Source organism: Molothrus aeneus, chromosome 6 (assembly GCF_037042795.1).
Source record: "Molothrus aeneus isolate 106 chromosome 6, BPBGC_Maene_1.0, whole genome shotgun sequence".
Lineage (NCBI taxonomy): Eukaryota > Metazoa > Chordata > Aves > Passeriformes > Icteridae > Molothrus > Molothrus aeneus.
The window spans coordinates 28,324,962-28,381,804 of NC_089651.1; the positions used below are offsets into that span (position 1 = coordinate 28,324,962).

General features: G+C 40.3%; 1 protein-coding gene across 1 annotated transcript; it reads left to right on the plus strand.

The window, feature by feature from the left end:
- Positions 1 to 8,172: 8,172 nt before the first annotated feature.
- Positions 8,173 to 56,573, plus strand: MAP3K9 (mitogen-activated protein kinase kinase kinase 9). Its single transcript, XM_066551549.1, has 11 exons — positions 8,173 to 8,473; positions 13,424 to 13,837; positions 35,393 to 35,573; positions 42,706 to 42,854; positions 46,248 to 46,423; positions 48,469 to 48,709; positions 49,801 to 49,923; positions 50,671 to 50,824; positions 53,447 to 53,559; positions 54,223 to 55,038; positions 55,382 to 56,573. The coding sequence occupies exons 1-11, from the start codon at positions 8,173 to 8,175 to the stop codon at positions 55,861 to 55,863; spliced, it is 3,150 nt and encodes a 1,049-aa protein (XP_066407646.1). The 3' UTR covers positions 55,864 to 56,573.
- Positions 56,574 to 56,843: the final 270 nt, after the last annotated feature.

Consider the following 56,843-nt stretch of genomic DNA (forward strand, 5'->3'; position numbering starts at 1 on the left):
AGAAGGTTAAAAGGGATAAACTGGAGAACAGAAAATAACTGAAATCAGTTCTGAGAACTGAACCCATTTCTGAGCATAAAAGGCCTTGTTTGAGGGTGAAGCTGGAGAAAAATATAATAAGAGTAGTATGAAGCATGGACCATAAAAAGGGGTCTTCCAAGGACAAAATGGGTGTTTAGGGGAGCCTGTGGACCTAAGTCTGCCAGACTACCTTGTGAACCTAGATGGGCCTGGTGGTGTTATTTGTAATAAAATGAAGGTAAGGAGAGTTGATGCTTCTGCTGAAGACAACTGTGATATGGTTTCTCATACATGCTAGGGGATTACTTGATACAGTTCTATTTTCAGTGCTGTACCTCTGGCAAGGCTTACTGGTTGTGGGATGTAAGCAGGGCCTGGCAAATTCCCTCCTGGATGGTGCTAACTTCACCAGATGAAGTGCTCATGAGCTGGATGACTCACACTACTGCATTTCTTCACTATTACACAACTTGCTTTTTTCCCACAGTTAGGTTTTCTTCCACATTTTTTTCTGCGAGTTTTTTTTTCCCTTTCAGTAAAAGCGCCTGCCTTTATCATGATTTCACCCTGAAACAGGCCAGGGAATTCAGTAATGCAGCCTGGCAGGGTGTCAAAAGTCCATTTTCTCAAGAGGAACAGGAAAAAGGTAATAATGGTTTGAGGAACTGGAAAACAAATGCGTCCTATGTAGACTACAATTGGTTCATCTAAGTGAACAAAAACAATGAGCTCCGAGCGCTGAGGAAACAGCGCAAGGCTCCCAGCAGGGCCAAAAATAGACCGGCCGAGAATCCCTCCATTTTTGAGCGCGGAGCGGCCGGAGGCGCTGCGGGGCGGCGGGCGGGACCGCGGGCTCCCGGCGCCCCCCGCAGGGCTCCGGGCGCTTCACCGCCACCGCACCCGGCAAAATTTTAGGTCCTACCGGCAGCGGAGCGAGAAGACTTATGGTCAGGCAATAGATACGTGCAAATATTCTGGCATTCATACGCTCTTACGGCTCTTTTAGCAGCATAATTAGAAGGGGAAATACCGACACCGCGAGAAAGAAGAAGGCATGTATCCTTCATAAGGTAGTCATGTTTATGTTATATTTTGGAAACTGCTCAGGTACTAATTAGACTCAATGACACTGACCAGTCTGTAGTCTGGGACTGAACTGTCTAGGCTCACTCCATGAATCACGCTTCCCTTGTCTTTCAAAAGCTTCAGCTGTACAGTGAACTGTACAGTGCCTTGATGCATGACCAAGCCCACTAATTAGGACCACCAATGTGAGAAAGACAATAATGCTAAGAGCTAACACAAATTATTTCTGGATTGTAAAGGCAGAGTTCTTGACATGGCTTCTACCCTGTAAGAGTCTCTGGCTGTCTGTGGATCTGGTGCTGCCAGTACTGAGAGATAGCATCACAATAAAAGCATGATGTGTCTCTCTGCCCACACTTAACTAAAAGATCAAAACAGACTTAGGTCTATTTTCATGTAAGTATGAGGAAATCTCCTTCTCGTTGCCTTATGAAATATAGAATGGATACAGTATCATATCTGAGCTTAGTCACCAAGCATAGAGTAGACACTGTAAGGGGAAATCAAGACAGAAAATTTTCCAGTAGTCATCCACTTTTTAAAAGAGGTTCCTCTAACTAGTTATGCTAAGGATTTTAACTGGGATTGTAAATAAAAGGAAACAGCAGGCAAAAGTCACCGGTTATCTTAAGACAATGTGTCAAAAACCAATTACAACAACAAATGAGAGAAGAGAAGGCTGGGGGTGGACCTTATTTGCAGCCTTCTAGTACATAAAGGGGGCTCCAGGAGAGCTGCAGAGGGTCAATTGGCAAGGGCAAGTAGTGATAGGACAATGGCTTTAAACTGACAAAGGGTATGTCTAGATTAGATATTAAGAAGAAATTCTTTAGTAGGAATTTCCTAGGAAGGTGAGGGTGGTAGGGCAGGTTGAATCTTAAAAGTTGCTCAGAACAGGTTGCTCAGGAAAGTTGTGGCTGCTCCATCCCTGGAAGTGTTCAGCACCAGGTTGGATGGGGCCCTGGATCATCTGGTCTAGTGAAAGATGTCCCTACCCTTGGGACAGGGGACAGGAGGGTTGGAACAAGACGGGGGGGGGGGGGTTGAAACAAGAGTATCTTTAAAGTCTCTTCCAACCCAAGCCATTATATAATTCTATGATAATTACTACTGCACTGACCTAGTTGGTCTTATTTTAGATTGAGGTTTATTATTCTGAATAGTAAGTTAACTCAGTAAATACAAATTAGGGGGAAAAAGACATCAGCCTCAATCAACAAAATGATTACGCTGCTCCAAATGAAAAGGTTATCTATTCTATGTCCATAACTTTATAATGGCATATTTAGCAGAGTGATGATTTGGGTATAAGGCTATGATTTGCATGTGAATGCTGTTATCTAATGAATGTTGTGTCTTTGTATGTTTAGAAATGAAGTTTGCATCTGTATAGTTTGAACTCAGATGCTCCATTTTTTGTGTTGTCTTTCTGAAACTATTCAAGGGTGGCTTTGGTGATCTGAAAACTGTCCCAGAGGTTTTGTTTGACAAACTTAAAACCTAAACAAAATACCTTGTTTTCCTTCATGGTTTTGTTATTTTCAAACAAAATCTCATTTGCCCTCACAAACAAAGAGACTTGGTCATGGCATGGGCAGGAGGCCTTGAATGGGAGACGAGGTGCTGGAGGCAGTACAGAGTGCTCTGAGTGAGTGCTGCACCATATGCTGGCCATGACACTGCAGAGTAGTCTGCTGCTGCTTTATTTTTCACGTGAAACATGAAAAGAAAGATCAAGGCTATCAGCACCTATAAAGATTTCAGAAACCTGAAAAGTTTTCCTGTAGCGTCTCTCCTAAGCTGTGGTGAGAGCATTTGCATTGCGCTAATCACAGTTCTGCAAATAAGTTAAATATTTTTTCCACACATTTGTGAAACTGTGGCACAATGTTGCCAGTGTGGCAGCATGGTTCTGATATTCCCTTACAGGAACAGCAACTCAGTCTATGACTAATCGAACAAGAGCTGTGTGTGTGGCTTGGTTTGAGTTAATACACAGTGTGCAAATGTTAATCATTACTAAGTCAAAGTTAACCATTATTTCTGTTAGGCATATATCTTCTAGTGCAGACAGAAATCTTACTTGAAAGTGTTCCTTTGTTATATTTTTCTTAGAGGGATGCAGACATATGAATGATTCATGTTGCATGTGAAATTATGCTGTGACCTATAATAATAGCCATTGCTCTATTTTGTTATGAAACCAGATCCAAACTAAATTTAAAATCCAAGTCTGTCTGTAAAATCTACTGCAAGCTTCCAGATTTTGGCCCAGAATTCCCACTCGCCAGTGTTTTTATCTTTTATTTTTCCAGGTAATCTGTTTTATGGAGAAAGAACACATAGCCATCTGGGAGATTAGCATATATATTTTATGAAGCAGGGTAGAGCTCTCTCTTTACTGACTCAGATGCTCAAGACCCAGATTTGCAGCCTGCCTCCTAGCTAGCACAGCACAGTTCATAAAGCTTCTGTTGCCAGTGGCTTACCCCTGTCCCCCTCATCAAGTCAAGAACAAACCTACACTAAAGTGATGTTGGAAAACCAGTACTGTTCTAAAGTGGGGGAAAAAACCCAGTCCAGCTTTACAGCCATGTAGAGAGGCAATTTTTAATGATAGAAAAATCCATTCGTCAGTAAAGCTTACATTGTTTGAGTAGAAATTATCAGCACTTAATCAAACAAATCTGGCTACTGGAGTGAGACTCATCTCCAGAGTAGTATATATGGGGATATAGTCATGGGACAGATCTGTGGTATATCCTCTGAAATGTATAAAAGCCAAATGAGAGTGCTGTGTTAATTTAATATGCAATATAAATTACCACAGGATGTAAAAGGAGTGAGCTGCAATAAGATGTGCCAAGGGGCATCTCCTTAATCTTTTATACTTTCTAACTGTGCTGGTAGAGACGTGCTGTCATTGCAGCTATAGTTGGAATTGCAGTATGTTTCTAGTACTGCAGTGTAGTTGGATGGTGCCCAAAGTATTTCCTTTTTTTCTGGACATTCCTGTAGGGGGATACAATATAAGAAAATAGAAGTAGTATAGAAAGTAATCTTACCCCTTAAGGAGTTGCAGCTGAGCCAATTATTAGAGATTTGGAACAGGCCTGACTTTACCAGGCCACAGCTGTAGCCAATCAGAAGAGTGTTATAAAAGAGTGGATTGGTTGGTTGAGGGAAAACTGGAGTCAATGAGCTACTGTGAGAAGAAGGAAGAATCAGTCCTTAGAGGAGTTGCCTACAAGAAACATCAGGGAGGTACGAAACTCTAGCAACATGGGACCTTTGCAATATAATGACAATAGAACTCTTGCAATATATGACAACACATTCCTCTTCATTTTGTTTTTAATACCATTCTGGTTTTTATCCTTTGTGGAACACAGATACTGGGAGCCTAGACTTCCAACATTTTGATATCCAGTTAGATTTTTAACTATGTACTGCCAAGTTTTAATAAGTTATAGAGCTGCTAAGTCCAGTGGTAGTGTGCACAAGCCTCTAGGAAACACAGGACAAAAGCCAAGATCATAATCCTAAATTTGTATTAATAATGATACTGAATAAGCAGAATGCTTTCTATTGCTTCTTAAAACAAAGACTGGGAATAGTCTGGCCTTTCTGTTAACCATCTAATAATTTGTTGGTACTTTTAAAATGTAGCTGAAGAAATTAGTCTGAATTCAAAGCTTTGGTTCAAAGTTCTCAGTTTGAAGAAAGTTTGAACTAAATTCAGAGTATCATCTGCATTTTGCAGGTTATTCTTTTTTTGAAACACATTATAGCAAATCCATGTCCAAACTTTAAGAAGCACAGTGTGTATTCAAACACAGACATTAGGAACTGGATCTGTTATATCTAGAATCTAATTCCCATTATTCATATCTGCTGAATAATAGTGGGAACAGATACAGTCTTACTAGAAAATGCATAAGAAAAAGCTTTCAATGTAGTGTTTGGGCTATATGTTCGTCAGAAAGGCATGCACCATTTCAAAAATCTGTCTGTATCTTGCCAATGCTAAAATGTCATCTTTCAAAGGCTGCATGTGGATAGTCTTTAACCTTCTTTTCATCTACCATTTGCCAGTTACTGGAATATGAATTTAACATTTACTGACAGTTCTATTTACCTTGATGTTACGAACAGCCTACCCAATTTGGCCAGATCTTTTAATTCAGAAACCAGTCTCTGACGTGGCTGGTAAAAGATGCCAAGAGAAGTCTACAAGAGTGGGAAAAGCTTATGATGGCTCTTCAGAGTATTTCCCTGGACACTCCAGGCACAAATGGCTTCCTGAGCAGTCACACCACTTCTGTAGAAACAAACATATTGTCATGGGAAATAAGAAAAGAAAAAAAAAAAAGGTGGTATCTTTTGAGAAGCAAAGCTGTGTACTTTGATATCAAGGCATTCCACAAGATGGCAGGGTTCTGTCTTGGCAGGTCACTACAGCAGGCAACCTGAGCCTCCATAGTAGCAAATTTTTTCCTGTCATAGTCTTCACCATCAGTAATATAGCTTTCTACTTTAAACCTATCAGTGCTTTATAGCAGTGATCAAAATAAGTGGCAAACAGCTGAAAGATAGGAGGCCTCTGGTTTTTTATGTCTCACATTTTTTTATATTACAATATGTCAAGTGCTGTATTAATGTAAAGCATTGTAATTTCTCACCTGAATTTTTTTTCTGCATAAAATTAGACAGAAAATTATTGCATGCAACTGCAATTACTTTAAGTAGGAGCATCAATAGCCGTCTTTCACATTCCCTCTCGGTAATCTATTATTTGAATTCCAAAACTATGAATACAGCTATTTGTTACCCATTGTCTTCATGATCAAGACAAGGTAACTGAAAGATGGGATGTTCCTGAAAAAGCTAGGGGGATGTCCCTTTCACCTGCCCTGCTTCCTTGTGCTGGCTTTAATGTCTGTGTGTACAGTCCTAATGCAAGTCAGATCAACCTAAAAAGCTGATTGAAAACTAGCTGCTTTTACTCAGAGGCTTAGCTTTCAGCCAGATGAATGAGCTGAAATGACTCCACAGCCACACAGTCGCTACTGTTGCAATCAGGAAAGCAGGTCAAGTATGTGACAAGGGGCAGGAAAGTCGTTTCAGCAACAGAAAATAGTATTGGATAAGCTTACACTAATTGTGAAAACACACCCTTAAGTAACAAAGGAATAAGTGGAGAGGATGCATCCTCAGTTCTGCCCTCGCTGACAAGAGGCAGTGGAGAGAGAGGAGAAAACCTAAGGCTCAGTTCTTAGACAAATTCAATTGAAAACTTGTGCTGAAGCATGCCTAGATCTTGCATGCATCACAGTGAAATGTCAGTTCTGACCTCAAGTAGACATGTTTTGGTCTCTATTTGTAAAATATGGATACTAATAGACCAGCTCTTTCTAGACCATGTCTGTTTAGCTTCTGTGATAAATAAAGGCTCTGAAGTTTGGGGGGAAAAAGCGAGAAAACAGAATAATTGTAGTTCCCAGTAGAGTTCTCTGTGGTACTTGTTACTAAGGTTCAGTTGGGAGGAGGTGTATTCCCAGTGTAAATTTAAGTAAATTCAAATATTTTACAAACAATGATAAGGATTTTGATTTAACTCAGAACATGTTATGCTTAAGATCTTCATCATTCTATTAAAAGCCTGAACCCTGGGGCTCCCTATAATGGTGCTATAGCATAATGCTACTGCAAGGTTAGATAAATAGACAAAACCACAATGCACAAAGTTAAGGAATTAGTAGGAACTGCTCTGTGCATAAACCAAACCAAAGGCCTGACTTGGGGATGGAGAATTTTTTTAAAAATCTGTCTTGCAGAGAAGAATTGTGTAATTGTATTTACTAAATACTAAAGAATAATGAAGCCCTGCATTTTCTGTATAAGTGTGAAGACATCAGGTGTGGTCATGGTACTTGGGCTTCTCATTTGGCATCAGTGGGCTTTGTTATGATGAAGCATGAACAGAGAATTTTCATTTCCAGTTTTACCACTGGAATTCAAATGAAGATTTAAAAAAAAATGGAGTTAAATGCAAAGAAAATTTCCCAGTAATATCACCAAGTTCAAGCAAATTCCATTGACAAGATCTGGTGTCTCCACAAGCTGTGAAAACCCTGGCAGCAAGAAGAAGGCATTTGGATGTTCAGGACCGAGCAGCTACATGCTGATTGCAAGAGTAAGTAAATTCTGTTAATTTTTAACAAAGGCATTCAGCAGCGATACTCCCACGATGACCTCCTGCAGAAACCATCTAACACCCGTGCTTAAGTTCGGACGGGTTACGGAAGCCCATGGCCTAACAGATAACAGAGATTCTGTTGGGTTTTCGACCGGTCCCCGCGGGGGGGCAGTGGCGGTCCCGGCGGGGCGGGGGACACCGAGCCCGGGGTCAGCGGGTGCCGGCCCAGATGTGCGCCGCCTCCGCCTGCCACCAGGTGGCGCCCGCCCGCTCCGCCCTCGGGCCGCCCCGCCCTTGACCCGTGTCATGCCCCTTTCCCCAGCCAATGAGACGCGGCGGGGAAGGCGGAGCTCGGAGCGCGCGGCCCAATGGGAAGCGAGAACTGACCATACGGGGGCCAATCGGGGGCACACCGGTGAGTGCGCGACGCCGGGGGCCGGTAGGGGAGGGGCGTGGCCAAGGGGGCGCGGGCCCTCAATCAGGTGAGGGCGGAGCTGACGGGCAGCGGTGGCAGCCAATGGCGGCGCGGGGGCGGGGCCTGCCCTGCCCACCCCTCGCGCCACCGAAGCTGCCAGAGAGTCAGGTGGCTCCGGGATGTGCGGCGGCGGCGGCAGGAGGCGGAGGCGGGCACGGAGGAGGCGGCGGATGGGGGGGATGCAGCGGCTCCTCCACGGCACACGCTGCCTGGCCTCGCCCCTGCCCGCGCTGGGCTGAGGCGGCCCCGCGCCGGGAAGTCCCGGCAGCGGCGGCGGCACCTGGTGCCGGCGGGCGCCGGGCCGCATGAACAATAGGCGGCGGTCCCGGCCCCGCCGCCCCCCGCAGCGCCCGGCTGCCGCGGGCGCCTCCCCCTATGGAGCAGCCTCGCCATGGAGCCCCTCACCGAGCTCAGCCAGGAGGGCGCGGGCGGCGGGGAGCCGCCGGGCGACGGGCCGCTCTGGACCGCTGTCTTCGAATACGAGGCGTGCGGCGAGGACGAGCTGAGCCTGCGGCCGGGGGACGTGGTGCAGGTGCTGTCCCGGGACTCGCACGTGTCCGGCGACGAGGGCTGGTGGACGGGCAAGATCGACCAGCGCGTCGGCATCTTCCCCAGCAACTACGTGAGCAGCGGCGTGCAGGGGGGCGGCCCGGAGCTGCGCGCCCGATACCCGCCGCCCCCCGCCATACAGCGTAAGGGAGCCCGGGCCCGGCCGGGGGGCTTGGCGCGGCCCCTTTGCCGAGAGGGAGGGAGCCAGGGACAGGCCCGGTCCTGTCCCCCTATCGCGGGCTTGGGGTGCGTATGGGAGGGGGGAAGAGACCGGCGGAACTGCCGAGGCTGTGGGCACAGCCGAGGCTCGGCCCTCCCGATGTCCCTGGGGAGGGGCCTGGCCTGGCCCTTCCGTGGGTCCTGTTGGAAGCCGGTGCCGCCGCTGAGGGGGAAGGGAAGGCCCATCCCGGTGGCGAGTGGCCGTGGGAGGCCGCGGGCCCAGCCGGCGGCGGGGTGGGGGGGCCTGCGGTGGCCTTCGGTGGCGAGCGGAGGGGCTGCGGCGTCTCAGGCCCCCGGCCTGGGGCCGCCCCAGCCCCCGGTGTTTTCCCTTCCCTTGCCCACCCGCGGAGGTATTCCTGCTGCTCCAGTGCCCTCCTGCCTTCCCGGCCAGCGCGCCGCTCCCTGGGAGGCAGAGCTTCAGGCTCAGTGTGGTGGCGTTTCGGCGACGCCGGGAGCAGTTTCCCATTGTTAAGACCTGTCTTTCCAGGGGCTGATACATTTCCATCAAGCAACAAAATCCTGGTGACTGGGCAGTGGTGGAGTCACCAGGGCTCTGGTCATTCTGCCTTAAGAATATTCTTAAAGAAAGGTTGCTGGGAGGGAAGCAGTTTTATGAAGTGTTGATTCACTGCTAATACTTACTTGTTCAGTGTTATCCTACTTACTAACCAAAAGCTTATTATTTCTGACTGAAAAATTTCTAAGTTGACTTGTGTTACCAGGTTCCTCTGCCCTCTTACAAATTCTGTCCTGAAATACCTGTGAGTGAGTTGTATCTGGGCCTGCCTGAGGGTCACTTGACTATGTTGTGATGCTGAAGGCACTGAGGGATTGGTTTGTTTCCCTGAATTTCGGTGCAGTTTTGAAGCCTTTGTTGGAGACAGAGAATAGGGATGTTTCATCTCAACGTTTTTTTAGTCACTATGTACTGTGGAAAGAGAAACAACGTGGAATGACTTTCTAGATGCTGTTTATCTATCACCATTGACAATTCAGGCAAGGATGCTTTTTTTTTTTCAGGGGCAGAGAAAGATCTTCAGACTAGTAGGCTTTTCTAGAAAGTAAAAGAGTGAAAAGATGCTTTGTCCTATCTAGGCCGTATCTCCAAGGAGTACAACTAATAGCTTTTTTTCTTACTTTGTGTTCTTCTTGAAAGCATTTAGGTAAAACTCAGTAATTTGTAGCATTGCCCTTGGGCTCCTGAAAGGACTGGGTGCTGTTCCTTTCTTCCATGCTGCAAGAGCACTGTTAAGTTATTTTTTTCCCTACACACAGAAAAAGTTGTGAATGAATGCTTATTAAGTTTTGCTTTTGAAATACTTAAGAGAATCATTTCTATAGAACCTTTTGAACCCTCAGCTCCCATCCTCTGTGGAGTGTTCAAGTTCAGGCTTTGTAACTGTGGATTGTCCTGTCTTGCTGCCTCTTCTATGGTTTGATGGCTCACCAACAGTTGTGGAGTTCTACTTTGTCCCTTTGTCTTTGCCTTACTCTTCCCATGCCCCTACAGAACTACACTACTTCTCTTCTGTCAAGTCACCAACCATGCATTCATGACAAAGTAGAATTTATTACCCTCCAGAGGTTTTTATAATGCTTAAGGAGTATGGGGCTTCTTTTAAAAAAACAATGCAGTTTGGACAGGGGTTAAAGTTGGTTGCCATTAAGTTGGATTTTCAAGTATTAAAAATATTTTTGAGTATTAAAAATCCTTTGCAAGGAATGCAATCCATTTTTAGAGCTGATGATGTTAGTTTGATAGCTGTTAGGAATAGGAATCACCATCTACTGTTCAATACTTCATAGTCCAGTAAGTCCAGTTTTGCAGGAGTGATGCAAAGTGTTGTTCTGGACATGCACCTCAGCACAGAACCTATTTTTACTGGCTTTTCTAAAGTTTATCTATATATTTAATGAAAATTTGGGAGTACAAGTCCTAGAGATTCTACTTCTACTGAGAGTTGTCCTAGTTTAGCTGGTAATTTTAGCCATCCTTGTAGTGTGCTGGACTTTTGCCTTGGTGAAGATACCATGAATGATAAAAAGCAGACTGTGGTGGCTGTCAGGAGCGGGCCAACTTGAGGGACTCTCATCTGTACTTAAGACTGAATTAAACAATTTAATCATATGGTCTAATAAGGGCTGATTAAACAGCACCTACCTTGCAGTTGTCAACATGGCCACTGGTTCATGGTGTACAGGCTCTATAATTCCTTACCAGCCCACAGAGGAATGAGAGCACTTCAGTTCTTGAATTCTGTACAGTCCTGTACAACACAGCTACCAAATGACACTGGAGTTAGTGTTTGGAAATGTGACAGAAAGCAAGTATTTTGTGTCCTAATGTACCTGTATAACTCAAACTCTGAAAATAAACTAATTCAGCAGAAAATACCTTTTAAAAACCCTAAACAAAACATTTTTTAAAAATCCAGTTTTTTAAATGAATAAGCTACCCATGAGGGTAAGCTGGCCAGTTTGCCTTATAGAAGTATACATTTTCAACCTAAGCGAAGATCGTACTTCCAGATAATAGAACATTCAATGTCATGCATTGGGTTTCATGTGGAAGCTGAAGTCTCTCGGTTTTACATCCCACCCCTATTAATTTGTGCATCCAGCAGGGATGTGCTTTTTCTGATGGAAAATGGGTGGCGGCACACAAAGTGTTCTACTTTCCAGCCCTTCGCTTTCCTTTGCCCATCTTGTTCTCCTGCCTGCCACCTTACTGTCGCGCTTCTCCCCAAAATCGGGGCGGATGGGGGGAAGGCCGGGGCGCTGCCCGCGGGGCTGTCCCGTCCCGTCCCCGTCCGGTCCCCGCTGCCGCCGGAGCTGTCCCTTCAGCACCTGCGGGCCGGCGGCCGCTCGCTCGGCGCCTCATTGACGTCCTCTTAATCCGTGAAACGCCCGAGCAGAACACCCGCTGTGAGCAGCGCCTGAACGCTGTCTGTCCGGTGGTGTGGGATGCGTGTTTGTTCATTTCAGTTTTTTAACTGACCTTGTTCCTAGAAGCAGGTTAAGTGAGGATTCTAGCAGTGCTGAAATTCTATTGACTGAAGAGATAGGACTCAACATCTGATTTCTTTAGGTCTTTTACTAGTGAGAAATACAAGAGTGACTCTTTGTGTATTCTCAGTGGCAGGATAGTCTCACATGTAGAGTTATTGTCATTACAGTCTTGTTCTAAAATTTCAGTGTTTCCACTCAGAATTTACTCCTTTCATGTTTTCTAGTAATCTCTGTTTCAAGCATTTGAACACCAAGGTTGCTACTGTAGGACTGAAATCTTCTTTGTTGCACAAATCCTTGAAGCTCAGAGTGTTATCCAAAATATGTATTCACAGTAGCAGAAAAATAAATTCTCTTCATCTTCTGGAGTGGAAGAGTCCTTTTCTCCTTCTGGCAGACTTTCTTGGTCAGTTTTCTATCTTGTTTCCTGTTAGTCTTTTGTTCATGGAACACTAGGAAAGGCAGCAAAGGCATCCTTATTAAACTAACTTGTAGGTTTGACTAACTTAAAAAAGTAAGCCAACTTCTAAAAATCATGTTCAGGAAGGGTAGAGCTCAGACAAAATAAAAGCCTACAGCTGTGGACAGAAGAGTTTGTATTAACTCCATACAGTTTTGTGACAAAGTCTTGTACTGTAGACTTATACATTGGAAAGGCATTTGATTGGAATAAGGAGACTACTTTATTGAAGTGGGATCTAACCTGCACCCTTCCATACTTAATTTCCTTTCTGCTAGACAAAGCGGGGGAACCATGTCAGATTTGGCATTTCAAATGCAGGAAAATATTAAAAGGCTTGGTGACTTTTTGTTCAAATCTTTCATTATGGTACTGTTCCTTTAAAACTTTTTAAAATGTCATTGACTGTAATTGGTAACCATGCAAATGTCATACAGAGTAGCATCAGTGGTAGCCTTCCACTACTGTAAATTAAGCTGTGTCTACATGTTTTCGATGGTCAGTATGTGGAATTTTATTCTACGTTGGTCAGTGTTAGATGGGTTCTTTTGGCCACCCATATAAACTGTGTTTAGTGTACAGTTGTACAGGATACATTTTCTTATTGCTTTTACTCCAGGTGCAATTTGTGTGCTGAATTGAGACAGCTGCATCTGTAGATTTTTTTGTGTCAGTCTGTTAAGTATAGCTGTCAGTGTATGGGAATAGGAAGTTTTTGTAATGAAAATGCAGTATGCATTAATCAAGAAATGGTTTTCTTATTGCTTGCTCTGTGCACTCAGTATATGGTTTGATCCATCTGTTTGTCACACTGTTGTTGGTTATGTCAGAACTGGTTAACAGATCTCTTGTGGGGAACAAATCTGCAAAGCCTGGGGAGGTGTGGAAGAATTAGTGTGATTTGGGAAGGACTAAAAGATTGTTGTGGCAGTTCAACAACAGACGTTCAAATAAGGGACAAATGGAGAAGCAGATACGTTTTGTGTTGAGTTTTAGCTATTTTACATTAAGCACTGTATTGTGAATTCAGCAAAGATAAGCTGGTGAGTGTGTTTTTCATTTTCAGAATCCAGTAGTGTAATTGAGAGTTTATCCTTAAGGGGAGTAGGGGCAGGAGCATCAGTAGTAAAAGGGTTTAACTGTGGTAAGAGATGGCTATTCTATTGTTTTACCATTTACAGTGAGTACTTCATGCCAGTTTTATGACATTACAAGGTCTGTTTTACCATACTATTCAGCACTAAAAGGTTGTCAGAAAGGCCCACTGCTTTCCTTTGTATTGTTTTGGTGTGAAAATTGGCCCTTCCTCCAAGGGCAGAGGTGAGTCGGCCAGCATGGACCTTCAGCTGATGTACAGAGTGCATAGTTGCTAAATGCTTACATCTTTCTTTGTCTCTTTCCCTAGTCCTAGAGATCGACTTCTCAGAGCTTGTTCTGGAAGAAATCATTGGCATAGGGGGCTTCGGAAAAGTCTATCGAGCTGTATGGATAGGAGATGAGGTTGCTGTCAAGGCAGCTCGCTATGACCCTGATGAGGACATCAGCCAGACCATTGAGAATGTCCGCCAGGAGGCCAAGCTCTTTGCAATGTTAAAACATCCCAACATCATTGCCCTCAGGGGCGTGTGTTTGAAGGAACCTAACCTTTGCCTGATCATGGAGTTTGCCCGCGGAGGATCGCTCAATAGGGTGCTGTCTGGTAAAAGGATACCTCCTGACATACTGGTGAACTGGGCAGTGCAGATTGCCAGGGGAATGAACTACCTGCACGAGGAAGCAATTGTTCCCATAATTCACCGTGACCTCAAGTCCAGCAACAGTAAGTGCTACACAGTGAACAGTCAGGGTGCTGGGACATGGTTTTGGGGAAAAAAATCATACAAAGAAAAGAGGGGAGTAGTGTTAATTTAGTGAACCACTGTATCCTCTAATTCAATCCCAGAAGGGTTTATTTTTATGCAGTATGGTGCTAGAGATCACAGGATACATGCAAATGCTTTCAATCTGTAGAAGCAACTTAAATGATTGGATGGAAAAACAACTGTGAATGAACCATGCTTTGCTAGTATATTCATTTAGTGTCTAGGTTTTATTGTTCATATAGTGTCTAGGCATTTCAACAGACTTCTGTATGTTAGAAAACCTTAGAATAAACTTGAACTTAGAATGTGTATTATTCTTCCTCTTTTTGGAAGAATAACTGCTTCTTTGTAAGGGTAAATGCTCCTAGGCTTTTATTATACTTGCTAGATTTTGCTGTATAGATGAGATGCAAACCTGTTTTCCTTATGGGAGATTTAACCGATCCCAGCAGAATTGGATCTTCTCTTTATCCGTCATAGAGCTGGTGTTGACAGAAACATTAACTCATGTGAATAAAATGTCCTTGTACACTCAGGACTTCAGCTGATATTTACATGGTACAGCTTTACATGGTACAGCTCACCCATTAGAGAGCAAGGGAAACTTTGGTAGTTAGGATTGTGGAAATCATGCTGATTTCAGCTGCTCTATAATACAGCTTTACTGTGTGTTGCTTGGGTGCTGTTCTTGTAATGTGTCTCTTTTCACAAACTTTAACTTCTCAAAGTCAAACACACGCATAGAATATTATTTATGAGTGTGGGAGCAAAGTGCTGCAGTGGTTTAAAGATCATAATTTCCTTTCCCGATGCAGTATGCAGGTGCTTAGCCTTTCTATCTGCTTATCTGTGTCTAGATGGCAAGAGCAAACACAGACCTGCATGTTGGATGTAGTGGTTTAGACTGGTGTGTTAGTATGAACTCATTGTCATCTATGGCTTGAGTTGATAAGAAGCTCTATGAACTGGGTGTCTGGGATGCAGGCATATGTTCCCTTTTGCTTTGAGGGCAGGGACATCAACAAAGAGGTCTGATAGATGGGAATTTTAATATCTTAAATAGATTCACTAGCATTAACCATTGCAATGCTGTAAATTTCCAGTATCTTCCTATGTTTTTGTGGTCTCAAAGATTGTGGCCATGAATTTACTTAGTTGGTTGTGGAAGAGTAAAAAATGTATTATTAGTTTTTGTTAGTGGAAAAAAGGAACTATAAGAGCATTCAAGTTAGTTTCTACAGTATTGTTCTTATAGTAACAAGTTTCCCATTTTGTTAGAGTAAGGCAATCTTAATGTCAATAAAGATTTCCTGATATCTAAAAGATATCTAAACCCTTCCCTTACAGATGGCAAATATATGGCATGGTAATAAATGTTGTAAAATTAAGAAATAATTTGCTACATGACTTAATGAATGACTGGCTGCATCTGTGAATGAGAAATAATTGCCTTTCAGTGTTGTGCCTTTCCTCCTTACCTAAGAAACTATTTACTTGCTTATTTTGCTAACAGGCCATTAATATTTCCTTGCTAAGTGCTAGTTGAACATTTTTGAGGTTTAGAATTAAGTTATTAAGAAAAGTTATTTCTAAGATAAAAATCTGTTAGCTTCTAGTACTTCACGTTTTATTCAGACCAGAGACTTCTAGTTGTAAAAGGGAAAAGCTTCAGCAAGACAACCAGGCCAACCAGAGGGACACCCAGTGCACAGTGTTGCCATCCAGACAGATAGGGATGCTAGAAAACACGTGGATTGTCAACAGCAAGACTAAATGTCTCTTGTCACAAAGAATCAGCAGAGTGTAATTGTGCTGCACTGTTAATGGCCAGTGAGAAGTTGCTACATGTATAATTTCCATCTTTTGGGAGGAAGCAATAGTAAAGAAATGGGAAGAATGAGTCAGAATGCCTCTGAAAGAATTCAGAGATGTTGTGTGTTTGAAGAGGAAAGATAGAGAATTTACATGGTGGTTGTGACCAAGATAGCATCTGATCTAGTAGAGAAATGATGGGTATTGGAAAATTCCATCCCAGATAAGACTGGAGCAAGCAATATTACATTTGGGAAACTAAATGAATGTAGGAGCTGGTACTGGAGGAAAGGACTTAAGATATTTTAAGGAAAAATTATTGGATTGTTTTTCACTTTTGAAATTAGATAAATTAGTAGCCTCGGGTATGGGCTTGACACATTGCAACAGCTGTTTATTAAACAAAATGAAGTTCTTAATTCTGTGCTGTGTGGTTGAAGAGACATTTAAAATGTATGCTATTTTAAACATTTGAAATACACGTTATTTTCTGAGTGTACCTACAGAGCAAGCATCATAAATATTAGATTATGACAATGGTGGAGCTTTTTTGTGGGGATAAGGGATTGTAGGATGAACAACTTTGAGCTGCCTAAGTCATGTGTTTCTTGATTATTCTGTCACTGCGTTGCTGAAATCCCTTTTCTCTTATATGTAATAAGCATCTTAGAAATTTCTCTGCTCTGTTTCCTGTGAAAAGCTTTTTACTAGTTTTGTAAAGATTACTGGACTGAGTACATTATTGCATCCTGATTAATATATAGCTTGCATTTTGTCTGTTTTTCTGATGAACTGTTTTTTTAATTACCATGGATAATGGAGAGCAGGTTATCTTGTTAGCTTTGTGCTTGTAGAATTACAAGCTTGTAGCATTTCCTTTGCACAAGTTACCACCCGCTAGGTGACAGGCAGTGATGTGTCTGTGGTGAGCAAAGAGATTCTGCTGGCAAGAGCTTGGAAAGGATTCTTGCAGATGCATTTCTTACATCTCCAAGTGCTGTAGAGCTGTCATGGCAGCATCAGCTGTATTGATCTATTGATTGCTACTGCCTACGTTAAGTAATAGATTGTGATTCTTGTACATCTCATCTTGCCTTCAGGCACCAGCTGGGATGTACACAGTGCCTCTGAAGCTGCAGGATGAGTTAATCTGGGAGGTAGAGAACAAGATCGGGCAGTTGTTGAGCAAAGAGCAGAGTTGCCTTATTTAAAATCCTTCTTTCTACTAGAATAGGAAAAAAATCAGAGAATGCCTTGTTGTCAGATGTCTGCTTATATTTAGGCAGACACAGAATGCACAAGGACTGTACTTCATGATGAATCTTTTAAGCAGGTCACGTTACATTTTGAGCATATCTAGTGGGCACCCTAATGCAAGTCTGAGAAATTACCCCATTATATAAGGATTTGGAGAAAGCATCTTTTTTTGATTTAAACTGTTGCAGCTTGGTGGACTCAGTGTGTACCAAACAATGCTCAGAATAGTTGTCAGCATTTCTGGTAGTGTAATAAAGAACATAGGGGTTTGATTACTTTGAGAGATAAGTTCACTTTAGTTCATCTGAACTGAACTTCAGATGATTATTTGAAGATTCCAGGAGATGTCTCTTTCTTGAGATACTCCTCATCAAAAAGCACTCCAAATGCTATCCATCTTTTTTCCAAACAAGATGTTATCCATCTTTTTGGTTAAAAGAAGGAAATTTTTTCTGTTCTATAGTTTTCTAAATTTTTTTTTTCTTCTTTACATTTTCATAACTTAACATTTAATGCTAATACATTTAGATTGTAGGAAAAGTGCTTTGTATGTTTAATACCATGTTTGTTTGAGGAAGACTTATTGTAAATCTTGGAGGTTCTGAGGGCTGCCTGTTTTATTGTTTTGGGGATACAATCAGGAAGTGAGTACAGAAAGGTCTTTACAGAATGAATTGTACACCTGTAATTTAGTTTTAGAAATGGTGAAATTATTTTCTTGAGTCTGAGTTCAGCTGGCATTAAGTCTGGTAGACAAGTGTTCTGATGGCATTACCAACTCATATGTCAGTCATATAACTACATGAGAGAAAAAAGGTAATTTATGAAACTATTTGGTTCTGCTGTGTGTGGAGATAAGTATTTCTCTTTCATTTTGGGCATTTGATTTAAGGGATTCAAGTTATTCCATACGAAAATTAATCTTACTAATCTGACAGAATCCCCAGTGGCTGCTGCTGCTTCTCTTCATGTGGTGATATTTCCTTCTTTCCTTCTTCAGTTGCACATTGGTGAGCCATTGAGCATATGCTGTGGAATCCTTAGTAGGCCTTTCCCAATGTGCAAGCACCTAAATAATCTAAATGCTGAGCTGTAGGAAAAAAAGCAACTAGAAATGCCCACTGACATCAACATGACTGCACTTAGAATAGCTCTTAAGAGTTTCCCTTTCTTTTATCTCTCATCTGTGATTCAAGTCTTATTTCTGGCCAGAGAAAAGTGCCTGGCATATAATGCTTAGGATCAAAAAGAAACAGTCCTGCTGTTGGTTTTAGTGAAGTATTGTAAATAAAGAAATTGGTCCTGTTTGTCTGTCCGTGTTAGATATGCCAGCATTGCTATAGGAATAAAGCCAATTAACTAATACTATGGAGAGCTAACAAAAGCATATTTGATCTTTTTTTTTTTTTCTGTCTCAGCAAAACATGTTTGTTATTTGCACTACATTGAAAGATTTTGCTCAAGGTGCCAGTTAGCAAAGTGCTTTTTAAAAGTCATCATGGTTGAGTTCCACAAAGTGGCACAGAAGATTAGCAGCAAAGTGACATTGCCAAGGTCAAAGAAAGAGGAAAGGACAGAGGTCAAAATAAACCCCAACAATTCTGATTCAGCCAAGTCAGTAGTTTTTCCTTTCAAGTTATTTGAAGTCTTTACCTCTCGTACTTTTTGGATCACCAGTGTAAGCTTGTGATGTCCTGAGATTATTCCAAGTTCTTGCTTTCCGAAAGAATTCCAAACTCTGCTATAGCTTTGCTTAGTTAATGTAGTTAAGCCTTTATCTGTTCGTAAAGATGCCAGTAGAGCTGACTTTCCACCTGGTTTATGGATAGTTGTTCCTAGGACTTAGAATATTCCCTGTTTTTTATTTTAATCCAGTCATAGATTTTCAGAGAAGGAACAGTATTTGTAAGCCTCTTCCTCTGTCTGGCAGAGGTGTAGAGGAGAACTCTTACAAGGTCTGCTGAATGTATGTTGGCAGAGCAGTTTGGAACTCCACACAGTTATTATTGCTGCTTCTGGTATTCCAGTGTAATTTGCTGACTAACTCTCCAATGTTGTACCTTCTATCAGAATGGATTTCCTTTGTCAGTGCAATTAAAAGGCTGAGTAATGCTTCATGTAGAATATCGTGAAGCTATTTCAGTGCTATCTGAATGCTTTGCACTGGATGAGTAGTTGGTCTGGCCTTAGTTGGGTAGTCCCTTGGCCTGTAAGAGGAAAGTGGTAAAAAGGTGAAGTTTTATGGCGGGATGGGTGGTGTGAAAGACCGCAGCTGCAAGATGATGGTCACTTGTATTGTAGTTTAAAAAAAATTCCAAATAGCCATAATTTTTTGCTTGTGGTAATATCATGAGGAAATTGATGCCATTAATACTACACATTTTCACTGAAAAGAATGAAAAAAAATATGCAATTAGTGCAGAAGATATAAATTATGCCTGAAAGTGTTGCTAATTTTTAAGATGTTAAAATATCAGGAATTCACAGAAGTAGGGTGACAATTTCTGTGTTGTGCTTTGGTACTTTCCTGGATTTTTTCTTCATTAGCTTTTGTAAATTAGTGCAGCTGTTTTCCTCTCAGAGAGCTTTGACAGATGCTTTCATGTTGCAGTCTTGTTTTCATGTCTTAGTAGATTTCTGAGAATTCCAAAATTACATACATCTTCTGTAAATAGTTTGTTTTAGTTGAATATAGATTGATATATTCACTCTTAGGTGCAAGTCAAAAATATGACTCTTTATGAAATGTTTGATGTCCACAAGGACACTTTGGTGTCCTCCTGCCCACACTAAGTAGTAAAAAGGCAACTTCAGCAATGGAATCTAATAGACAAGTATGGAAAGAGTACCTCTTGTTTTTAAGAAATTAATTTGTGTCTATTACATTTGAAACCCTAGCTAATATCCTTTTGATGTAATTGAGCCACTGTGCACATTTTTTGCTGGGTTCTCTCTGCTCCTAAGAAAAAATAACTTAGAGTTGTGGTATGAAGCACTTTATTCAAATTGTGCATATGGAAGCGTAGAACAGACCTAAGCATGGTCATGCAGCAAGTGTCTGTAGGCATCCTCTGAATTCACTGTCTGACCATCTGTGACAGAGCTGTGTTCTTCTGAAATTTCTAAGGAGCCAGTTAAGGGTGAGAACAGCTTTGTGCTATCTCTGAGAAGCTAGAATAATTCCTTGATCTCCACTTTTTTTTTTGGGTGTTTCTTCCACATCAATAAACTTAATTTTTATTTTGACTGACTTCTGTCAGCAGCTTCACTTCTGCTTTTTTTTATCAAACAATTCCATTCAGAATTTCAACATACCTGAAGCAAACCCGCTCTTGAAGCATCAGACATAAAACACTGTCTTGCTCTTTGAAGTGATGATTCATCACCCAAGATGATTCTTTAATTTTAAGTTACATCCCATCTTGATGACTGCGAGCATTTCCTTATGACAGGACAAGGGAAACCTTAAGTTGTTTGAAAGAATACAGGGCATAGCACATGGTTATAAGTAGCTGCTTTTTGGTATGTGTTTGCTTTCTGATTCTAGAATAGTTTGTTATGTCGGTCGACTTTGATTGCCAAAAGGTTGCCAAAGTTGACTGGAGTGTCTGCTAATTGCTTGTTAATTGTCCCACTGCTAATGGGAAGTCTTCCTCAGACCCGAGCTTTTTGCAGATATGAAAAAGAAATAGTAACAGAACCTCATGCACTGAGAAAACAAACTATTCCAAAGCATAACAATTCAGAATTGTGTTGTTTGGTTTCATCACTGTTTCTTAAGTTCAGAAAGAAGAGCTCTTGCCCACAGAATGGTAGACTGTTGTGTCCCGATCTGTAGAATAGTCATTGTGGTGGTAATGGCAGCTTGGTGCAGCATCACTCTGGATCCTCTTGGGAAGGAAGTAGCCAGAGGACACACAGCCTTCCTATGAAGTGTTTGTATTACTGCCACACACAGCCCTTCCACTAAGCTTTCTAGAGGTGTTGTTGTATTGCTCACACATTTATTACAACACCATTTTTTATTAAAAACAAAAATACCCTCCCAAAAGAGAAAGCATTATCTTGTGCACATATGGATTTCAAATTGTCTCTGAAATTCTGTATGTGTTTTGAATACTGCGTGTCTTACGTCTGGGATAATTTTACAGCTACAAGCCAAGCTCCCAGTTTTCTGTACATCCATCTCTGATGCGTTGTGAAACAGGTTCCTAGAGTTTGGTTTGGCCATTGAGAAATATTTGGATCTCCTGTTTATATTACAACTGGAAAAATCTAAATGCAAACATGGCTTCCTCCTTGCCTATGTATAGACTAATTATTAAGATGTGTAGCAAATGATTGTCAGTGTGCCAGCAGCTCCACTTACTAGTAACAGGTCAGTACTTTTACCACTAAGATTTTATTGCAACAATTTCTGTGCTTAAATTGGAGATTCCTGGAAGGTTCTTGGTCTACTAAAAAGAAATGCTACTATGAATAATTGCTGTAAGGATGGTACATACAAGAGTGGTGGGATGTATGTGGACCAGGCCATGTGGTCTACCTATCACAAAAGCATTGCATTTCCTGTTGTTTCTCCTTTATGAGTATGGGCCTATGGAAAGATGTTAGAGAATAGTCTTTAGTTCCTTTTGACTTCGCATTGTTCAAGGATCCTGGGAATAAGAAAAATACGATAACTTTGATTAATAGAACTTTATATGCCCAATTCTGCTTGTTGAAGTGTTGTCAGTCTTGCCCTGGGTTTATTGATTAGCTTTTCCTTTGTTCATGTAATCAGTCACATAATGTGTGGTTTTGATATGATTATGGTTATCTGGTAACCACAGAATATTCCTAATACTTCATCAGGTTATTGTTATTGTAGTTAGAATCTTTAATCACAGGGTAAGCTGGGTCAAAAAAAATCTATCAGAAGTGCAGCACATCTAAAAGTCAAGAGCTTTTTGATAGCTCTATTGAAAGTCTTGTGTGGACTTTCATGTACAATAGTGCAGGAATCCACTCTTTCTCAGCAGCTGTCAACTTGTTCTGCTCACTTTAAGGTCAAACTTGGCAGTATCCAAGAAACTCTCGAGTTTTACTGTTGTCAGATGTAGCTTGGATTTTGCATCTAAATGCCTTTTAACATTTGTTCTGATGAATGAAAATACACCTCTCTACCTTTTAAAAAATATTTTAGGTTGAATGTTATTTTAAAAACCCCATAAAACACCCCAGCTTATGGTGTGGATTGTGCTGCTGCCTGTGAAGTTTTGTCTTTCTTACCTTCTAGATTTTGGAGTACCAGCTTATTCCATGAATGAGTTGGTGTTGGTTTTACTTACTGTTTCATAAAGATGTCTTAATTGAAATTAAAACAAAACAGTTTGGGCTACCCTTTCCATCATGAATTTCATGTTTATATTTGTGTGGAAACAGCTCCCACTAAACCAGCATATTATTAAATCTCTTTTCAGGTAGTGTCTTTAGTGATGAATGATGAATACCATTCATGTGATTTTACTCTTTCCTTTCCTTTTTTGTTGTTGCCTAATACAGTTCTTGAAGTGTTGCAGGCTTTCAAAGTGATACAATTTAGCAATGCCCTGTGTTGAGTACAGATGTAATTATATTTTTTCCTTGGAGCATTTAACTGATTATGAAGAGTACAATAATCCATGCCTGAGCTAGAGGTTGTTGCAATGTCAGCAGTATGGTAGGATTTAGTCTGAAACCAGAATTGAACAGCTCTTTTTTCCCCAGAAACTCACCTGAGCATTCAGTGTGTTTTGTACAGATCACTAAAGTGATAAGACTTTTTACAGCCTAGCTAGGTGAAAGGATCGATTCTAAATATATCGGGGCTTTGGAGGCCTTTCCTCTCCCCTCCCCCATTATGCATTAGCTCTTTAGAGTTACTGTACTGCATGGCTTAAAATCCAAGAACTGCTGTGCTGTCACATCCATCACTTCTAGGTTGATAGAAGAGGACAGTCATGCAGCTTTATGGATTTGCTGAACCCTGACTCGTACCCAGTAATTAAGGAGGTATTGCTTCCAAGGTGTACATATATTTTTTTAATGTACTGTTGCTGAATGGTTAGTAATAAGAGAGAAAATATGTGCTTATTACTAGAGGCAATATTTATGGGTTTTGGTTTTGCTTCTAAGATGTGAAATTTTGAGTGGGTCTTAAATTCTGTCCTCTCTAGCATCTCATGCAACACTTAGCCTTCTGTACCTCAAACACATATTAGAATAAAGATGCAGTCCTGCTGAAATGAATGGCAGAGTACCCAACAGAAGGTATGTAAAGGCTACATGCAGAAAGCCCGGACTTATTCCATGTGCAGATCTGTTAATCACTTTAAGTACTCTGAATGCAGGATCAAGAGCAGATTGCTCATTATCTGGATACTTGTGAAGCAAAGCTGTGCAGGCTGACTATGGAAGGTAGAGCTAAAATTGCAAATTAGATTTTGGCAAACTGCTACAATATGAGGTCTCATTTTGGAGCGAATTTTTGAAATCCTTTCCCAAATGCTTAGTTCTGTCCTCAAGACAGAATGCCAGTGTACTGCCAAAAGGACTTAATAATTAAAAAAAGGAGTGCCTGGCAACCTCAGTCCCTTGTTCCCTTTGCAATAGCTTTTTTGACTTGTTAGGCTAACTGCAGATGTGATAGCTATCCCCTGTCTCTCTGAGACAATGCAGCAGCATGAAGCAGTATATTAAGGCTATCTTTTTATCTAACATCCAGGTTTTACCACCTCCAGCATCTGAGTTGGACATGTATCTTGGGAAGTTTTGCTTATTTATAGGAGGAAAAAATAGGATTAGAACAATCAGACTAAATTCAGTGGAACAGTCTTCTATTCAAGAATATTTTTGTTTCATTTATGAATACTTGTCTCCTTGAAATAAGGACTGTTCAAAAACTAGAGGAGAATGCTCAATACTTGTATTACTATAGTACCTTACATATAAAAACTCTGAAGACTGCATTGCATTTCTTCAGAGTACAGTGGAACTTATAATTCTTTTTTCAGATAAAAGCAAGTAGAAAAAGTAGTAATTGTCCCATGGAAGAAGCAAAATATGCTTATCTGATTTTTCTGAATTAGTCTTAATTTAAAAGTATTAATCTACATTTGCATGAATTTCACAACCTTGCTGTAGTTGAAAGTATTTGGTCTGGAAATTAGAAGACAGTTAAAGGTATTTGTACAAAGTGCAAATTATACCTATATTGTGGGGAGATGAGTGAAAAAAATTCTGTAGGCTGAAATTGTGTGTCCCAGTTGTGAAATTCCAGGGTCTATGTGTGTCAGTGAAGAAATTAAAATTAAATAAACCTCCTTCAGAGCTCTTCTTGCTTGCCTAAGTATTCTGTGGTCTGAAAAGCATCCCTTAGAAAACATACGCAGTTGAGTGAAAAGATTCTTTGTTCAAAACCAAATTTCCTGTAACAGATTGGCTCAGTTTTGGACGTATTCTTCTGTGGGTGGGTGGTAGAGTCTGGATCCTGTGATATTACTCAGTCTTTTATCTGCTCTGGCAAACCTTTGACTTCAGTAAGCCTTTAGCTTTCTTGGGAGATTTGTGTTAAGCAATTTTTGGATAAATTTGGGTTTGTTTGGAAATGAAAATATTTTCTGTTTCCTTCAACTCTTGCACTTGAGACTTCTGCTGTATTGGCAGCAGAGAGAGGTTTTAATGGTAGTACCTCCCTGTATGGGCCTGGATTCCTCTTAAATCATACCACAGAAATGACTTGCATTATTTAGAACTGAAACCCTGCTCATGTTTTGCATTTAAGGATCTTGGAGTGAAACAGCATTGGTTTTCATAAAGGTTTTACTTTGTTCTTTCATTAAAGTTCCTGTATCTGGGATTTGGTGGACTCAGTATCTGATCTATCTCTTTACAGTACCTGAATTATCTCAATGGAAGAAGTAAATGGGCTGATGCTTATTTACCATCTGACCACTTTTGGTAGTTTGCATTTAGGTATTTTCCATTTTGGTCAGTAAAGCCACAGTAGGCTGTTCTGTTTTCAAAATGGAGGAGGAAATAAAATGTGTCCAGTATTCCCACCCACAATGATACTCCAAGGCAGTGGTCTTTCACATTCCAGCTACAACAGGGTAACATTAGTTCCCTTCTTTACGGTTGGCCTTAGTGGTGTTTGAAATAGTGATTGTACAGTAGCAGATGAGCAAAAGCCTGTGGGAGAACAAATCCAGTACTAGGCTGTTGTGTCCATTGGTGCTTCAGTTGCTCTGGAATGATCTGCAAAAACACCCAACTGTGTCAAAAAGGTGTGGTATTATTCTGGGAGACAAAAGTCAGGTGAAATAATGTCATTTCATGTGAGTTTGACTTCCCTTGCCATTTTTCAGCCTTCCAGGTCATAACTAGTGGTCTTTTCACCCATCTTCAATCTTAACAAAATGAAAGTAGATATGCTGAAGCATTGGAGGTAAAGCAGTAACCTTGTTTAGAGGCCAAATAAAAAGGGAGACTGGGGAAGAAACTTCACCGAATCCAGCTAGTTAATGATTTAAATATTAGAATTGAATGTTTCTGCAGCAAGTGAAATAACAATGACATTTTTTGTATTTATAGTCCTTCCTCTGTTGTCACTCCCACCCATTGCTGTTGCTGCCATCTAGCTCTTGGCCTATGTCAGCAGCTGATGTGGCCCTAAGGGGATGAAAACACTACACAAAGTAATGGGTTGTGGCTCCTGGGAATGGGTGTGAGTGGGATACATTTACAGGCTGAGTGCTTTTGCTGGAGATTTTCCTCTTGTTTTGATGTGACTGCTTTCTGCATTTGTAGAATGTTGGGGGGCAAAGCACTTGACCCACAGCAGTGTTCATGTTGGTGGAGACTGAACTAGAACTACTCAAATGCACTGACACTTACAGGTGTTGGGTGTTGCCAGCACCTTTAAGGGTTTCAAGCCTTCTCAACTCTCCATCCTCCAGGTGCTGTGTCAGGTAGCCAGCAGTCAGGGCCTCACCTGGGACATCGACCACCTGCTTTGTCTCCAGGTACAGGAGGTCCCTTTAAGTTCAGGCTTGCTTGGAGTACCTTTATAGTCAGTTTTATATTGGTGGCAAAAGAGCTTCTGATACTTTGTTCTCCCAACTTGTTTCAAAGCATTGATAGCCACCCTGACCTGCTAGAAGCACTATTGAATTGTATGGGTCTCTATGAAAAATTGATAAAACTTTAAAATATTACTGTAAAATACATAAGTTAATGTTGCTTTATCACTAGGTAGTAATTTTTTCATGGTCTGCCTGTTGTATTTCAATAAAAAAAATAGTTACTCTGGCATTAAAGTCTGACTATATTGTCGCTGCTGGAGAGAAGTTATATGGAAGTTAAGTATGAAGCCAGCAATCATCCATCAAGTTAGAATTATACCCTGGTGTACTACAGATAACAGCTCTTTTCCCCCACAGGTTTCCTTGTCTTCTAACCTTCTTCCTTACAGATTTCTTTCTGTATGCTTTCAGTTTTCATTACACTCAGTCCTGCTCTTATTTCTTTATTTCTCCTTCACCTAATTATTGTGACCATTTCCATCAGGCGTGACATTTATTAGCTAATAGCTTTCTATTCTTGTGCTTCAGGTTTACTGAGTAGCATCATGCAGAGATAATTGACTTGGTGTCAGCTGGACCATACAAGAGACAGTCTTAGATTTTTTTGCAATTTTTTCAGATTTCTTAATACACACATACATTCTCTGGACTGAGAAATGGAGTATGAAGTTGTTGATATAGCTGTTGTCATGAAGTATAGGGGCAATGGGCAGTTTGGTGGTTAATTCTTGTGGTGGTATTGCAGGGTAATCCTGATTTCCTTGGTATTGTTATTACCAACTTTTGCCTTTTAAGTCAGGAACGTCTTTATTTTTTTGGTGTACTGTGTGCCAAATAAACCAGGAATATGACAGCAGCATAGTGGAAAAAGTTGAAGCCAGCTTTGGTATGCCTGGCTGTTCATACTATTTCGTGCAGTAGAGCAGCAACCCCTTTCTTCTACTTTGATAGATAAAAGTGGGATATTTTTGCTGTGGAAGATCATACTGTAGTAGTTCCTTCCTGAATGTTGTTCTACTTCTAAAGTGATGAGTCAGCTTGTAACACAAGCAAAGCAAAGGAGTATTCTGTTCAGCACTAAACTATGCAGATTAACCTAATCCTTTCTCTAGGCTCAGAAACCAGAAAAAGGCATTTATGACCATATTTTTCTGCCTTGACACCTAATGTTGACAGTTGAGGATCCATTTTCTACCAGTTCTTTGATGTTGCTATCAACTGGATCAGAATATGTTTAGGTGTTTATTTTTCCTTACTAGCTGTTCCCCATTGCTTTGGCCCACTGGACAGGAAGAATGCTGTCCAAACTGTTCAAAAGTGTATCTGGAAACTAAAATAACCATTCCAAGAGAAACAAGGGAAAAAAATCTTATGATGTTACCACCTTCCAGGGGGAGTATCTGTTTGTGAAAGGAGATTATAATACATTTTCTTGTTTTGCTAGTGTAATGTGAGCAGAACAGAGAATTAAAACAGCAGCTGTTAATTTCATTGCCAAGCTTTTCTTCTTCATTTACCTTGTGAAAAATTTCCCTTGGTGAAAGCAATCTACCTCTTTGAACTATCTTTTTTGTGCATACAGGAGGTAGTATAGTGTTAGATTAAAAATAGGAGGTATATGACTGAGGTTTTGTAGTGACTAACTTGAAACCTCAGTAAAGATTCATTATATTTGTTTAAGTGATCGGATTGAAAAATTTGCTGCAGATGGTTTTTCTGTTTGTGCAAGATAGAGGAGCATATTTAGAAGGAGAGAAGATGGGTTTAAGAAGAAGAAAATTAAAGGAAAGGGATAGAAATGTGTATATTCTGGCAGAAGGAAAGAAATTCAGACTTAGAGCTTCTAGCATAATTGGAAAGAGGAAAAGCATTGTAATACAAATAAGCTGTGTTAAGCAGAAAGAAGAGTATATCAACAATGCAGTTATTTGCATTGCAGCACTAGAGCAAAGTTCAAAATATTCCCAAAACAAAATTTGCTCAGCAGTTTTAAAGTTCCTAACGCAGTGGCTAAGAAGTAGAAGTGATATGTATTAGATGTGGTTTACCCAGTCTCTTCAGGTGTTTTAAAACATAGGTACAAGTAGATCAAAGGATATATAGCTCTATGCCCCTCAATGGTTATACATCTTCATCCCCCTATTTTTATTTTGTTTTGGTGTATCTGTATATCTGCTCTTAAGTCTTTCTAGTAGATACATGAGTAGTGAAAACACAGCTGTATAGTATCTGAAGTGACATCTTACTTGCATTAAGGCTTCGGGTGTTTCTCAGTGATGTTCACCATTGACTTTTCAACTGATTCAGTGATTATTAAGGTGAATGGTGCAAGATGCAATGAGAGATGACCTTCAGCTGCCTTTGTGGACAAAAGGACAGTTTTACTTACGACTTATTTTACAGTAGTACCAGTTTGGCTTACATTAGCTGTCATACGAATAGAACAATATATTTCTGACTACTTACTTTTGTACATGTTTAGACCACTGAGGTAATCTTGGAATGATAAGTAAATTGGTTTTCACCAGATGTCTCTCTAACATCCATGTGTGTAGGGGAGCTTCTGTAATTGAAATAGCTTGTTTATACCAGACCAGAGAGATTTATGTGGCTTGAGTAAGCACTTAGGACAGATGTGCCTCTTGTCATTACAGGCTCCTGTAGAGGGTAATTCAGACATGTATATTAGATATATGCTTGGAATCCCCTTCTGTAGAGGCTTTGTCTTTTCTCTGACTGTTTGGAGCCTGGGAAGACTGCCTTCTGAGATGCTGTGAGTTGGTTTCATGTAAGCCAGTTTTCACTGTAATGATCCACAGCTACAGAGGGGAGAGAACAGGAAGGAGAAGACATTCACCTTTTGAACATGTGAGGCTGTGGCAGGTGTGCATCTGTTGCAAGCATGCAAGACAGAATTTCATCTCTATAGAAATGTTTATTTAATTTGCCTCCAGGGCAACCCTTCTGTAGTTTTATCTGCTAATTTATGGCAGAGCTGTAACTTAGCTAGCATTTAAACTGTTAATTTTTGTAACTTCAGTTTGTATTCCTTCAGAGTTCATTTGATCATTTGGCCCTCTGTTTTGCCACTTAGAACTAACCAGCGGTTTTCTTGCTGTGCACGATGTCCTTAATAACAAAATTTTGAAGCTGCAGGTGTCAGTATTTTCTCTGCAGTGATTTTTCCTTCTGAAAGGCATGTATCTCCGTAGTGAATTGTGATGATGAAACAGAACTGACGATCCTGCAGTAGGAACTACGTGAAGGCTGAAGGATATGATGGCATTTTAGAAATCTTAACCAAGTTGGTTTTGTATGCTTTGAATACTAAGGCAGATGGTTTTTGTCTTTCTAGTAAAGCATAATAATTTGGAATTTGGTGGAACAGGAAGAAGAGCTGACTCAGTGTCAGATAACATTGTGTCAGTTGTACTTAGGTGGATCTGTTCCTGTGATGTTTGTTTTCAGTACTACAAACCTTTGTTAAAGCAACAAAAGTATCTAAGTTGGCCCTGGCTCTAGAAAAGTAACCCTCATTCTTCTTGAAGCCACTGATACCCAGCTGTGGTTCATGAAACCGAGAACCAAAACCTTTGAGATCTGTTATCAGTAGGATCTGGGTGCTTCCACAGGATTGATGACTTTCTGTAAGAGTGACATTGGAATGTGTGGAAAATCTGCTAGCTATTAATGTACATAGGGAATGGTGCTAATAGTGGGGAAGGTAAATTGGCTTCACCTGACCTCAAGAAGGTGGTTTCCATCACTTTCAACTCTGCTAGAAAAGCTGCTAGCCCAAATCACAGACAAGCATAACAGGATTCTGAGTACATAATACTTCCATACTAAGTAAGAAGACCATCTTTAAATGGTACCAGAATTGACAGAGTTAACACCTCATCATTCTTTGTAGGGATTGAAACTGGCATGCCATGCAGTGTTGCCTTTCCCCTTTGTTACTGCAACTTGTTTTGGCCAAAGCAGAAGCCAAAGCACCGCATAGATGGAAACCTCTATCAAAAAGTACTGAAAAATATAATGATGACAAATTAGAAAATTTTTCACAAGGGTTTGATAGGAAAATAACTTGATGTTTCTTGTAGGGCACCAAAGATGTTCTTGAAGAATATGGAGGAAGCTCAGTAAACATTTTAATTTCAAAGAAAAAGGACTATCTCATCATAACCTAGTTAAGAGGAGGCTCAGTATTTAATTCTAACTTTCTGTCTCAACTCTCTAACGTGCCTTGATTGGCTGTTGTCTTTCAGCACTTGCAGTCTGCCTGGCTCTCATGGGGTCGGATCAAGGCTGGCTCTCAGTGGGGTCAGATCAAGGGTTGGTAATGACTCTTGAAAGTCCATGTGGTAATAAAGTTCTTGGTACACTTTTAGTGGTTGAAATTGCACAGCTGAATCATATGTATCTGTATCTGGATGACTGCCTGATCTCAGGAAGGTTTTGTGAAGAGATACTAAGGCAAATTTGGTCATATTCATTCTACACTCTGACACATGGAGATATTGAAGAGCTATCTTGCTGAACAGAATTTCTGTGAGCTGTAATTAACTTCATTGTCAAATGCTTATTTTCCTAAGGACAAGTTCCAAGTCTTTCAGGACTGTATGAAAACATATGAGCACTAATGGATTATTAGTCCTGTAAGGACACGCACGCATGGTGCACTTCACCGAAGGTTGCTAACCATTTAAATGGCACTTTAGGCCACCATGCTTTCCTTTGTACTTGCACAGTAAGCAAAGAACATGGTGATTTCCTATATAAAGTTGTTTTGCTGCAGCATTTGGATGGTGCAAGCAGTCTGAATGTGCTTGTAATACCTGATTTGCTTCCCCAGTCCCCCTTGTAGACTGCTGGTCAGCTCCTACCATGCTACTTAAGATCAGCTTTTAGCCTGTGCCAGAGAGGAAAAAGAGGAGCAGTAGTACATAGCAGACCTTCATCTACAATTTGGCTGGCTCTATGCCTGCACACAGGAAGAGATTTCTTGCATGGGCCTTATTGAAACAGGGAAAGGCTGATCCGCCCCTAACAAGCTGATACACATTCTTCATGTTCCTGCTGGTTTGGATCTCGTTCTTCCCTGGTTGCTTGCAGACTGGGTCCAGTGTCTTTGCTGCCACTCTCTCTCTTGAAGGCTGGGAACGTGAAAGATTTTCTATTAAATTTGCTACCTATTTTAAACATCTGCACCACTTGCAGATCTTTAAAATCAGTAGACAAGATTGAGATTTACTTCCTTTGTGTATTAGCTATGTTTTGATGTAAGTGGTCTATATCCGCACCTGAACTTGTTTTGGTAGTGTAGTAGGTTGATGCTGGATTCCCCAGGCACCCACCAAAGCCCCTCTGTCACTCCCCTCTGCAACTGCACAGGGGAGAGAAAATATAACAAAGGGTTCATGAGTTGTGATAAGGACCAGGAGAGATCACTCATCAAATACCATTACGGGCAAAAACAGACTCAAATTAGAAATATGAATTGAATTTCTTAGTAAAAAAACTCAGAGCTGGATAATGAGAAGTAAAAGAACACCTTAAAAAAACCCAAAACCTTCCCTCCTTCCCAGCTGTATTTCCTCTCCCCATCAGCATAGGGAAACAGGGAATGGGGGTTATGCCCAGTTCATCACACATTGTTCCTGCTGGTGCTCAGCGAGAGGAGTCCTTCTACTGCTCTGGTGTGGGGTCCCTCCCACAGGAAATAGACTCATGCTGGAGAAGTCCATGGAGAACTATCCTACAGGCAACAACTCCACAAACTGCTGCAACATGGGTTACTCTTCCTGCACTCTTCCCTCACAGGTGCAGTCCTTCAGGCACAGCCTGCTCCAACATGGGTCCTCCATACAATCACAAATCTTGGCAGGAAACCTTTCCCCAGATCTGCAGGTCCCTGCCAGGCGCCAGTTCCAGTATGAGCCCCCACAGGGTCACAGCCTCCTCAGGCATCCACCTGCTCTGGAGGAGGTGTGGGTCTCCTCCATGTGGTACAGGTGGATCTCTGCATCCATGTGGTCCTCCATGGACTGCAGAGAAAGCTCAGCTCTGGTGTCTGGAGAACCTCCTCCCCTTCCTTCTGCACTGACATCGGTGTCCCTAGATTTGTTCTTCTCACATATTCTCTCTCCATTCTTCTCTTGATGCAATTACATCTGCACAATAAGTAACTTTTTATTCTTTTTCTGAAGTATCTTGTCACAAAGGCGTTACCGTCACTTCCAGTTGGCTCACCCTTGGCCAGTGGCACATCCATCTTGGAGCCACCAGGGATTGGCTGTGCTGGACATGGGAAAAGCTTCTAGTATCTTCCACCCATCCCACTACCAAAACCTGGCCAGGCAAACTCAATGCAGTTATGCCAGATGTTAATAATCTGTCCACTCAGATTATTATGTTAATAATCTGTCCACTCTGTTATCTCAGTCCTGAGCAGTCAAATCTGTTAAATTAGGAAACTACATTAATTCTGTAACTGTAGAGAGCATGTTGCTTGTTTGTGTTTCATGTATCTTGTTTGTTTTGTCATGGACTAATACAAGTGCAGAAGTAGTACTTGCAGAAGAGGACTTGCATTGAGAGTATTAAACCAAGAGTAATAACTGATTGTAGGTAAAACTCAGAAGTAAACGAGACCATGTTGATTAGTGTAAGCAAAATGCAGTGTCCTAGCAACCTCCTGTGTGTTCTCTGTAAAAGTCTTTTTTTTATAAGGAGGAGACTGAAACAAATTAAAATTTCACCTATTTACAAGTTCTTCATTGAAATTCAGGCAAAAACAAGAGGGAAGAGTCAAGGCTTTTGGTTTGAAAGTCTGACAGATGGGCGAGGGAGACTCCTGGCAAGTGAGCCTTTTGATACTGAATAGTACAATAAAGAGAACTGAAACAGATGCCATTCTTAAAATTAATTTTTAAAAATTTGGATTTCAAGATTACTATTCCAAGCAATTATTACAAGGAAATAGAAAAGGAGCCAAGGATGTAACTAAGGAATCAGACTTGCAATAAATCCGTCTCTTTTGTTGTCCTTCTCTGTAGTCTTTTGTCATGGTAATTTTTCTTACTACCCTGCCTCTGACAAAAGAACAAGTTCTGGATACAAAAGAACTATGGAAGTACTAATTATTTCGTTAGAATTTAATACAAATCAAGACTTAATTAGATTTAAATACCCTCTTACCAGGAAGGTATGTACAAAGCATGTATCAGTTCTGATATATGGTGCTCTGTCCTGTTATTGACCTCATTCAGACAGAATATGATCTGTGAACGATAAATTTGTTTGTTCCTCATGGTGATTACGGAGGGAAGCAAAAAAAATCCTCAAACCCCCTAAACCCATACTTTCTTGTCTCAGAGTTTTACTTTAACTTTACAACATCACTGTACATCTCTAAATTACTGCATTTAAATTTAAAATTACATTTTGTTATTCTGCCAGTTCTTTAGGCAGAATGGGTACAAGCTAGAAAAAGAAACACTATGTACATTCTAGGAAGCTTTTCACTTTGCAATCAAGGAGTGACTTGCTAGCAATTTCTTTTAGCACCTCTTCATCTGCTAGAAAGAAGTAAAAAAGTTAGACTTAATTTGAAGAAGAAGCCCAAAGGAAGGCACCTTCTCTACCTTGGTTTCTTGTGGTGGTTCTGTTGTGCACTGAAGTATTGCTCTAAAAATGCATATGGTTTTGCCACAATGAAGAGAACAGTAACTCTAGGCCTCAGTCTCTTCTCTGCGATTAGGAAAAAGGAGCATTTGGTCATGTCAGAAATTTTGCAAAAGAAGGAAGAACCAGGAGCTTAACTGTAGGTCTAATTTCTTTACACCTTGAGTTGTCCCACAAAAATCTTTGAAGTAGTATTTTGTGAATTCTATTATTGAAGTAAAAGCTGTATTTTAACATTTTAAATGTGTGTTACTTATAATGTAGAAGGGTTCAAATAACACTTTTGGGTTTTATTTGGTGGGAATCCCCATTTTAATTATTGGAAGGAATGATTCTTCCCTCCCCAAAAAAAGAAAGCTGTATCATCTTGAGGCTGACACTTGAGTCTTCTCATGGACTGCTGAAAATGGTCCTGAAGATTATTTTCTGTAATTTTTGCAGCACATTTGCCTTTTATAGGTTTTGTTATGATCCATGTTTGATTATGGAGGTCATGGGGTTTCTTTTGTTTGGTTGGGATTTTTTGGTTTGTTTTTTTTTTGCAATTGATGCATCCATAGAAAAAGAAAAAACATCCTCACGTTTTCTAAGAACCTCTGTCTATAGTGTCTGTAATGACATGAAAAACATAGCCATGTAGTGATGGTGCGTAATTGGCTTGGTGATTTTTGATGTGAAGTCTTTGGAATAATACCAATACAAATATTTCTTTCTTTGGTGCTTTACAAAGTGGCTTAAAACATTTCAGGGGCTTATGGTTCCATTAGTTATGGAAGATTAGTCCCCTCATATTCTGTTAATTTATGTTGCATTGCTGGAGTGGCTTGTGTGGTCACTTTGCACTAAGATAAAGAAAGAGGATAATGAGATGCTGCTAAAGTAGGGTGGGTACTTGTGGGCTCTGGTTTAAACTCAGTGGTGTAACAGTACAACTTTCCAGCTCCAGAGGAAGGTGTCTTATATCACAGCATTCTTGAGTTCTGCCTCAAGGTATTTTTAAAGTTTTTGGCTGTGGACTCCTTTGCCACAGAAAGGGCAGAAAAAAGTTGTTTAATAATGACGGGGGAGGGAGTCTGTGGGGGTCTACATGTCTTCTGGAATTGGGCATACTATTGCTGATCAAAATAAATTTATTCAACAGTGACTTAAAAAAAAATATTGTGCATAGAGCTTCTACTCCTAACACATTTACATGAAGAGTATATCCAGCCTATGTGTGTGTATCTGGATTTACAAAAAAAAGTCCTCTAAGCAGTTCAAGAAAATGATGCTATTACTGGCTTGCTGAGAGAGGATTAATTAGGAAATGTCTTCCCTTATCTGGATTTCTAGAAGTTACAGTGGTTCACTTCTTCTTAGCAGAGCAATATACAGAATGACACTAGGCACTATATTAAATAATTATGTTATTACATATTTCTTCTCTGGGACTTAGTACTTTGGTTAAATTTGAAGTTATTTGTTAGGGAACTGTTCAGTTGTCAGATGAAGGAATCAGCCTGAAATAACCTGTAAGAGGGTATGGTATGTTTGAATAACAAAAAGCCAGGGAAAGTCTTGAAATTTGGGGGATCTCCAGGAAAATCTGTTTTTGCATAAATACTAGCTTTACTCTGCATACGTTTTATTCCCAACCCCCCCTCTTTTCTCCAGTACTGATACTCGAAAAGGTGGAAAATGGAGATCTGAGCAACAAGATGTTGAAGATCACGGATTTCGGCCTGGCCAGGGAATGGCATAAAACTACCAAAATGAGCGCAGCTGGGACATATGCCTGGATGGCTCCTGAGGTCATCCGCTCTTCCATGTTCTCCAAAGGCAGCGATGTATGGAGGTATTGATTTGGCATTAAGTGATTGGATACTAAAAAGTAACTGGACCTGCCAGGAAGTCTCTTTTATGTGTAAGAATGAGTGATGGTGAACCAAATATTAAAACTCAGGTCTTAAGAAAACTTTATCCACCAGCTTTCCATCTGTCAGACTTATCGTTACTGTAGAAAATAAGTGGTGGACCAGCTACTGCATGCCTCTAAATTTTTGTTGTTCTATAAGTTTTCATTCGTATTATTTTGAGATTCATAATCCAAATCCCCTCTGCTTTATCTTAACCAAACGTTTTGGGCTTATTTGGCTATTGACTGACATAATCAAAAGCCATAATACAATCTGAGAAGTACTTAATTTTTATACTGTTTTACATACAAGGTAATTTTGAGCTATTTTGTTTTGGTAGTAATCTGTCACTAATGTATATGTACACAAATACACTGTACTTAATTGAATTCCCTGTCCTGTTTCAATCACAATACTATGTTTTTTGTTTTCATAATAATCTTATTAATTATTTTCACGCTTCTAGTATTTCACATAGGATAATTAATCTCTTATCTGGGCCCATCTGAGTATGTAATCCATAAATAGTAACCTGCATGTATATATTGTCTTGTTCATTCATGCACTGGAATTTTCGTGAATGAGCTAATATGGTGGGGAGGTGTAAAGGTTGGCCTATATATTTCCAGAAATTGAGTTTGAATACCTCTGTTAAGTGGATTTGTAAATACATAATTCAGTATATAGCTCCAGGACAGTGACTTTTCTGGATACTGGATGACTTAGAATTAGTACTGAGCATCTGAAACAGATAAAATAGAGAGAATTTTGTTTTTCTTGTGGAGAAAAAGGTCATAGCAGTAAGATTCTGTTGCTGGCCAGTAATGCTCCTCCACAAGTGAGTGCATGCTGTAAAACCCATCAGGATAAAGAAATAACCCAGCTGGTAGACATGTCTGGCTGTTATGGCAGCTATTTGGTGTGGGGATTTTCATTTTCCTTGTCCAGTTTTGCTGAATAGATGATGTATTGCCTTGTGATAAGTCTGTGAACTTGTATTTTGCACTCTGATAGTATGGATAAAACCTGACCATGTAATTAAATGTGGTAGCCTCCGTAGCTAATCTGAGACAGATTGAGCAAGAACCAGGCTTTTATTTGGAGTGAAGTCTGGCAGAAATGAAAATCTTAAGGCTGTGCACCTTTTCTGTGCATCTGATTATGGTATTGGTTTGTACACAGCTTGTCAACCTCAAACCTAAACTTGCTGTTCTCTGAAACAGTGCCAGGAAGGGCCTTTAAGGGTAACCTAAGGGAAAGAGGGAACAGTTTTCCTGTAATTGTAACTTTAGTAATACAGGCATGCTATGAACAGATCAGTAGATGTTCTGTAGCAGTATGAATTAATTTTAAAAATGTTAAGAATTATTTAGTTGGTTGGTGATTTTCATGAAGTGCCTCTATGCCCATGCAAAAGTACCAGTTTGATCATTGACTTAAGGACTGTAAATAACTGAAATGATTTGTTCATTTTTCAGAATATTTTATTTCCACTTTTAAGATTCCTTCATCACTTTCTCTTGTTATAGTTACCAGTCTTCCCTTGAAAAGAGGTTGAGTCCCTCACAATACTCTCCCTTAAACAGAGAGTCATCACCATTAAGGGAACTTATATACTGTCTCTGAATAAGTTTTTTCTTTCTGGTGGGTAAAACCTCTATTCATAGTTAAACAAGCTGAAAAGAACATGTATGCAGAGGACAAATGCTTGCCAGTGCAATCACTACTAGTCTGCCAATGATTGTAAGCCCTAGATTTTAGAAAAGCAGTCATGGACTTGTGTAATAATTCCTGTCCCCACCCAAGGATGCAACCTGAAATTCTTAACAGGATGAACTTTTTTATCCTATTAGACTTGCTCCTCCTCTTGTCCAGTTCAACCACTTGGTTAATCACTGGAGTCATAGGGGGTTTTTTTGCCTGACAGCCTTCCAGTTAGTCTATGCAGCATCAACAGAATTGTCTCTAATGTTCATGAGCCCTTTTATTTCAACACCTTTTCTTTAAAGCTTATTAGAGTAATACTGCTGGCTGAACTGTTTCCCAGCCTTTGAACAAGAATCTTGTTCTCCTTGTGTTCTTGCTGCACAAACAGCTGAAGAAGAATCATGCTAGGACTGAAATTTCCTGAGTCAGTCTTATCATAACTGACTGCTTCATCTTTCCAAAACATGTTTCAAGCTCCATTTTAAAAGCTCCATCTGTTTACTCTGGAGTAGGGTTGGCAAAGAACTTAAAAAGAGTGAGGAATGACCACACATGGTATTTATCACCAGTGTCTGGACCACTGTGAAGCTTGTTCATAGTATCAGTACTTAGTAAATCTTGCTAGTGAAAACTTGTTGCTGTGAATTTTTCTGTGCTGTACCCACAGGCTCTAGATATAGTAGAAGCCTTGTGCTTATATTGTACAGAGGACAGTGAAACTACAGCTTTATTTAAATAAGTCCCTTCCTGTAAATCTGTTATGTGTTTGTTTGTATTTGCTTTGGATTTACAGGGTTAAAGTTGAAGCTTGGATATTGCAGCTCATCCAGTACTGTACGCTAATGTTAGTAGGCATATAAATAACATATTTCTGTCATTTGGCTGGTTAAATATATTTCTTGTTTGCTGTACACTTTGTTTTTTACTTGTACTACTTAAAAGACAGTCATAGTGTCAGTACTATCAGTGCGTGGAATATAAAGGCAGCATACAGCCATCATCTGTGTTCTCTATGGTCCTCAATTTAGATGTTTTTAAGCTATATCTACTCTGAGACCAGTGAAATAATTGGGCATTTAATTTCCATTTAGAAATGGAGTACCAGCTCTAGCTAAAACCATCAGATTAGCAGATCAGGAAGTTTCAGGCATTCAGTGCTGGGTGTAGAAACTTCAGTCATTAGAATATTTTGTTTTAAGCAAGCGTTGGTCAAGCACTTGCTTCCATCCACAATTGATCACTTGTAGGCTTCTGTAGTTTTCTGTGCATAATGAAGCACTGTCAAAGCTTCAATACCTGGCAGACAAATGCTGACTAGCAATATTAGGAGAAACTCACCTGGGAGAAGCACATGAGTACTGTGAAAGCACATACGTGAGTGTTGTGAAATAGGCAGGAAGGGTCATCTCTGGAACTGTCAGTTCATTAACATGCAAAATGCCAGCTGTTAATAGCTATAAAAATGTAATGAATAAATGAAGTTTGGGGCTTTTTTTCCTTAATAAAAGTCATGTTCTGGTTGTTGTTGGAACTGGGATCTCTTTGTTGGGTTGATAATTCCTTCCTCATGGAAAGTGTTGAACCTGGGGAAATGGATGAGAAAAGCCTATGGTACATATGCCATGGAACAGTACCAGTGAGAAACAATTACTTGTTTTTTAAAAGTTCACAGACTAACAAGGAAGGTGGCAAAATCACATGTGAAATCCTGCAGACCTCCAGCCTCCCTTGCCCTGAAAATCCAGTGAGTAGGATTGAACCTGATGTTAAATGGCTTAAGGGATTACTGGATCACTGAAAGATGGTTAATTATTCACACAAGTGTCAGTTGACTTGGATGCATGGGTTGTGTCACATGGTTCATTTCATAATTAAAGTCCAAAAATTACTAATAGGTGGTGGAAAAATAAATGAGCTTGATCATTTTTTCTTTCCCCCCCACTGAGAATGTGTAGAGGCCCTTGTTTCTTTCTTTCTATGCCTTTTTTTGGGTAAGTCTTCTGATCTGGCTTTTTCCTTTGTACTTCCCAATTTTCTGCTTTAGAGTTAATAGGAAAACACACTGTTCAGCACCTGTTTTGGTGTTTATTCACTTGGGATTATTGTTCAAGTGCCACAAAGCAGTATTCCCCAGTTCTGTGCAAGCAGTATTCTCAGCAATGAGGTGTAAGTATAGTGGCATTGAGTTCTGTCAGAAGCAAAGTGACCTTTCCCGCAATATACACTTCTGGTGTCACATTAGAAGAAGCACCAATCTGTCTATTCCTTTTTCCTTTAAAAGTACCCTGCAGAAGAAGTGCTTTGAGCACATCTGTAGTGCTTTATCCAATAGTAGTGTTAAAGTAATAATACAGCTCATTGGTAGATTGTACTATCTTTTACTATCAATGGTGATATCCAAACTGAAAAGTAACATGAATGAGCAATCGGATTTAGGCAGTCCAAATATACATTCAGTTCAGTTTTCATTTTCTTTGAGTGTTTTATAAATCCTAGAAGGCCAAGAAGAAATTGGGAACTCCTTAGACTCTAGTTTATTTTTTTCAAATAATGCTCTTGAGACAGTAAGAAATGATAAATTATAATATCAAGAGTGTGAATTACATAAGAAAAAAGCAAAAGACTGTGTAGGTCAAAAAATATATTTTGCTTAATAAAGTAAAATAGCTGTGTTAGCAGCAAAGGTTGGATCTTTAGTTACTAAAATCCTTTATCTAAATAGGAAAAGTACTGTTAAAAGTGTCCAACTAAGTTATCAGCAGTTACAGTGAATGTTAAAGATGTGATGGGCTGGAAGGGAGATGCCAAGGGTACAGTTTGTGATATCCATTTGTACTCCCAAATGGATAGGGAAACTGTTGCTTTGAAATGAGAAAAGCTTAATATTTTAACTTGATATTATATTTATATTTTAACTCTTCCATGGAGCAGCTATTTAAGGAGCTTGTTGGAAGAGAAGCAGTTTCTCATTTGGTGTTCAGTTGTGCTTAGGAGGCCTTCAAGGTGGTATAGTATGACATGGTCCAAATATATATTGTATATTTAGATTTTGTATCTTTGCAAGCACAATTAAGAAAAATTAGTCCATTACAGTAGTGTTTAATCTCAAGATTATTGACTACTGAGTGAATGTATGGGAAATCCTTCAAAAGAATGAAGAAGACAGTGTAGAAAAGACTACTGAAAGACATCTTTTTAAAATCTCAGTCTGTATCCAAATGAGGAAAATTATGCATTGACTTGAGCTCTTTCAAGTTGAATATAAAACAAAGATAAAAGGGTTTTGAAGAGAGTCTTCTGACAGCATAAAACCAAATCCCTTGCTTTCAAATGCAGCACAGGTGAGAACCCTGCAGGAGAGCATAACAGCCCAGAAGTGGGCAGAATATGGGAGTGCAAGGAAGATAAGGCTATACCAGAAAAAAACCTCAGTGACTTGTGTCTGCCAGAATAGAGCAGAGGCATTTTAAGCTGAAAATTTCTCTTTAAGGGAGTCAAGCTTGGAGCACATATCTTTTACTGAAGTAAAATTCACAGAGGTGTTAAGACTGACTCTTTAAATGAGCAGTAACAACTCCTGAGATTTACAGTAACACCCAAAATTTCTACAAGAACATGAGAGTCAGCTGAGTTAGTAGCTGTGCTGGGCAATCTCTTGCTTAGAGCTGGTGTAGTACCAGAGAAATGGAAGGTAGCAGACACAGTGACAGGTCTTAAAAGAGCTTCCTAAGAATTAGCAAGTATGATCTTGAATTCTTCTCAATGGTAGAAACAGCACTAAAGAGCAGGGAGCTGGTGGACATGTGAGCATGTCTGGGGAAGAGTTAGCTTTTGTAGAAGAAAATGTAATACCTTGTGAAAAGTGAAAATGCTTGAAGGAGATACTGAATATGTGGATAAATGGTGAGGTTGCTTATACTGTATTTGGATTTATAAAGACTTTAAGCAAAATCCTGCATCATAAGCTTTTAAATAAAGTAAATTGATGTGGGAAAAGAGGGCAAGTATTTTTCCCTTCATTTAATCAATACTTAATTACTAAAAGAATTAATCAGTTTAATTGGTGGGGAATTCTGTGTTCAACACAATCATAAGTGATTTGAAAAAAACAGTACATGGTTAGGTAGCATGGTTGATGGTACCAAGTTATTCAGGATAAGAAAAATTAATGTTCTGCAGAGACATGAGGAAAAGTTTTACTATAATGAATGATAATATAGATGGTAGTGGTAATAAATTCAAAGTAGTACCCATGGGGGAATTTAATATGTACAATTTATGGGCTCTAAATTTTACTATTGTGATTCAGTAAAAACACGTTGGAGCTACTATGGATAATTTAGCTTATTTTGTAGAGTGAGAAAGGCAACTGGAAAATGAACATTTAGTAGGAAAGAAAGAAAACAAGCAATACCGTTTGTGCCTCTCCCCATATCTTTAAAACTTTGTGATTTTGCTCATTCCAACAGAAGATGTTAAAGTCAATGAAAGATACGAAATGGCTTCTGTTCAGGATAGTAACTAGACTAGGATTTAGCTAGATTGGGATTTGGGGGTCGGGAAAGATGATGATTTAGGCAGGATGATTGGGAGCCTGTGAAATCATGGACAGCATGGAAGGAGCTAATAGGGAACATAGGTTTACTCTTTCTTGTGTTTGAAAGAACTACAGGGAAGCCGATGAAATTACCAAGTGACAAGCTCAAAACACATACACGGAAGTATTTTTTGGCAATGCATCATTAAATCTGTGGAGTTCACTACCACAGAATATAATGGATGGTAAATGGGTTCAGAAGAGAGTAAGAGATCAATGGAAGAAAAAACTGTCAGGTCACCAAGGATGAAGAAGCAGTTTCTGTTTCGGGTTTTCTAGAAGCAGAAAAAATATTCTGAGGTTATGCTTTTCATCATATACTTTGAGGGAGAGCAGTCCTGGAACTATTTCTGTAACTTCACAGGTAGTATTTTGTAGAATATCTTAAGATGACAACTAATTCTGAAGAAATATTTTTCACTTATTTTTAGTAATCACCAGCCACCAAACAACCTTCTTCATATTATTGGGTGTTTTGAGAGGCTCTGTTTTGAAACTAAATTAGAAGATTTATGGTTTTCAAATTGTTTGCAGTTTCAGAGAGAAAATTATTTTTGCCTAAGAGGTGAAAATGTCATCTTATTTCAGAGCTACTAAAAAAAGCAGGTAGAATAGGGCAGATCACTAGCTTGGCATCCATGATAAGCTTGTCCTGCAAACTGCAATTTCTATAGGATACTTAACTCCCAGGTTCAGGGACCTTGTTGCTTAACAAAGGCTATGTTCAAGTCAAACACCTTTTCTCTCTTTTGTTTCCTTCCCAATAGCTATGGCGTGCTGCTTTGGGAGCTGCTGACAGGAGAAGTACCATTCCGAGGAATTGATGGTCTGGCAGTAGCATATGGTGTTGCTATGAATAAGCTTGCCCTTCCAATCCCTTCCACATGTCCTGAGCCTTTTGCCAAACTCATGGAAGGTAAGCCAGCTGTGGTGTGTGTGGTTTATGCTGTTTCTGGAGTGCTGTTGAGCATGGCCTCGTTGTGTTGGGCACAGATTTCTCCAGTGGCTTTATCCAGGAGTGCAGGTTATTGTGGGAGCCAGGCCTGGCTGTAAGTGTGCTCTGACAGTCTATTACCAGAATAATTAAAGATTTTTTTATCAACTGGCTTTATAGGAAAAGGGGGGCTATTGCTGTTCTCTCTTAGCTTGTTTTCTAGTAGTGAGGACTCAGCAACACCAAAACTTCACATAACTAGATCTTGTTTGAAGTCTAATTTGTTTTAAAATTTATAGCTCAAGCATCTTGCTAATAATGTCAGATTGGTTTGAAATAAAACTTTATCCTACTGACATTTCAGGGAGAGGTTTTAAATGTGGCTTTGACATTCCAAAACAACCCATATTTTCAGTCAGAATGATGTGATTTTCTGATTTGTCTGTGAAGGTAGTTCATGCCCAAGGTGGGCTACAGAGAGGTGAAAGAAATACAGGAGTTAGTCATCAGAGCTGCTGTAGTTATTAAAAAGGGTTGTGTGAGGTAATTTTTGGGTGTATTTATGTGACCTGGTCTGCTGGCCATTGAAACTACTTTCATGCTTCCTGAGCTTCAGTTGTTCCTCCCTCCCTCTCTCTTGTCCTCTCTCTCTTCCTTACCTTCAGTATTTTTGTCAGTGCCCCTATTCCCAAAGATTTGTAGGTGTTTATATGTAATGAACATTTTTATACCTATCTGGCAGAAAGGAAAACAGAGATAAAGAGAAATCAAACTTGGTTTATAGTCTTGGTGAGCAAAGAATGAGTCTCAACATAGAACTTACTCTGTGGCCTCTGGTGGTGCTTCTAGCCTCAGGAAAGGAATATGAATCTTGAAGAAAATGTTTCTGCTGGGTTTTTTTTCTGCTTTTGGAATACTTTTGCATTTTTTCTGGTGTTTTCTTTAGGTTACAGGCTACAGTTAATTTAATTTAAAGTGAAAAAATTCATGTATGTTCTGCTAAAACAGAAATATCCTACTGGACAGTAAACAATAGAGTTGCAGGTAGAATAGCTTGAAGGTAGTGTAAAGTGAGAAACTGTGTCTGAAAGACTTGGTGAAACTACCAGCTCAGTGTAGTTTATTTTTTACCAGCCACGTAGTTTATTTTGACATGCTTTCCTGGATTTCTTAACTATAAGTGAGGATTTAAAAATCATGCCCTCTGTTGGGAAAGTTAGGTAGAGGCATTTGGCCAGTGCCTGAACCCAGCAGCCCAGGGGTGAGCACCCGCGTGGCTTTGGAGCACTTGGCTTCTCTGTGTGCAGGGTGAAGATGAGAACAAAAGAACCCAATTACTTTCTGCCCTTTCACCAAAGCTGTGTTTCAAACAGGCTGTTTCCCATCTCGGGTGAGCTCTTCTTCCTCTAATGCTGCTTTCACTTTGGAATTACTGCCATGGTGGTCTTCACTGAGGCAACAAAGCTGAACTTTCGCTCTTCACAGAAAAGTTATATGTTACAACTCTCCTCATTAGTGCAAAGAGTGGCTGATCTAGGGCTGGGAAAATAAAAGCCACAGGCCACCTGCTAGTTATCCTCTTCACTCATTCATGCATTTGGCTTGCTGCAGCATTTTGTTTTACTTTGGGTCATGTTTGCTTTGCCATGCTTAAAACCTGAGGTAAAGAGACAGGGATTATGGCACTGACAGTCCTGCTGTAACACCCATTGCTACTAATTGGCCAGCATCAGGGGATCATCTGAGCACTCTTTAACATCCTCAGTTCTGTATTTTGATAAAAGAAGCAAATTAAAAGCCATAAATACAAATGTGTTCCAGCATGGAACCTGTTGATACCCACAATTTTGAAAATAGGACACCCAAAATCTCAGTAAGGCTAAAATCCAAGGAAAGAACTGCAGAACCAAGCCTTGGCTGTTGCACAGATTTTGTGAAGTGATTTTTATTTTTAATTACAGCTGCCCCTTGGTGTACTTCAATCCACAAAACTGATGAATGAACTTCTTTTAGGACATCACATAATATTTTTAACAATGTTCCCTTTTTTCTGATTTCAAGGTCTAGAAAACTTTTAGAACATTTTTATAGCTCATGTCTTGCACTGCAGTAATGCTTAAGTCCAGTGACCATGTGGAGCAATGCTGTATGATGAGAGAGACCCATGTGTTAGTTACTTCCATTCATGCAGAAAAGTTATTTTCCTTACAAGTACATGTGAATGTGAGTTTTGTGTTTGGTTGCTCTAGAATTTTGCATGCAGGCATCTAGCAGTACTAAAGAGAATAAGGACATCTGTTGAACAAGAACCTGTGTAAGTGTTGGTACAGGACAACATAGAATGAGAATGAGGAAGTGATTTTTTTTTCTGGAGTAGAAATGAGGGAGAAGGGAGAGAGGAGACTGAATGAGTGCAAATTTCCTATTCAAAAGTGTTGTTAAATGTTTTGATGTAATGGTTTGGGGGATTGTTTGTAATGGATTAGGGGTTACTTCATACTATTTTCTGTTTTCTGTGTTCAATTCCCATCACTGTAAAACATTACCTTTTATACTGTTGCTCATTGAGCTGCTTTATGTGGTAAGATGGCTACCTTCTGTTCTGTGTTTTTAGATCTCTGTAATTGGCTGAATAATTGCATTGGATTGTAAATGAAAAAGACTTGTTTACATCTGTGGTTTCTCCTAAAAGCAAAAGAAAAATGACTGATTAATTTTCACTCAAATAATAAAAAAGGACCTGTAAAAGTAGGAGAACTCCAAATGCACCATTTGATGTCACTATTTACTTGAATCTCCTATTTTCACACAAGTTATGTCCAATTTGCTTTGCAGGAGAGGTTTTCCATTCTGAGAAAAGATTCATAATGACTCAGCTCAGTATTAGATTTTGGCATCAGGAAAAGCCCTGAGAGATATCCTCCTGCAGTATGGCTGTTAACTCTGCAGTGTAGCTATTATAAAAGAAGAATTTGCATAATCCTTGCTTAGTATTTCTACTCTGTGAACACATATATGCATCATAAAGCAAAATATTAAAGGAAATTATTTGTTATTTTAAAAAATGCTTTAAGGTGTACCCTTCTGTAAAATTAATAAATCTGTATTTTACTTGTCATATTATTGCAATAGAACCTAGAGACCTAGATAGTTAGGTAGTTCAAGATTTTAAGTGTTGTTGGATATTGTACAAGCATGAAAGCACGAATTCCATATTTGTCAATAGTCAGTGCAAGTGGGCAGTGGGAAAGCTGGGGTAACACAGGTAGTGTGTATGCCACTCTTAGCCACTGGGGATCAGTAAAGTGCTACCTGTCCTCTCAGACCTCCATTCTTAGGGATGCTTGACAGTTGTTTGTCTTTATTCTGTTCTAGATTGCTGGAACCCTGACCCACACTCACGACCTTCCTTTGCCACTATCCTAGACCATCTTACGGCCATAGAAGAGTCTGGTTTTTTTGAAATGCCCAAAGATTCCTTCCACTCCCTGCAGGAAGACTGGAAACAAGAGATCCAAGAGATGTTTGATCAGCTTAGAGCCAAAGAAAAGGTAAGTAGAGAGTAATGCTCCCTGCTTGTGCTCTCTGGATTGTAATTTCCCCATTTCATAGTTCAAACGGGGATCACTGTTTCGTGCGTCCCAGAGCTAATTTTGTCTGTTTTGCTGGAGTTAATATTAAGTCCCCGAATCAGTGGGAGGTTATGATGCACACAAGGATAGAATGATGAGAAAAATAAATATCCACATCCTCAGCTGCTACTCTTTCTAATATTGTAGTGAGCTTCCATCATAATCTGTGCAAATTGCTGTGATGAGTTGATTGTTTATTGCATTTGATAACTGTTTGACTATTAGAATCTTAATTGTGAAACACACTGAAAACTATTAACAGGAGATGTAGGAGGGTAGTTTCAGCATATATATACACTCTAGTTAACATTGCAGCTTTGTTTCTGCTGGGTTTGTGTTTTCAAGGTTTTGAGCATAAACAAAATGCATGGACTAATAAACATGAGTGCTATCAGGGAAAGGGTCCAATAACTGCTATAATTGAAGTCCATCTGGGCAAATAGCAGGAAACAAAAATGCCAGCAGGAATAACAGGAATAGTGACCATCAGCCTTGAAGAGGAGATGTGAAAAAACTGAAGTTTTCTTCAAGCATGCTTGCAGAAAGCACAGCTTGCTGCATCTAATTTAAGGTCCTTACAGAGACTGTCTTTAGTTGTTGGTAAGAAAAACTGGAGCAGAACCAAAATCACTAGTATAATTATATATTTGTAAGTTGACAGTCTCTTGCTTGAAAGTAAACTCATAATAAGCAGCCATCTTGATTTGGGCTCAGAAGTTGGGTTTGGGAGGCAGAGAGAGAAGGAAAAGAAGACTTTGGGTCAGAGGAAAGAAGTCAACTTCTACAAGAATACTTAAAACCTTTCTATTCACCTATTTTAGTAGCTTTTGGGAAGAATAAATTAGCTGATAGGCATTTCCTTGTTACTGTTGTCCCATGGCGTATCTGTGTTGGAACAGTTTTTGAAAACCAGAAACTTCAATAGACAAACAGCTAAACAGCACTAACTGCACTGCCCTCAGGATGGGTACTGTATTCCTCTTTAGCAATAGGGAAATAATTTTATATTAAATGATTTTATTGAAATCTCCCTGGTGATGAGCCAGATAACAATGCCATTATTAAAAACACCTAAACTAAAATCTGTCTGATTATCTATCTGATGTTTAACTTGAATTCTTCAGTTTTTGCCTTCTGCACTGGAATTGGCCATCTGGAGAGAATTATTCAAAGTGCTGAATTCTTTTGTCCTTGTGGTCGAGGAGAGGAACGCAGTGGGATTTTGGGATTTCAAGGACAGTTTCACTTAATTCGTTTTGTCAGCAAGGGATAGATCGAAAGGTTTGCCTTATGTGCCATTGCCAGGACCATGGTGAGATGGCTTTTGAATATCCCCAAGGAGGGAGACTCCACAACCTCTCTGGGTAACCTGTGCTAGTGCTCAGTAATGCAGTAAAAAAGTATTCAGAGAGTGACCCTTGTGTTTCAGTGTGTGCCCATTGCCTCTTGTTCTGTCATTGGGCAGTGAAGAGAGCCTGCCTTTATCTTTTTTTCACCCTTCCCTCAGGGTTTTTTATACACTGGTAAGATACCCCTTCACCCCACCCAAGCCATCTCTGGGCTAGGATGAACAGTCCCATCTCTCTCAGCCCTTTCTCATAGGAGAGGTGCTCCAGTCTCTTAAGGTGCTCTCTCTCTCCATCTTCATGGCCCTTCATTGGACTCTCTCCAGTATGTCCACATCTGTCTTGTACTGGAGAGCCTAGAATTTGACATAGGATTTCAGGTGTGGTTATGTCTGAATTTTAATACTGGAACAAGTGGTTATGTCTGAATTTTAATACTTGTTATGAGGGGCCTTGAATGGCAAGCATTGAAGTCCTTGAAGATTTTTTTTGGCTCTCAGCTGAGCCTTTAACCAGTGGGTGCAAGCCATTGAAGCTGTGCCTTCAGAACCAGTAATGTTGGTCTTAAGCCACAGGTGGCAAGGTAGCCTTTTGTTTTACTTTCTTATCTCCCTGCAGGAGCTGCGCACATGGGAAGAAGAGCTGACTCGTGCTGCTGTTGAACAGAAGAACCATGAGGAGCTGCTACGAAGGCGGGAACAGGAGCTGGCAGAACGTGAGATTGACATCCTGGAAAGGGAGCTCAACATCATCATCCACCAGCTGTGTCAGGAGAAGCCTCGGGTCAAGAAACGCATGGGGAAGTTCAAGAGGAGTCGGCTCAAGTTAAAGGATGGCAATCATATCAGCTTGCCTTCAGGTTGGTGATGTGGTAGGCTGTGCCAGGTGAAATGGGAGAAACCTGTAGGTTTCATAGTTCCTTACTACTGACCCTTATGCACTAGAAAGGATTTGATGTACTTCAAGAAGAACATGCCTCTTTGGGATCAATAAACTAAATTTAATGCTCTTGTGGCTAACATTGCCCAAAGTTCCGATATGAAGGTCAGAAGTAAATTTGAAATGTAACATGTTTGTTAGCTGTTGCCTGAATATGGCTTATTGTAAAAAGGTGGTGTTGCAGTTTAACATGTTAATACTCGAAAGAATCAGTTTTTTAAAGGATGTATGTAGAAGATGATGGGCATTCGTGCTTGGGGAATATTTTACATAATGCTGCATGAGAAACTATAATCTACTGGATTTTTTTGGTGTAGGAATCTAAAAATTACCAAAATACTGATATATTGATAGCTGTGAGATTAAACGCTTAGATTGCTAGTTCACACGTGAACTCCTATTAACACGGAAGCAACTTCTGGAAGAAATGTTAAATATTAGTAAGATGTTGCTAAAGTCACTCTTAAGAGTGAAGATGGTGATGTTAGCATTTCTGCTGCAGATTCTTTATGGAGATTTAAATTTGTCAAAATCCAAAAGTGTGGTGTTTGTAAATCACCTAGTACTCATTGTGGCATCAGGGATGATGACTTGCACTATATTCTTTGTTTTCTGGGAGACACTGGCTGTTTAGAAGAGAAGATAAAATGTGTTTGTTACCTATGCCTTTCTTTAGGTATGCAAACACCTATTTTTGGTGGTGCTTAAGAAACTGAGAGGTAAGGTACAAGGATTTACACAGGGATATAATTTGGCATGACACTCAACAAAACGTCTGTGTGTGTATGTGTTTCACACATACACTAAGATACATTTTCAGGGCTGTGAGTACACATCTTTGTTCTAAATTTTTGTTGTGTACAACGGGGAAATAGCAATACAGCTTTTCTACATAGATCCCATAAGTTGCGCTCTTTGAAACTTACCATAAATTATTATTTCTTTTTTTCTTATATTAAAAAAAAGAGAATTTTAACCGTGTCTTTCTGCTTTTTTTTTTTTGCTAAACAGATTTTCAGCATAAATTCACTGTACAGGCTTCTCCAACGATGGACAAAAGGAAAAGCTTGATCAGTAGCTGCTCCAGCCCTCCTGCAAGTCCTACCATTATTCCCAGACTCAGGGCCATACAGTGTAAGGAGCTCAATGTAGTATTGAATTTGGGAAATGTGCAGTCTGTCAGCGTGGTAAGATGCCAAGATTCCATACCTAGGACAGGACTGTTAAAGAAAGCACCTAAAATGTTTGCCTTGTGCCTTGCATGTATACATTTGGAGAGAAAAATGGAGTGTCTTGGTGATGGAGGGAGTATCACCACCTTTGGAGCTAAAACCATGCTTACTCAAGTTTGTGAAATACTGCTGTTTCTATAAAAAATAGATTCCTTAGGTGTACAAGTTAATTTTAAAAAACACTAATTTGTAGAGTAGATCTGTAAAACATGGCTGTAGTGTATTAAGTTATTGTTTTAAGGAGATAAGAACAAGAGCGCTTCTCATGCAAATAATGTTCCCATAACACAGAATTAGGCAGACATGCACGTCCTAAAATTATGAAAGTCATGTTTAATTAATGTATAGTGTTTGTATTGGATATCACAGCACCTGTGTGTTTGGTTTCAAACTGGTGGTTCTAAAGAGAAACTGGTGATGGAATAAAGCTGGAGAGGCTACTTATACTTGAAAGGATTAGGGAATGCTTAATTTGGCATTTAATTGTTAGATTTGTATTGATAAATGGTCAGAATTATGGGAAAATCACTTTTGTTACTATTCCTGTTCTGGTCTATGTTTTATTCTTTATTTTGCCATGGAACCAATTATTTTAATTTGTGTATCTGTTTTTCCTTCCCATTTTGCACTGTTCTTTCCACTTGTGAAGTGACACCTGCTGAAAGCAGTAAAACATGGGGACGAAGCTCAGTCCTTCCAAAGGAGGAAGGAGAGGAAGAAGAGAAGAGAGGCCAGAAGAAAAAGGGACGCACTTGGGGACCAAGCTCACTTTGTCACAAGGAGCTAGGTGCAGGAGAAGAGGGGTAAGAGAGGGCCTGGAGGAAGGCTCATTTCTACATTCTAAACAGCTTCGTGAGCTGGCTCACAGGGTATTTGTCTATCCACTTGCAAATGCCTTTCTGCTTCCAAACTTCTTTCTTCTGCCAGACATGTTAGAGATTCAGAGCAGTTTACAAAATTGCATTCAGTTCATTTGCCTAGGAACTGATGTTTCACTGTCTGGTATTACGTTGTTAGGTGTATTTGTAAGCTGTCAAACTTCTTAGCTGTGCAAAACTCTGTAGAAGTTCTTCTGTGTTTTAAGGCTCAGCTTTCTGTAGTTGTCTTAAATGCTAGTATATAAGAAGTATCTGGTAAAGCCAAGCAAATATCTTCTCTTTAGTCTTTTGAAAAAGACATGTACTTTGAGTGAATCAGTCCTGAAAGTGATTTTCGCAGAAATACAGGTTGTACCTCTGTACCTTGTTTCTATAGGTTATTGTTCTGTGGCTTCTTTTTTTTTTTTCCCTTGTGTGTGTGAATTATTTATATCAAGACTCCAATGAACCATTGCTGGAATGCTGCTTTAAACATAGGGCTATTTGGGCCTTCTAAAAGATTTGAAAGCTTGGTAATTTTTAATAATGTTTGAGTGTTTTCCCCCTGAGAAATTGATAGTCTGACTCTTGCCATGTTTTTTAGCAGGGAAAATAAGACAGACGGTTTTAATCTTTATCTTTACAATGTGTGGTCAGGTGTGAAATGCCTGAAAAATTGATGTTTGCATAGTGCATCAGTATTGTAGCCCCCTGAAGACCTGGATCTATTAAAACATGTACTCTGAGATACTCAAGACATGTTGGCAGGACAATGTGGAGGAAGCTTCTTTGACTGCTGCCTATGCTTTACCTGTTCTACAGATGAAGGATAGCATAGCATTCTAAGGAATTAAAACAGATGTCACACTTTACAATCATTATTTATGTAAAAGAGAGGGAGATCACTGAAGCTGGAAAAAACACTTCTACCTTCAAATCATGTTCTTAGAATTCTGGGAATAGACCTCATCCATTTTCTGTTCATTACTGTACAGTCTAAAGCACTGATTGTTTTGGGCACAGACAGCTGGAATGGAGTTGCATGCAAACTGTGGTTGCTCATAAAACTGTCCTGTTCTCTCTCCAACTGAGATGCTCTGTAGTACTCAGAGTCTCTTCTAGGGAGACTCGATACAGATACCGCATTTTGCAGTGTCTGAAACATGAGAGTTTTGCTGAGAGGGCAGTATGGCTAACATACAATGAACCACTCCTCGCTAAGATCATGCCAGACTGCAGACTTTAATTTAAAGGGAGCAGAGTTGCAGTAAATATTAGTGACTCAAAAGATAGTTCTTGCTATTTCTTAGTATTTCTTAAATTCTTATTTTACCTAGGGTAAGGCAATAAAACTTCATTGAATATTTAAGGTTGAGAAAGACCTTTAGAATTGAGTCAAACATTAACCTAGCCTCTACTTTGTTCACCAGTAAACCATCTCCCGAAGTGCCACATCCACACACCTTTTGAACATTTCCAGGAATGGTGATTCCACCACTTTCCTGGGCAGCCTATTCCAATGTCTGGGCACCCTTTCAGTGAAGAAATTTCTCCTAATACTTAATCTAAACCTCTCCTGTTGCAACTTGAGGCCATTTCTCTTGTCCCATGACTTGTTACTTGGGTGAGGAGGCTGACTCCCACCTGGCGAGAACCTCCTTTCAGGGAGTTGTAGTCAGTGATAAGGTCTCCCCCAGCTTCTTTTTCTGCAGGTTAACCAACCCCAGCTCTCTCAGTTGTGCTTCATATGAGTGACCTTCCCCTTTCCCAGCTCTGTTGCCCTTCTCTGAACATGCTCCAGCTCCTCGGTGTCTTTCTTGTAGCAATGGCCCCAGAACTGAACTCAGGATTCGAGGTGTGCTCTCGCTGGCACTGAGTACAGGAGAGCAATCACTTCCCTGCCAGGATGCCTTTGGCTTCTTCACACTGCTGGCTCATGTTCAACTGCCTGTTGACCAGCATCCCCAAATCCTTTTCCACCAAGCAGCTTTCCAGCCACTCATCCCCACTGATGGGGATTAATAGCATTGCATGGGGTTGTTGTGGCCGACTTATTGTACCTTATACAGCAGGCCTTGATTTGTCATCGATGCAGCCTGTCCAGATCCCTCTGCAGAGCTTCCTACCCTCCAGCCGATCAACATTTCCACCCAACTCAGTGTCACTGCAAACTGACTGATGGTGCCCTCAATCCCCTCATCCAGATCATTGATAAAGATATTAAACAGGGCCGACCCAAATACTAAACCATGGGAAAATTGTAGTGAAGTGGAGAGCTAAACTAAGAAGTATCCTGTGCAGTCCTCAACTGCATTGCAAGCCCATCCTCATTAACCATTCTGGCACAGTGTAACAAATGAGGAACAGACCTTTTTTTTTTTTTTTTTTCTTTTAAAGTGCTTTAGAGATGTCAGAAAATTTCTTGCTGTGGGAGGACTTCAGATCTATATAGTTGAGATGCATAGAAGCATACCCTAAGTAAATCAATAGAGAATATATAAGGGGAGGGAAGAATGGAAGCTACTTGTGAGCATGGTACATTTTCTCACATTCTTCTACTATTTTTAGTCTGAAAGCTCTGGTGGAAGGATGCAAACAGTGGTCATCCAGTGCACCAAATCTTGGGAAGATCCAGAGAACTGCACCTGCTTTTCCAGGATTCACCAGCTTAGCAGAGATTGGTAAAGAAATTCCCTGAACTTGGTACTCTCATCCCCACTTCCATTCACATTTCAATGAACCTCTTTCCTGACCTTCAGCTGGTACCTTACAGCAATGTTTTAATTTTGTTTGGTATCTGTTTTTCTTTTATTCTTTGTCAAGTATCCACTTTCTGCTTCTGAATTTTCTTCTTTTTCTCCTCACTGCTTGTGCTTCTCCCTCTGTCAAGCTAACAGCCTTCTGCTAATTCTCCTCTAGCTCCATGCTGTCTCTCAGCTCCTTTACTGAATAATGATGTTTACATGTGCAGCATGCTTACACCTTCACTTGCAAGGAGAAAGCCTTAAAATGTTTCTACCTTTTGCTTCTCACTCGCAAACACATAAATTTACTCTAGAAGTTACTGAGGTGTAGGTTGCCTTTGAAATGCAGTTCTGCAATTAATCCCAAGTGGATGAATGCTTCACTGATTTCTTTCACTTTGATAGTGTTTCCAGTTACTTCTTTCAGCCTGTCTTCTTTGGAAACAATAGACTGTATTTGGGAGTTGATAAATGATGTTTGTGAGGAGAGCACTTGCATCTTTTGAGGAGAATCTTATTTTGAAGTATATTTGTGAGACAATTAAATTTGACGGTGAAAATTTTACATTGACACAAAGTCTATTTTCATTTGTTTTCCAGATGATGAGGACAGTGAATGTTTTAATGGAGAGGGCAAAGTGCACCCTTCACCTGTGCATAATCAGTCATACCTCTGCATCCCATTTCAGAAGAATGAAGAATGGGATGGCCCTTCTAGTGATGCCAATGAGGAGTCCACCCCTGTAAACTCTGCTACCAGTACCCCACAGCTGACACCCACCAACAGCCTCAAACGTAGCGGCTCCCACCACAAGCGATGTGAGGTTGCATTGCTTGGCTGTGGAGCAGTGCTGGCTGCTGCAGGCCTGGGTTTTGATCTGTTAGAAGCAGGGAAGTGCCAGCTGCTGATTGAGGAAGAGCCAGAGGTGCCCAAGGAAGAGAAGAAGAAGCGTGACAGCATTTTTCAGCGAGCTGGACGCCCACGCAGGAGCACTAGTCCACCTTCCCGGAAGATCTTCAGGAAGGATGATCCCCTGTTGTTGCTAGGCGAGCCATCCACATCCCTCACCCTCCTTTCCCTGTCTTCCATTTCCGAATGTAATTCCACCCGGTCCCTGCTGCGCTCAGACAGTGATGAGATTGTGGTTTATGAGATGCCTGTCAGCCCAGTGACAGTCAAGGCTCCCTTGCCAGCTATTACAAACCCATTGGTCAATGTCCAGATCGAGAGGTTCAAACAAGACCCCAACCAGTCCCTGACTCCCACACACGTGACGGTCTCTTCCCACACCCAGCAAAGCGGACACAGGCGCACACCTTCTGATGGAGCCATCAAAGGGGGTGGACTGGTTGCCAATGGGTGCCCAACCAGTGGATGCCCTTCCAGTAGCTGTTTAACTGGAGCACTGGGAGCAGGTAGGTTTTCAGCCATCTTCCTTTTCCTCTTCAGAGTAAAGACAGAAGCAGTATAATTACTTGTTGCTTATGCATTTATTGAGATGACCAGCCCACAAGAATTGCTTGTGGAGGCTGTCTTTATACAAGTAGCTAACAGAATAATATGGCAATGGTTTTGGTTCCAGCATCTTCAAATTGCCATAATCTTGAAGATACGGTGTTTGTAGATTCTGAATGAAGACTTTCTACTTTGAATATGTTTTTCCACTGTATATACAATAAACTAAGATTTGTAGGAACCACTTAGCAGTGACAGCTAACATGTTTTTCCCTCTTCTCTTACATTGTCTGTTTTGGATAGGTGTATTAAAAACACCTAGTCCAAGCAGAGATCTCAGTGAGGTCCCTCGCCTGCCAGACCCCAACCTTGTTTTTCCTCCAACCCCGAGACGATGGAATGCACAGCAGGATCCCACACTGGAAAGACCCAAGACACTGGAGTTCCTACCCCGGCCGCGTCCTGCAGCCAGTCGGCAGCGGCTCGATCCCTGGTGGTTTGTGTCACCCAGCAATGCCAAGGGTGAATCTTCTGCCAACAGTTCAAGTACTGATACGCCAAGCAATCTGGACTCTTGTTTTGCTAGTAGCAGCAGCACTGTAGAAGAGAGACCTGGACTGCCTGCACTGCTTCCTTTCCAGGTGGGTCCTCCTGCAGAGGAACGGACACTGTTGGACATGGATGCTGAGGGGCAGAGCCAGGACAGCACCATTCCGCTATGCAGAAGTGAACTTAACACACACAAAGCTGCAGCATATGAACTCAAGCAAGAATTCTGGTCTTAATATGAAACCACTGGGGGCAGTGAGCCCCTCTAAATTCAATCCTACTTTTTGCACTGAGAATGCACTTTGAAAACAGATGAGATGGAGGGATGCTACAGAGATCATATGGTGCTGCCTCGGCTGAAGATGTGTTGTCAGCTGCCTGATTTTTGTCTGCATTTGGGTGAAACTTGGCAACTCTGAGCTGCTGACTTTTGCTGTGGGGTTTTCCTGTAGTCTTCCCTGCCCTCTTATTGCAGTTTGAATCTGCAATGAGCTAAAATTATCATATCAAAGTCTTTTGTTACTGACCTTGTAGGATTTGGCGCCTGGCAGTAAGTATCTTGGTATCCTGGTATTAATCAGTATTTTCAAATAATAGTCAAATATTACACTACAGCAGACATCAGTGTTTGATGTTTTCCCAAGGAATCCAGAACAGAAACAAATAAATATCTGGAGACTACCTTCTCTGAAATACATTCAGATCATTAGACAGGCCTGGGAATCATCATACCCCCACTGAAATAGCAGAAGTAGCTATCTTAAGACTTGTTTGTCCTCTTTTGCTCATGCAATAGTGTAAGGTGGAACAGATGGCAGGGGAAGGGCATGGCGGCTCCACTGGTGGAGGTCTTTGAGAGCAGGTGAACCAAACTGTTGGAAACAAGTAGGTGTAGTTGATCCTGGCTTCAGGGTAGGTTGGATGAACTTCAGTGAAATCCTGAGGTCCCTCTCAGCCCTATTTATTTTATGGCCCTGTGCTTTCAAGATGAAGGCTTATAGTATAGCTGTTTAGCTTGATTTTTTTTTTTCCCAGACTTTCGTTACCATCAGTCTCTTTTCTTCCCTCCCTGTTACTCAGGCTCATAGTCAAGTTGCCTCAGCTTTGGAAGGGGAGTTAGCAGAAACTTTCTTTAAAGATGTGTTGGCTTGCAGAAGGAAGTAAATTATGTGTTTCCAAATATTTTTCTTTCTATTTTTTTCTCCTTTCTTACACC

Bases quoted from the DNA above. Each gene is read 5' to 3' on its own strand.
- MAP3K9 (XM_066551549.1), top strand. From the start codon at position 8,173: ATGGAGCCCCTCACCGAGCTCAGCCAGGAGGGCGCGGGCGGCGGGGAG. The intron at 48,710-49,800 runs GTTGGTGATGTG...TTTGCTAAACAG, and splicing joins TCATATCAGCTTGCCTTCAG to ATTTTCAGCATAAATTCACT. The intron at 49,924-50,670 runs GTAAGGAGCTCA...CCACTTGTGAAG, and splicing joins CAGACTCAGGGCCATACAGT to TGACACCTGCTGAAAGCAGT.